Raw genomic sequence first — 72,089 nt, 5'->3', positions numbered from 1 at the left:
TACTATGTCTAGTCAAAGAGGAAGGGGCAGCTTTGGTAGGGGTGGTAAGCAAAGCAGTATTAGTTTGTTTTTACCTGCAGACCCGAGAACAAGAAGCTCTGCTGTTGGTGGTGGGCGTCCATTATTACTGCACCTTGAACAAGAGGTAGTAGAGTACATGACCCAGCCTGGGTCAAGTGATTGTAACCCCTCTTCATCCCAGACACAGGCCTCACAGGTGTCCCAAAGAGTCCATGATAGACCTGTTCCTTCTACTTCTTCATCCTCAGCTGGAAAGTCTCGTGTACAGCAGTATGTAGAGGAGTCCCACCGAGGGGTTGGAGAGGCGGAGCTACAAGCATTCATTGAAGATGCTCAGTTGTTTCAGTCATTTGACGAAGAGAGTCAATTCACAGGCTTTCCCCCCCACTTAGTTTTCACCCCAACACTCTGAGCCAGACGAGCCAATTCAAACTGCCTCCAAAAGGCCGCTGCTTTCTATTGGCACATAGAGGGAAACTGTCTCTTCTGATGATGATGTCCTTGATCCGACATGGGGCGGACAAGGATATCATCATAGGCAGGAAGAGGAGAAGGAGGAAGAAGAGGAGGAAGACGTTGCATAGTACCCTCAAAGGGGGCGAGGGAGGAAGAGGGTAAAAGCTGCCCACACTCTGCAGTCTTCACGTACCAGTGAGGCAAGTCATAGTCGTCCATCGTCAGGAGCTCTCACCACAGCTGTGCCACCACCACGGACCGCCACCATGAGCACCAGCTCCAGAGCACCTTTCGGCCCAATTCGATGTTCGCCCGTGTGGGCATTTTTTAGTGTCCATAGTGATGACAACACTATGGTCATCTGCGTGTCAACTGTGTGCTCAACTCCTGAAATGAGACAAAAACCTAAACAAACTTGGAACAAGTTGCATGAGCACACATTTAAAAAGCCACAACCTTGTAACCTGGTAGGAACACCTGGTCAAAGCACAGAGCTCTGTGCGACCACCTCCACTGCCTTTGCAAGCTCACCTCCGCTGCCTTTGCAAGCTCAAACTGCTTGATCTTCCTCCGCAACCTTTCCTCCTTCTGCCACCAAAGTTACCCGTGCTGCTGCCAGCAATTTGAGTGGGGCATGTAGCTGAGCATTACCGTTTTCAGGATCCACCAGCGGTGAGCAGGAGCTCCAACGCAGATCGTCTGCTGTTTGTCACATTGCTAGCAGTCAAGACCAGGCATTATTGCCATACCCCATTGTCCAATCTTTCTGTGGTTAGTATTAGCAGCATCCAACCTTCCATCTCCCAGATGCTGGAGTGCAAGAGGAAATATGGCCCAAAGGACCCCAAAACAAAGCTAATCAATGCGGCAATTGCACAGCTGATTGCGTTAGAGCTCCTCCCTTACCGGCTGGTGAACTCCAATGCGTTCTGTTACCCATTCCTCGGCGCGAAACCACAGTACGTTATGCATAAGCGGCAGTATTTTGCAGGAAAATGTGTTCCTGCTTTGCAGGAACACGTGCAATACAATGTGTCCGTGGCCCTGCAGCACTCAGTTGGTCGAGCAGGCATGGAGTGGGAAAATATATTTCCTACACAGCTCACTGGGTAACTTTGGTGGCAGCAGGGGAAGATGCAGCTGCAGGAAGGCCTGCATACCTACCTCTGCCCAGAGCACATCGCCATGCAATCTCCTCCTCGACCTCCACTTCCACCTCCTCCTTTGACTTGTGTGCCTCAACCTCCTCCTCCAGGGACACTTTGCTGTGGAGACCCAGCACGCCAGCATCTGTTCACCGCCAGCAACAACCTGCAGTTTGCTATTTCAGTGCACAATTCAGACGTTGCCACGCAGTCCTGAGGTTGCGAAGCCAGGGTTCCCTCGGTCACACGGGCGCAACCATTTTAAGTGCCCTGCGGGAGCAGGAGGACATATGGCTAACTCACAACGGACTCCAGCCAGGCATGGTCGTGTGTCACAACGGGGCTAATCTGCTGGCAGCCTTGCGTTGTGGGAAACTCACACATGTACCTTGCCTGGCTCACGTCATGAACCTGATAGTACAGCGCTTCCTTCGGAATTACCCAGGCCTCCAGCCGCTGCCGGTGCACCGGTTAATTTGTGATGTGGCCACTCGTTGGAATTCCACCTTTTACATGCTGCAGCTGCTGGCTGAACAACAAAAAGCGGTGGTGGATTACGTGGCAGAGTCTGTTCGTTTCAGACGTATACCTACATTACCTTACTTCAGCCCTGCGGAGTGGCTGCAAATTGAGGACTTGTGCACTGTATTGTCACCTTTTGAAGAGGCGACCAGAATGATCAGCAGGAATCAGGCCTGTGTCAGTGACACCATCCCCATCATGCTGGAACAGATGATGGTGGATCTCGGACACGACACAGAGCGGACGCTGCAGCAAGAGATGACGTTTCAAACATCATCTCGGACATGTGTGCCTACTAGGCATAGTGCACCGCAAATCCATGAAGAGGAGGAGGTAGAAGAGGATGAGGAGGACATTACAGGCATGGGAGAAGGGGAGGAAGGGGCAGAGGAGGATATTGAGGGTACATGGCATCCATCCACCCAAACACAAGGCGGCATGTTCTGTCGTCGTTCTGTCGTGCAGCAATTGCCAATGACAGTCAGCAGCGCTGCTCATGGTGCAGGAATACCTGACCTCTACATGGGACATCTGCAACCTACAAAGCCAGGACCCACTGGGCTACTGGGTATCCAAGCTTAAGCAGTGGCCGGAGCTGGCAGAACATGCCATTCAGATCCCTGCCTGCCCAGTCGCAAGTGTGTTATCTGAAAGAGCGTTCAGTGCAGCTGGGGGTGTAGTGAGTTACAAGCGCATTCGCCTCCCTATGTCGACCTAATCACTTTTATTAAACTGAATAAGACTTGGATCGGCAAAGACAGGCCTGGAGCGTAATGACATTAGGAAGGTAGTGGAAGGCCTGCATGACTGAGGGAGACAGGAAGCAGGCAGTGAGAGGGTTAATAGAAAAAGCCCGGGAAGTTAGCAGGAGGGAGGGGGATGTGAAGGTGACGTAGAGGTGGGTGGAGAGTAAGGGGGTAAAAAGGACAGTGATTAGAGAAGGAGGGATCATTTTAGTGAGAAGACAGAGTGAAGGAGAGTTTTGGTAAGTGTGGGAATAGTTTGTTAGAGAGGGAAAAGTTTTAGAAAGCTTTCTTGTACTTACCATTCCTCAAGATGTCAGATGTGGAGGTCCTGCTGGGCCAACTCAGGGCTGCGGCAGAGGAGCCTGGGCTGGCTGCAAGGGCAGGTGGCTGAGGCTCCAAGGGGGGTGGCTTCTGTCCCCAACATCAGGGGACCCCGTGCCCGCCGCAGAATTAGGAGCCTCTCAAGGGACCCTCCGGCGCAGGCAGTGCAGCGTTTGCCAGCTGCCGCTACTGAGGCAGCTGGGAGGAATCCTCAGCCACGGCAGAGCCCTAGGGTGGGAGGGGGTCGGCGATCCCATATGCTGCTCCCCTCTGGTACTGTCACAGGTGGAGATCGGCTGCCTGCTGGGGGGGCAAGCAGCTGCATGGCCGAGGAGGGCAGTAGGGGAGGCTCTAGGTCTGGAGCTGTGACGCTTCCGAGGGAGGAACCAAGAACCTGACGGCGGGTGAGTGAGCTGCGGGGCTCTGGCCAGTTGGTGGAGGGGCTGCGGAGCTCCTCCGGGCAGGCCACGTGTGCACTGGGGTATGCTCCCTGAGTCACAGAGCCGGTGTTCTCCGCCAAGATGGCGGCGGGGACAATTGGCTCCTCCAAGATGGCCGTCACTGTGAGAAGTAGGGTGGAGCCGCGGGCCTGGTGCTCCCCGGGTGCTGAGGCCTGGGTTGAGCAGGGACATGTGCCTGAAGAGGCCCTGTCAGAGGACGAATTGGAGGATGAGGCGGTGGAGCTCGGGGATCAAGGGATGCTGGCGGCCAGAGGGTCTGCAGGCCCCTTGCGGCCGGTCAGTTGGGGGTCAGTTGCTTCAGGAGGAATTCAGGGGGCAGAAAAGGGGGGGGAAGAGACGGCGCGGGGGGCATTGGAGGCCCGAGAGGAGCTGGGGCCTGAGGGGGCCGGGGGTGAAGAGGTGAGTTTGCCGCAAGGTCTGGACGGTAGTAGTGGTGGGCAGGTGCCCGCACAAGGGGGCGTTGGTGACATGGCCAGGGGGAAGGTTTATGTCTGTTTTGAAGGGCCTCTAGGGGCACATCTAAAAATGGAGACACGGGAGCAGATTTGGAAAGGTGAGTACATCGATCTTTTTACTTTGCTGCCGTTGGAGCGTTTTATCTTAATAGGGTGCAAGGTGAGTGGAAGAAAGGGGATGAGGAATCCCGGCGGCATGGGCTGATTCCACGCACATTCGCTACTTGGCTGCAAGCGTTCGTGACTTTTGCCAGCGTCCTGGGAGAGAAGAAACCTGAACATTGTTCAGCATTGTTTTGCTATGAGGACGCTATCGGCGAAGAGCACCGGGTGTATGGGGGCACAGCTTAGCTGAGATATGACGAGCAATGTCAGCAGCACAAGGCGTTTTGGCCGTCCATTCGCTGGGACCACAAGGATATCCGCTTGTGGATGAAGCTGATGACCCCAGCACGGCCAGTTGGGCAGCTCACGGCCAGTTGGGGGGGCGGAGGTTCATTGCCTTTCGGGACCCTGGCCTTCCAGAAGAAGGGTTTGTGTTAGCAATACAACGAAGGGGTCTGCAAATTTGGCAGCTCCTGTTGTTGCAAGCACGAGTGTGGGGTATGTGAGGGATTGTCGCACGGAGCATCTAGGTGTTTTAAGAGTGGCAAAGAAAAAGGGATGGACTACACTGGAAAGAAGGAGGATGCCGGTGATGGTCGAGCCCATGCAGCCGTTCCTAAATAGATATCTCAATAGGACGGCGGCGAGGCTGTTGGAGGACGGCTTCAGAGAGGGATTCCGGATTCCCTGCTCGCTGGCGGAGCCACCGAGCCACCAGTGGCAAGGAATTTGAAATCAGCACGGATGCATCCTGAGGTAGTTTACGAAAAATTGAAGAAGGAAGTGGAGCTGGGGAGAATGGGAGGGCCATTTCAGGCGGCATCGGTGGAAGGGGCTGGTGATTTCACAGCTAGGTGTAGTGCCTAAAAAAGAGCCAAATAAGTTTCGGCTGATACACCATCTGTCATTTCCAGCGGGGGGTTCGGAGAATGATGCTATTGACCCAGAGTGGTGTTCTGTGTCATACACATCATTTAACTGTGCACTGAAATGGTTGATAAAATACAAGTGGGGGCTCTTCTGGCCAAGATATTGAATCTGCCTTTCAGTTGTTGCCGGTTCACCCAGAGAGCCAGAGGTTTTTGGGCTGTATGTGGTAAGGGGTGATCTTTGCGAATCAGTGCCTGCCCATGGGGTGTTAATTGTCCTGTGCGCTCTTTGAGGCCTTTAGCTCTTTTCTGGAATGGGTGGTTCGAGAAGAGTCGATGGTTCAGTCGGTTATCCCCTACCTGGTTGACTTTTTGTTCATTGGCCCGCCGGGAGCGCCTACTTGTAGAGTACTTTTGGCAACATTTCAGTTAATGGTGGAACGTTTTGGGGTCCTGTTGGCGGGGGACAAGAAAGAGGGGCCCTCGACAGAGATGGAGTTCCTAGGTATCACTATTGATATGGAGGCTATGAAGTGCAGGCTGCCGGCTGAAAAGTTGTTAGCCTTGCAGGGGGAGGTCGCCAAAGCACGGGAGCGGAAGAAAATTACAAGAGAGCTGCAGTCCCTTTTGGGTAAGCTTAACTTTGCTTGCCGGATCATTCCGATGGGGCGCGTTTTTGCAAGGAGGTTGGTGGCTGCCACCGCAGGGGTAAGTTGCCCGTCGCATTTTATTAGATTGAGCAAGGAGTTGCGGGATGATTTGCAAGTGTGGGAAAAGTTTTAGTCACAATAAAATGGTAAGTCTGTTTGGATGGAGGGGCCGGTGGAGAATGCAGATTTGGAATTGTTCGGCTGGGTCATCCAGGTATGGTGCGTATTGGCAAGGGACGTGGAGTGCGGAGCCATGGCCAAAGAAGTGGCGGGAAGCCGGATTGTTGACGAACTTGGCGGAGCTGGAACTGTTCCCCATATTGGTTATATTCCCCATTTTGTTATACTTCCTTTGTGGATGTTTTGTGAGAGGGGTGAAATAAGGAAGTAAAGAAATAGGAAATAAGCGGGGCTGGCCTTTTTGATTAAATTATTGGGCATGCGGGATCTCACAAAGGAATTTATGGTGAAACAGGCAGTTAAAAGTTTCCCGAAGGGAAGGAGAGAGGCGGATAAAAGAAGACCGGTTTCACTGAATTTGTTGAGGGCGGTCCTGGGACATTTAGAGGGGATTTGTAGATCCAGGTTTGAGGTGCTTTTGTTTAGGGCGGCCTTTGTGTAGGCATTTTTCGGGGCTTTGCGGATTGGGGAGTTGATGAGTTTGGCTACAAACAGCTTTGGAGGTCTGCAGGTGAGTGATGTGGTATGGTCTGGAAGAGAGGTGAAGCTTAGGATCTCTAGGTCAAAAACTGATCAGCTGGGGAGGGGTTTTGTTGTTACATTGGCTGGTAGTGATGGAGGATTATTGTGTCCTGTGGCAGCAGTGGGGGATTTTTTGCAGGTGTGGCTAGAGGGTGAGGGTCTGTTGTTATTGGATAGGGATGGCACCGCCTTGTGGAGATGTCAGTTTTTGGCTATTTTTAGGAGGTGTCTGGTGGCCGAGGGGTTAAATGCTAGGGAATTTTCTTCCCAATCTTTCAGGATTGGGGCTGCTACTGAGGTGGCACGTTGGGGTCTGGGGGACGACCTGATTAAGAAAATTGGAGTCGCACCGGTTTCGCTTATACATTCAACCTCATCTGTTACTGTAAACGTTTGTTGGGACAGGGTATTGGGCGGGGGGCGGCAGCGGGGGGCCGGTATGGGAAATTGTATTAGGGTACTGATGGTGTTTACATCGGTGTTCGGTTTTTAGGTACTAATCCGTGTCTGGTCTGGATCGTGGGGCACGGCGAGTGGCTTTGCGGCCGGATGGACAGCAGTTGGACATTCCGAGGTCTGAAGGAGTGATCCATTGGATTGGAGTGTCTGGCATGCCTTGGAGCAGGGTACTACCCGAGATACATAGATTTGTGCATTAAGATAGGCAGCCAGGTGTAGTGGTTCTTTACTCAGGGGGTAATGACTTAGCTAAGAGAAAGGTACGGGAATTGCTTCGGGACATAAAGTGGGACTTTCACAGCTTTTCCTCAATTGGTTGTGGTATGGTCTGACGTGGTGGCCAGGGCGCATTGGTGGGGGGCTCGATCCATAGGAAGTTTAAACAAAGCCGAAATTAAGCTTAATATGGATGTGGGGAGATTTGTCCCAAAGAATGGAGGGATTGTGGTCCGGCATAAGGAGTTGGAAAAGGAGAGTGGATTGTATTTGGGGAGGGATGGGGTTCATTTGACAGATGTGAGTATGGATCTCTGGTGTTTGGGGATTCAGGACGGAGTACAGAGAGCTCTGAAGGTGTGGCGGTGCGCACAAGCGTGAGGTGTCTCCCTTGTTGCGCTTTGGCGGTGAGGTCCTCGAAGGATGTTGGTTTGGGTAGTGTTAAATGGGGGTGGGAGATTCTGCCTTTGGTGTGGAATCTCCAAAAAAGGTGTGTTTTAAGGTATGGTATTATGGTAGGACTGCGCTTGGTAGTGATATATATATATATATATATATATATATATATAGTTCCTGAGCTTGGCATGATGCGGCTGGGAGCATTACATATCTTGGTGGCGTAGATCCCAAAAGGATATGTTAGAAAGGGGGAACTTTGAAGACCAGTAACCAGATGTTAATGTGTTGGAAAATTTTAAGGTGTGGGAAAATGTTATTTAAATGTCTAATTTTGGGTAGGTGATTGATTTAATGGTAATTTGATTTGATAATATTGTTTTGTTATTTTTATTTATTTTTGGTATTTAATGTATTTAATTGGTTAAGTTATTAATGTAATAATAGGCCTATGGGCAATTTAAGCAAAATCTGGTGTGGTGTAATTGGTTGGTGGGGATTCTGTTCTGGTCTCTGTTTGTCCTCCAGTCATGACTTCAACACCCGGCAACTGCTGCACGGCCTGCTGACCCCTTGATGGGAAGAGCACTTTCACAGCCTTCTGCATCTCCTTCTACTCCTCCCCCTCGTGGCCCTCTACCTCTACTTTGTCTCTGAGGCCTATAACTTGCAATGTAGCTGTGTAACTGGCTAATTTGTTTACGGAGGACCTCCCCTAGGGCCCTCTGCCTCTATCTACTTGGAGGCCTATATCACTTATATCACAAAGCTGTGATTCATAATTAAATATGTGTATTTTTTTTAGCTAAATACAGAAATTTTTCTGGCTTTTCTGATAGATTGCAAGAGGTATCATAATTAAATATCTGTATTTTTTTTTTCTTTTTAAACTTTTTTTTTATTTGGGTTAATTTATACATACATATAACCAAAAGAAATACAACCAATGGGGGGAATACAATACCAGGGAAAAAAGAAAGGGAACACTCACAATATCATATTTGAAAACAAAAGATTGTGTAGATCAGCCAGAACTTTTGGTTATATACCATGTTGAATATTTAAACCAATTGAGGATCGAACTTCTATCCAAGTCCACAAAGGCATAAGTCAAAAATTTATACCAATCCTGCAACAAATGAGTTATAGAGTCATCTCCTTGCATATGAGCATCCAGCATCTCTCTATGAAACGACCTTCAGGGAAGAGATAACTTGTTCCAAACCAGGTGTTTGGGATTGTATCCAGTTGTGCATAATTACTCGTCTGGCAGCCAAAAGACAAATATTAATCCATGTCCGTATGGAGTGAGGTATATTATCTGTGACTGTTCCATCCTAGGAGCCAAAGTATTTGACACCAAAATGCAGTGATATTTGGACAAAACCATAAAGGATGTACTAGTACAATCGCACTTAGGACATTGTAAATGCCACATTCTAGTTTGTGGGACATTTGTGGAGGGCCGAAATACCTTGTAAGCCCTATGTAATATCATGAATTGGGATTCCCTCCATATCTCATTGATCATACTCTTCCTAACCGTTTGATAACCTTGTATAGCACATTCTACTATATCCTGATTTGGAAAATCTTTTTGCCACAATTTCACATTAGTGACAGATAACGGCCTGGTAAAGACAGGCAACAGATAGGTGTATATGTTGGAGATAATCGGGGGAGATAGTGATAAAAGTTTATTGAAACCACTGGGCTGAAATATTGCTGCATAGTTGATAGTTGCATAGTTGCGTACTAATGACCTGAGGTAAGACATAATCTGGTTGTAATACAGTGGATGAACTGCTCATTGTGGAATATCATATTTAATCCGCATATCCATCAAAGAAAGTTTGGTATAATCCTCCAGATGGAACAGATCACTGCACCTCACTAGTCCATTTTGTTTCCAAACACCAAAAGTTGCATGCTCTTGAGCCTGAGGAAAGATGGGGTTACCACATATGGGCAAATATTGAGATAGACGGACTGGTACTTTGAATCCCTGTCTGATCACCTTCCATGTAACCACTGTATCTCTAATTAAGATATTATGACGCAGAGCAATAGGAACATCTGAAAATTTACAGTGTAATAATGCACATAGATTCAAAGGATGTGCCATTGCACTTTCCAAAAGTACATTGGAGCAACAAGATGTATCTCTAAGCCAGTCAACAACATGTCTGGCTAGACTAGCCAGATTGTAAAGTCAAATATTGGGAAATCCTACACCACCCTCAGACTTGGGCATAAAAAATTCATAAAAGCCTTATTAGGAGCAATGACATCAGTATGGGACAGTAAAAGAGGCAATGTCTGCATGGGGTAAAGCAATCTGTATTTTTTTGAGAGAAATACAGAAATTTTTATGGCTTTTTTGATAGATAGCAAGTGGTATCAGAATGAAATATCTGTATTTTTTAAAGATAACTACAGAATTTTTTCTGGCTTTCCTGATAGATTGCAAGAGGTATCATAATTTAATATCTGTATTTTTTGGTGCAGATAGGAAAAGGCAGTCCCCTTCACAGCAATGTCTCCAATAGCTACAGCTTCTACACTGTACATAAAGGTGATGGCCTCAACCTTTAATGTCGTCCTTGCTCCGTCTCAGGGTCCACCGCCTTTTCCTCATGCTGTTACTGTTGCCACCTGCCCAGTACCCAGCTCTGGATGCCAGTTACCAATGCTGTCCACACTCTGTCTCAGGGCCTACCACCTCCTCCTCATGCTGTTACTGCTGCTGCCTTCCCAGTACCCAGCTGTAGATGCCAGTTACCAATGCTGTCCATGCTCCGTCTCAAGGCCTACCGCTTCCTCCTCCTGCTGCTGCTGTTGCTGCTGCCACCTGTCAGTACTCCATTCTTAAAAATGGTATTACAGACATCTAGGTGGCATTGATGATGCACTACACCCAGCTCTAGATGCCATTTACTAATGTGGTCCCCAATCTGTCTCAGGGCCCACCGCCTCCCCCTCCTGCTGCTGCCGCCTGTCAGTACTTTATTCACAAAAATTGTATTACAGACTTCTAGGTGGCAATGACGATGCACTACACCCAGCATGAGATTCCAGTTAACAGTTAACAATGCGGTCCCCACTCCTCTGAGGCCTATATAACTTGTAACAGAGCTGTGTAACTGGCTAATTTTTTGACTAAAAGACCCCCCTCAGGACCCTCTGCCTCTACTCTGAAGCCTGTGTATGGCTTGTAACGGAGCGGTGAAACCTGGTGGCTAGTTTTTTAGACTGGAGGAACCCCCTCGGGGCCCTCTCTGCCTCTACTCAGAGGCCTGTATAAAATCTGGCATGTTCCCTTAACCGTCCCATAAAATGGCCTTGCCAGCAACATAAAAAAGCCTTCCTTATTTTTTTTTACTTGTACAGTGTTGTGCAGAGCTGGAGGAGTCTTGACATGTCTTTTTAAATTTTTTTTATAGGCTGTAGAAGCTCTACGCAGTCCCGAAAAAAAACACAAATTTTTCCCCTATTTACTTTAATGGAGTTCGAATTCGATGTTCGTTCACCCGAATAATTTTGGTCTATTCGACCGAATAGCTGTCGAATCGAATAGTGAGCTATTCGACCACTACTAGTGTTAATCTAAAAATAGTACAGCTGTTACAAAATAGTAACTTATGTGCAATATTTATGTTGAAAAGATGCTCTTGTGAAACAAAGGGGACTATTTATGTATTAAATGTATCACCAAAAATGCATCCAACTTTTACCCAGGATTTACACATTTTTCACATTGGACTCAATTTGGAAAATTTATTATTTATGAGCAAAAATTGATTCACACATTACCTAACTGCCTTCAGTGTAAAAACTGTGTGAAATTGCAGTAAAAGTTGGCTAAACCTTTGCTGAAAATATTTTTAAATATACCCCTTAGTATTATGCATCTTCATGCTATGTTATTTATCATAGTAATGCACATGCCAGTGAAACATAGGTAAAACAGTAATAAATCAAAAATATAACTTGTAGTTCTGTTAAAGAAGATTTTTGGTTTGTAAATATATTCTGTGATGTTTATGTATGCCATTTACTAATACACTACACCAGTGGTGCCCAACCTTTATTCATCTGGTGGCCGCTGTTGACATTGAGTTAAAAATTGCAGGCCACAATTCAAACAAACTTTAAAGATGTATGTTTAAAACTAGAAAAGTTTTAATTTAAAATTAAATGAAATTGAAATGTTTCTAGTTACTGTAACGTACAAGAATTTCTGCACTCACCATCTGACGCTCATTTTATTAACGTAACATTTTATTAATGATACAAAACTAAAGCTATCATACAGTGCTGGCCGGTCATATATTGCTCACCTATTCACCATTCCTGTACCAAAGAGCAGAAACTACACCACACAATGCATCCTGTCAGTTAGAGGGGGGCACTAACCTTTTTTGTTCCCCAAAATCTCTGCAATTGATACTTCCAAGGAAATGGAATTCATGTGACAGATAGCCAAGGGGTACATGTTCTTACTACTACATCTTCAGGTCCCTATATCTCCCTGAGAAATTAGGCTTCACAGAAGTGGCCAGCTATGTTTGACAGGGTAGCACGGTATGACAGGTTTAGTTTTTCATATAGTTTTTCATGCCGTAGTGATGTAATGTTAGGAGGAGTTAGCCACAAGAGTCCCCCACTTGCAGTTACATTTCTCTTTTCTTACAGAGAAATTGGGGTTCATAGAGAGTAATTGGGGATAGCTATATGTGACATGGCAGCGTGATATGATGGGTATAAAATTTTATTTGGGGATGTGCTGACAAAAGGCATTTCCTACTGGCTCCCACATTTCCAGTTGCCAACATCCCTCTGTTCCAGAGAAATTGAGGGTCACAGAAGGTAGGTGGCCGGCTATGTGTAACAGGCACCCCAGCAGCCGTTCAGTCTGTCACACCACAGCGTCTGCAGATTTGACCCAGGCGGCAGTGAGCGGTACTGGGTAACCGCACCACAACCTCACCGCTAGTCTGAATGCAGTCTTGAAGTTTTTTTTTTTGACAAATATAGCAGCATACGTCACGGATCTGTGCAGGAGCATGCATAGTAGTGAGGAATGGATATAGGAATGATATGTAGAAAGGGATGCAGATGACTGCATAGGCAGGAGGATATATAGTAGTGAGGGATGGATATGGGAGTGATACGTAGAAAAGGATAGAGATGAATAGGCAGGAGGATACATAGTATAAAGGGATGGATATGGGCGTAATATGTAGAAAAAGTGTGGGGATGACAGTCGTGGTCTCAGCAATCAGCAATCGGACACTCCGCGTACCAGGAAGGGGCACACAGCTGGGGGGTGGACCGAATGACTGGAGGGACGGATCACAGTGACATCAGAGGCGGGAAACCAGTGGTCAGGCGCCCATGATGGGCGTGGCAGAGACAGAAGTGGAACGTCTAAAATTTGCAGGAAACTCCAGGACAAGATGGCGAGAATGACTGAGAGATGAATGCACACACAGGTACCCTCTGATACGGTCCCCTCTCACTTCCCTACTCTGTCACACATAGACATGCCCAAAGAGCCGTCACCTGGCCATTCACACTCTGAGGGCTATATGGTGACCCTAAGGGGAACCTGTCATGATCGACACATGACGTTGTCATTGATGAGCTGTCATGCTGATCTGTAGCTTTGATGCTGTTTGTCAGTGTGAGACAAGCATGCTGAGCAGGAGGTTGAGTCTTGATGCATTCTGTGCACCACGCAATCTGCATGTGTCGGAGTCAGGGGATTAACTTGACAGCCATCCAACTAATATTAGCAGAGAGAATGCTGGCAATCTGGATCTGTTCTTTAAATCTTGTTGTAGATTTTTCTCCCTATTCCAATGGGTTAACAGTAAGGCTGCATTCCATGCCTTTACATATGAGGGTTAATTATGTGGCCAGGAGCTTCCTATACCTTGACCAGAAGCTCTGCTTCTGTTAAGGCGATCTCCTATTGATCCCAGATCAGTTGTCCCTCTTTCTGATAGCTTCTGTTCACAGCAGCTCGTAGAGTGTAACACACAACTCAATGTGTTGTTAGATCACTCTCAAAACTTTATTGTTTGCACACAGTTTATACACCAGTTCAAAGGCATGATCACATGACTACAGACAATTAGCAGACATAACAAATGTCCTCGTGGCTCTCTTAAGCTGCGTACACACTTCCAATTTTTGTCGTTGGAAAGGATCTTTCACGATCCTTTCCAACGACAAGGGAGTGCACGATGCATGAACGGTGCTGTACATACAGCACCGTTCATGCTGTATGGAGAGGGGAGGGGGAGAGCGACGGAGCGGCACCCTGCTGCGCGCTCTCCCCTTCCCTTTCATTAGGATCGGCTGTCGTCCATCGTCCGTGGATCCGGCAGGTCGATCGTCCGGACGATGGACGACACCGACTGTACACACGCCAGATTTTCGCCCGATAATTGGCCGATGCCGATTATAGGGCGATAAAAATCTGACGTGTGTACGTAGCTTTAGAATAAGATATTTTTGTCAAGGGAACGGATAAATGGACGAAGGGAGGAAGGGAGGAAAGGGAGAGTTTCAAGGCAAAAAAGGGGGGAGCGGACTTTAGTTTACTGATAAGAAGAGTACAACTAGTTTCAACATAATTTAATCATCTACAAAACATAACAAACGCTTTATATAATATATATTATATAAGCTACTGTACAGTTACATTACATTATAGACTATTTTTTCTTTTTTAGTTTGTTTTTTTTTCTTTTTTTTATAATGTTTTATCATTTTTTTTAAAGTTTATTATTAAATTTTGGACATATTTCGGTGAGTTATGCCTAAGAATTATAGCCTAAAATGTAAAATAAATTTCTATGCAAAAAATGTAACGCTTTTTGCATGGAAATACAGAAAGAATTTGAACACTCGGCGTTCGCGTATGCGTCCCTCGGGGATTCCTGAAGACGTCGGTGCGTGCGCCCGTCGATGGGGGTCGTAGCGGGAAATTCAAATATTTTGTATTGGAATCAATACCAAGTCCTGTATCCAATCCAATCCAAAATATATTTATGTGGTTTGGTCTATAGGTATGTGACGTTGGACTCTGTTTTAAAAATTACCACACTAGGGAGGTGTTTTAGAAAAATACAGTACTATACAGTATACCGAATTATTGCATTTTCAGTATTTTTGATTTATTTATGCATTCTTGTTTAAGCTGATTTTTGTGTTTTATTCAATTTTAAAGTTAAAGTTAATAATTAAAGTTAATTATTTTTTTTTACATGATTGTGTGTTTCAAACTTTATTATTTTCAGGATATCTACTAGACCCTTGTTTGGACATATTTCTGTAAGTTACAGGTCTACAATTTAAAAAAAAAAAATGTCATGATAAACAGTGTACCGCTTTTGGTACAGAAATCCAGACATCAGTGAAACACCCAGGAGGTTAACTTCAAGACTCTCTTACAGCTTCTAAACACTGAAGTGGTTAATGCTGAGGTTGGGCTTTTTCTCTAGTGACCAACTGGTTTTTAAGATTTTGGATGTATTGATTCTGGCTGTGCAGGGGTTAATAGTGAGATTTTGTTTTGTTTTTTTGGGGGGAGGTCAGCCTCTTCTCATTTGTTCAGTGCAGTTGTAGGGGCACATATAGTAGGTTGGGAGTCATTACATGCATCCAGTAATTGGTGGGTGTGATTTTTGGGGTGTGTGGTCACCTGCACATTGCCATGGGGTGTACCCTCAGCTTGATGACTTTTTGCAATAAAAAAATGAGCCATAGTGCATTGTCTCAGCAACATCACCCCAATTTACAAAGTAAAAGGGAGTCACCAATTTCACCTATACATGCCCTAGGATTGGTGGTTGGGTCATTCCAGTTCCACGTATTCTTTACACTGTACAACCTTAAGATTTACCAAACTGATTGTATACACATTGGTTTGTCTAGGCTGGTCCTCTTGCTACAACAGTTGGTAGACATCAATGTTGCACTGATTGGTGATTGTAAAGTGTGTGTTCTACATGAGCTGGTTCTCATTAGTCAATCTCCTGGATGTGCTGGCCATTTAATTCCCTGTGTGTCTACACAGTAACAGATGACTTTACCCCATCAGGTGCCACCTTTGGGGTGTAAAGTTGAGTTTGACCCTTTTGCGTTATTTCCTGGCAAATAAGGCAAAAGGCTTTTTTTTGTCTATTTCGAAATGGCCAATCGCCTTCAAGTCGGCTTGTGTGTATTTTTGGCTGGACTTTTCGTGTAACGGATGAGGAAAGGTGTTGGGCACTCCAGGCAGGAGTGAGGGGTGCAATATCAGCCTGCAGGGCCTGTGATTAGGATGTCAGTGCAGCATAAGGCTGGGTACCTTCTCTGATTGCAGTGTAACAAAAGTAAGGAAAGTTTCCTAACAAACTTTTTTTTTTCTTCTCCACAGATTGCCCATTTTCTCAGTGACCTTTTTCTTGTGCTGCCCTTTCATTAGTGAAATTGTCCTACTGATGGTTGAAAAGTAATAGTGTGATGAGATGCTGTGTACCCCATGCCTTGTTGCTGTCACTAAATCATTGACAGGAGGGAGATTGGCTTTGTGCGGCAGCCTTAGCAGTTAGTGAGTAATTGTGACTCGCCAATATACCTGCAGGGTTTCCCTGTGGGTCGCCTAAGGGGGGCGTTGTGCACCTGCTGTTGTGTGTTGAGTCAGCAGGGTGTCAGATGTGGGGAGGGGGTAGTTCTGAGGGTTTTATTAGAAAATAGGAAAGGCAAAACAAAAATGGCTTCCTACAGTGATTACCCCCTCCATTCCTATCTCTAAGAAGCTGAACTAATATATGAGCAATTGCACCTGCTGCAGGTAGATGGGCACCTAGAGGGGTTATCCGTTCAGGAGAGTGCTGCAATATCCATGAGGGGGAGACACTCAACCAAAGGGACTGGTAGGGGTTCTAGTGTATATTCTATTGATTGAGCTACTTCAGATCACAAAAGTGAATGCACCTTTTGTGCGTTTTTTTTCTACAAAACTGTTCTTTTGCCAGCCTATCAAAGTATTTCAGCCTTTGAGTGGCAAGCTAATTGCTCTGATTTGGAGATTGCATCACCATGTATTTCCCCTGCACCTTTCTGTGAGGTTCCAGTCCCTCATATTCTGCAACGTATGTTAATTTTATGATTGGAGGAGAAGTTTTGCATTTTTTTGGCTTTGTGCATCTCTTCATTACCTAACATGTTTTAGTTTGACACAGGAAGACTTGCTGGCTACTGACTTGTATCCAAAACAGCGGCACTGCAGCCCACATTCAGCAGCCAGCCACCCTATTAACCCTTTAGTATACCTAATATATACAGTAGTTAACACATTGGTGGCTTTTATGCACCACCTACAGTTTTCTTTTGGCCGTTTTTTCACATTTTATTTCATTTGCATTCCGCTGCCTGTTTCAATGTATTAAAACAATTGAAGGTCGTCTATTTCTTTTTATGATGCCCAAGGGGAAAATTTAAATCAAAGGTGCAGTAAGTACATTAATTCTTCGACTCCTCAGTTTTACCTCTAATTGTAACGTCTATTTCTTTTTTAAGAATATTAGGAGATCGATTTTGGGACTTTTTTTTTTATAAAATTCATAAAAACTATTATTCAGGTAAAAGATAATAATGGTAACTACATAAAAAACATACACCACAGAGGTAAGTATCTCCTGCATGGACACCAACTTCGCAGAAACTGTGTCCGCTTCTTCAGGACTGGTAGGGAGATATGTGGTGTTAACACATGGTCATATCTTAAGTATTTACAATTATATCAATTTCGATTATAAAAAACACAATTACAGAATTATATAGCTCACATATTTAGGGGATGCTCATGATGGTCCATACATCTCTTTTTGTTACAGTAAGATCACGGAGATAAGGGCCACTCCAAGAAAATCATTTATATATTCAGGATTGATTTTAATGGGTACAAATGGGGTAAAAAGGAGAGAAGAGGGGAGTGAATCAATTTAATTTCAATTTTCTGATTTTAATTTGATCTAGTAATCAATGAAATTAGTTCAACGTAAATATTGAGTGGTCATGTTGAAAAATTTATTAAATTGAATAAATAATATAATTCACTCAAGGTGTGACTCAAAGTGACTAAAGGTGGATTTTACTTGCTAAAAGCGGAAATCCTGAGTCACACTCGGGGTTGCAAAAAACATAAAAAAACCCCACTAACCTTGTTCCTTTGGCATCCCCCGGCGTCCTGCTTGTCCCTGCAGGTCCTCGGGACACGTCTTCTTCCTCCGATCTTCAGCCGACGACTGCAGAGATGTTCTCCAGGGTTTCCTTGTGTTGTCGGGGCGGGCGGGAGGCGTGGCAGTAAATTTAAATAATTTTGTATTGGATTCAATACAAAATAACTGTATTGAATCCAATACAAATAAATCTTTATATAATATATATAATTATATTGTACATGCCACTGTACAGTTATATTACAGCTTTAAGTATTTTTATGCACCCTTGTTTTAACAGATTTTTTTTTATTTTATTATTTAAAGTTTATTATTACATTTATTAAATATTAGACATATTTTGGTGAGTTATGCCTAAGAATTATAGGCCTACAATGTAAAATAAATTTACTTTGCATGCAAAACTTTTTGCATGAAAATAAGGACAGAATTAGATCGCCAGGGGGTTAATGAAATATAAGTATGAAGTAAATATAAAGTGCATGTCAAAATAAAGTGATTTAAATGCATTGCTATGGTGGTATTCACTGTGATAATTATTATGTGCATAAGATAATCAGAATAAATTTTGAGTGATATTAATTTATTGATTAACTAAGAGTGTGATAGCTATAAATTAAGTAAAAATTAATTTACCACTCATAGAAAGTATTTTTAAAAAGTTAATTTACCAAAGGGTCCAAATATATTACCTTGTCCAATGAAATTCTGTTTATAGTGTGTTTTTTGATAGAATCAATGCAGGTGTTCCTTGAATAAATGCATTGCAAGGAAACCTTGTGCCAAAAATGTATATAAACTCTTTGGTGTTTAAAAAGGGAAGTAAAAAATGGCTTATCTATGTTTCCAAGATAAACATAGCTAATGACCCAGATGAGAGGAAGGATCAAAATGACCTATCATTAAATGGAGTGTATAAGAGAAATTATCAATAATGAGGTTTTAGGAATTTCAACTTATTCAAGTTGAAGCCAAATTCAAATAGAATCCCCTAGTGCGTTACCTGCTGCTGACCGCAAACAAACCTCTCTTACCACAACTACACGTCTTGAAGAGGAAATGCCTGTGCCTCTGTGTCTGTATAAATGTATATATGAGTTACAAATAAAAGGGTATTTACAATTAGATGTATGTAAAAAGAGAAATATTAATTGGTATATGAAATGTAAATATAAATTAGTACATGTAAGTACCATAGCATTTGTATGTATGTATAATACACAGAACATGATGTAATGACATGGATAATTTGTCATTTTAATAAAATAAACGTAACATCCTAATTATACAAAATAGCAAATATTTGAACTACTACATCTAGGGTAAATGATTAGTTTAGTGTCAGATGATTTATATAACTATCAACATGTTTACTGTATGCTAAATAAAGGTACAAAACATAATAAATTGATATGTCACAAAATAATAAATTACTCTACAACAAAATCAATCATCTCCACTAAATGTCAAATAAATCCTCATAATTCCTGCGTAGTGCAGCACAGAGCATAACGAGACCAAAAACAAACCAGAACAAACACAAAAAAAGGGGGGAGGGATAAAAATAATAGGAAAAGGAGAAAGAGTAGCGGCGATGTATGCACTGGGAAAAATCATCAAAAGATTTGAAACTCAGTGTTTCGTTTAAACCTGGGTGTTGTGTGGCACCCAGGGTAAAAATCCACCTGGCTTCCCTTTGCAATAGAGTTTTGTCCCAGTCGCCTCCTCTGGGGTCATGTTTAATTACTGTAAACCTAATTTCGTTGTCATTGAAATTGTGGTGCTTTGCCATGTGGAGATTAAGCGGGGTTAGAATTTTGCCATTAAGGATCTTATAAATGTGTTCGTAAATCCTTTTTCTAAATTCTGCTTAGTCTTACCCACATAGAAGCAACTGCAAGTACAATAGGCTAGATAATTGACTCTTCTGGCTTTGCAGGTAACTTTTTTGTTTGAGTTTGGGGGTAAAGAGGATTGGTAATTTGTCTCTTTTTTCCCCAGAGACCTATCTACATTGATTACATGATCCACAAGGGTAGACTCCCTTATTATCTGCCAAGCTTTTCTGTGTTTTCTGAAAATGACTATGAACCAATTTATCTTTCAGAGATGGTAATTTTTTGAAAGTTAACTGTGGGTAATGGTTTAGATGTGTTTTTTTTTTTTTACGTGAATCCGACATTGGTGTCAGCCAAAATTGGTTGCAGATATTAGTATCTTGTGCTGAGAGGAGTATTTAGTGATAATCCTGACTCCGCTTTCGTTTTTGTCATTGTTTTTTAAAGCGAAAAGAAGTGTTGAACGGTCTGTTTTCTGGACTCTGGCTTTTTTCAAAATAGTTTTGGTGTATCCTCTATCAAGTAATCTTTTTTGTAAATCCTTAGCTGCCTTTTTTAAATCATCATCTTTAGAACTGTTTCTTTTAATTCTGAGATACTGTGAATATGATATACTTTGCTTCAGGAATTCAGGGTGTGCACTGTTGGCTGACAAGATGGTGTTTCCAGCTGTGGGTTTGCGGTATAGATTAGTAGACACTGTTAAGTCAGAGTTAATGCAAATTTCAATGTGAAAAAATGGAGTTATTGATAGACTATATTGCATAGGGAAATTTAAATTATACAAATTTCTTTTGAGTTTCTCAAAGAATTCAAACAGTAAAAGTTCAGGGCCCTGCCAGATTATAAAGACATTGTCGATGTACCTCCACCACAATAGGATCGACATCGACAAGGCCTCATCTGAAAATAGCTCCCTTTCCCAACCACCCAGATACAGGTTGGTATATGTTGGGGCACAGAGGTCCCCATTGCTACTCCCTGTATCTGGAGGTAGGTTTTATCGGAGAAGGTAAAGATATTTCTTGTTAGTATGCACTCTAAGAGTAATGTTACAAATTTGTTCTGTTCTGAAATCGAGAGACTCACTTAAAAAATCATTTTACAATTTGTATTCCTTTCTTGTGAGGTATGCTGGAATATAAAGCCTCAATGTCAATCACAACTAATAGTGAATTGTTTGGTACTGATATTCCTTCTAGTGTCTTTAGGAGATCAGGAGTATCCTTAATGTATGACAGTAACTCATGAACAAAAGGTCTTAAGTAATTGTTCACTAAGTGACTGGCTTCTGAAGAAACGCTACCCATACCAGATACAATAGGACGTCCCGGTGGATCAATTAATCCCTTGTGCACTTTAGGTAGCGAATAAAACGTCGGTAATTTGGGGTTTTGGTTGTTTAAATATTCAAACGTCTTTGTCAATTGTTCCTTCATTGACTGCCTTAGAAACCAATGGGTTTTATTTCAATTTCGGAATTCGTTTGTACATTTCTAATTACCTTTCTTTGACTCGGTGGCAAGTTATCATAACGGTGTACCGTTTCCAAGTCTTTAACTGCTTGGGAAACCTGTTGGACGAATGTAAAAATAACTGGATTTTGTCTCAAATCAGGGAAATTTTTTGACTTGGTTTTAATTTTAAAATTAGGGATTGTAGTGTTAGTATCAATTTCCAGGGTAGGGGGGTTCTCAATATTTAGATTGTCCACATTACCCTCATCCCAAAGTTGCATTAAGTTTTTTAAGGTCCTGAAATCATCAATTTTGAGTCCTTCATAATCATCAGGTGTTAAGCCTTGAATGCAAAAAGATAAATAGCTTTGATAAATTCAAATCGATTAAAGTGTTCAGAAGGACAAAAACTTAAAAGCCCAATTTCAAAACTTCTAACTCATCATTGTTTAACCCCCTTAGCGGTAATCCCAAGTGTGACTTTGCTCCGTCGCTGTCCCCCGGCATCCTGCTGGTTCCCGCAGGTCCTGGGGACACGTCCATTCTCCTCCGATCTCCAGCTGCGAAGATCTACGGGGTTTCCTGGTGACCTAGGTACATGCGTTGGTGCGGGCAGGAGGATCAGTGGGAAATTCAAATAATTTTGTATTGGATTCAATACAAAATAGCTGTATTGAGTCCAATACAAAGAAATATTCATATAATATATATATATTTATATTTTTTTTTTTCCAACTGTCTTTATTAGTTTATAATTTTACAAATACAATCAAACAAACAGCAATAACCAATAGGGGGACAAAAAGGAGAACACAAAGCGGGGGGAAGGGGGGAACACTCATAACATTTTGGTAAACAAAAAAAGGAAAAAAAAACTAGTACAAAATCAGCCATTTAAACTTGTAGCAGAACATGAGGACTGTTGGCCCGACATATTTGTGATATACCACGTAGAGTATTGGAACGGTTGAAGGATCGATGTACTTTCTGAGTTTGTAAAGGCATAGAGCATAAATTGGTACCGTTGTTGCCAAAAACGAGTTATACAGTCATCACCCTGCAGTTGAGCATCCAACATTTCTCTATGAAACAAGACTTTAAGTGAAACGAGGACTTGTTCCGAAGTTGGTGGAAGACGTTGAATCCAGTTGTGCATAATCGCTCGTCTGGCAGCTAAAAGGCAAACATTAGTCCATTTCTGCATAGAACGTGACATATTGGCCCTAATTCATCAATGAAATCCGCGCTCACTGGTCGCGCGTACTTTCACGCTTCCAGCGAGCCGGTTTTCCCGCTGAACAGGGACGGGACAGCAGCTGGGAAGGATACATTTTGATACATTTGGACCATAAGACGCAGGGACTTTTTCCCCCCACTTCTGGGGGAAAAAAAGTGCGTCTTATGGTCCGAAAAATACGGTATTTTCTATATATATATATTTGTGTATATTGCTATATATATATTTATTTTTTTATATCCTACAATAATTATAAATAACTATATATATATATATATTTTGTTTAGTACTCGGGGTGGGATTGTCCGTCGGCGCCTGTTGCGCAGTTCGGAGCTCCTGCTGAGCTGATAAAAAGTGAGATAAAGTCGCCTTTTTCTTTTTAGACATAAAGGAAATAATTTGTCCTCTCAGGTAGGCCTTTCCTGTTTCCCAGAATAGTATCGGGTCATTTCTATGAGCTGCATTGTATTGGACATATTCGAGCCATGCAGATGTCAATACTCCCTGGAATTCAGGGTCCTTAATCAAATAGGAGGGAAAGCGCCAGGGTATATAATCCCCTTTGGGGTATTGATCTCCTAATAAAATAGAGATAGGAGAGTGATCTGAAATCGCTATGGTGTGTATCTCTGGTGATTCAATTCTATTCATTCATTCAACGGCATCTGTGCAAAACAGATCTTGAGGAAAGCGAGCTTGGGCCACATGAGCTTGGGAGACAAACGTATACTGTCTCTCCAAAGGATGATACTGTCGCCAAATATCATTTTGGGACATAGCATGAACAAAATCCGACAGCACCGAGTGAGGGGTGGGCCTAACCTTGCACCCACCTGCACCAGAACTTCTATCTTCAGAATGCACCATAACTGAATTAAAATCGCCCCCTATTATTTTATAAGGGGTGGGGTCTTGAGCTACCCAGTTGGACACTTCCTGAAAAAAGGAAGATGATGGCAAATTTGGGGCATATATATTGTATATGGACAAATCATGGTCAGGAAATTGAAATAGTACTTTCAGAATACGCCCCGCAGAGTCACTTTGCACTTTTTTAACTTTACCCTGGAGAGACCTATGGTTCAGAATCATTGCCCCAGCCTTCCTATCCGCTGAGGGGGTACCATAAACTTCCCCAACCCACAGTTTTTTCATTCTATGAAAATCACTATCGCCCAGATGTGTTTCCTGTAATAAAGCGATATCTGCCTTCAGCCTTTTCAAATGGCGGAGTACAGACATGCGTTTACTAGGGGAACGCAATCCCTTAATATTCCATGAGATTATTCGCATACAATTTGGAGAGAGGGATTATCCACATAAGAAACATACCAGGTATAGTATAGCATCAGCACACTAAACACACATATTATGTAAAATCGCAATGAGAAGTCGTACCCACAGATTAAGATGTACAATAGCTCCATCATCAGACCTAGCCCACAGTAAACTGGTAAGGTATAGTATACACAATATTTGCAATGGCTGCGTGAACAAATAAAATGAGTGTTCCCATAAACAACAACTACAAAACATAGAGGGGTCATCAGAAAAACACATGGGGGAGGACAGACAAAATATAAAGGTGAATTTCCTTTTTTCCTCGCAGAGCAATCACAAACAAACCAAATCAGTGATACTAGTAAAAGCATCACAATATCAATGGAGGTAGGCTCACACCTCGCACAATGGGAATCATAAAGGTGCAGTTTCAAAAGAAACAAAAAAATAAGGCACTTTGAAGTAGAGCAAAGCTCAGTGTAAGTCATCTCGCCTTGGGCAACATCTCGGCATGGTGAGTATCCCGAATCAGTTTGGCGGACGGTGGTCCAGGTTGCGTGGTGGGGAAGCACCTGCATTTTCAGATGGTGTAGAAGGTAGGTCTGATAATAAAGCATGCACCAGATTTTCCGCCTCCTCAGCAGACGTGAGCGAGTACTTTCGCCCCTGATCATCAGAAAAATGGAGGACCGCTGGGTAAGCCAAAGTGAAGCGCATTTTGTGACGGTACAATGTAGAGCAAACTTGCTGAAAACTACGCCTTTTGCGGGATACCTCTGCAGAGTAATCTGCAAATATAAGCAGGGAGGCCCCCTCAAAATGTAGACTGCGTTCATTGCGGAAAGCATGAAGTTTTCTATCAGTGTACGGTTTCTATCAGTGTAGTAGGTGTAGGCCACCAGTACTGGTCTTGGACTAGACCGTTCTTTACGGACCGGACCCAGTCTATGTGCACGCTCTACTCTGCATGATGATTGAAGACCCAATAACTGTGGTAGTACAGTGGAACATAGATCAAGGAGCTGCGGTCAAGGTTTGACACTTTCTGGGAGACCCACAACTCGTAGATTATTGCGTCTTGACCTGTTCTCTAGGTCTTCTATTTTATCTTGTAATGCTTGCGCCTTGGCCTCCAACGTGGAAATAAGAACTCTGGTGGATGTAACATCATCCTCAACCAGCGTGATCCGCTGCTCAGCACTATCTAATCTTTGAGATTGTTCCCTTATGTCCTTCCTTAGGGATTGAATACCCTAATGTACTGCAGCATCAATAGCTTCCTGTAGTGTAGGTTTAAGCAATGCAGCCACTGCATCTGCAATTTGTGTAGGATTAGGAACAGCATGGAAATCATCAGAGTGTACCTGAGAGGGAGCAGCATCGCTGAATGCTCGTGAGGAGGAAGATGCGGCGGCCATCTTGGAAGGCGTGGCCTTGATTTTGTCTTTTTTTCCCATGTATTCCTGGCTAACTGGGAGGGAGAGGAGCGCTCTAAGAACCGGTCCATCCAGGCGCCGGAGAGCCGAGTGAGAGCCGCAGGCGGGTGAGTGTTTAATATGCCGGCTTTGTATCGCGGGATCCCGGAGGTGAGCAGGAGCCGAGTCTACATGCTGCCGGCTCGCGAGGCGCCGGAACCGGAAGTCCCTATATATAATTATATTATATATGCTATTATACAGTTACATTACATGTTTAAATATTCTTTATTTGTTTTTTTTTAAAGATTTATGTGTTTTGTTATTTAAAGTTTATTAAATATCAGTGAGTTATGCCTACAAGAATTACAGCCTACAATGAAAAATAAATTTCCATGCAAAAAAATTGTACCGCCTTTTGCATGGAAACTTGGATGGAATTAGACCTCTAGGGAGGTTAAGGTATATTTAGATAGATTGATTACATTTTAATGATTCGTGTTCGGAATTTTGTAAACATAATTTTTTATTGACCCTGGATAAACAGGGCCCTGAATAGGTGGAGTGTTGTAAAAAAAAGGGTAAAGATGGTAGTCAAACCTGTGGAGTAGTGGCATCTTGGCCAGAAAAGCTAGGTATTGAATGTTCATTCCCACTCGTAGTTTTAGAAAGGGATGTCCTCCAATCATTGAAGTGTATGTGAGCATCATCTGAGTAACATGTTGTGTATTTTGTGAGACTGGTGTGAGGATATCTGACATATTAGGAAATCTGAAAGATTGAACATGGTGAGTTGTTAGGCTGCAGAATATGACAAGCAGACTTTACACACACACACACACACACACACACACACACACACACTGCGGGTGGATAAATTTCACAGGCAGTTTTTCTTTGCCCATAGAATACGGGCAGTGATGGGGGGCAGGACACTGACTGTACTGCCCCTCCTATCTGCTATCACATGCACGATGCTCTTAAAGCATCACCACACTTTAACGTTATTATAAGGGGTGTCAGTCCCCTTTTTTTAACATTAATAAAAAAAACACAAAAAACCCTCCCCTTCTGTCTTTACTGCCATGGTGGTAAAGATTGAAGGGTAAATCTGCAGCCTCCTGGGGTATTTGTCACATGCTCCTGGTGTACATACCCAACATTGGGAATGTATCATCAGGGGCTTTTCTATGATGTAAAAAAACTGCTCAATCTCGCCATGCCCAATGAAATCAGAACTTGACCGGTGAGCATCAAAAATAAGAGGGAAGCTGAGCAAGCATGGACTCGCTGGGCTCAGTTTGTGGACAGATCAAGTTAATTTTTTTTTCACAAAAGGTTTATGTTATCCAGATATAGCACTAGGAGGTGACATCTGAAGTTAGGCTGAATTCACATTGGCATTAAGGATGCTTTATGCTGCGTTTACCCCTCACTCTCCTCTCTCCATGAACCACTGCTGCTTGGAAAACTGCTAGGCCTGAAAAAGCCCAGCACTTGCTGCTTGTTACCAATCCCAGGTGCCTAGCAGTTGCCAAGTAGTCACTCAGGAGGGGTAAATAACCCATTTTTTTTACTGCTAATGTGAACTAAGCCTAACTAAGTGATTACACTAATAAAACATAGAACACTAGGCAGTTGGATTAAAATACACAGCACTGGACTGTTGGGGCATAATAAAAAACAGAAAAAATGTACATTCTAACAAGCCAGGCATTAGAAAGTTAGGACAAAGTATGGGGGCTAGGTAGAGCACTGACACAATAATAGGGGTTACTGGATACCTATGGCATAAATAAATTGGAGCTCTAAATTTGCTGTCTTGCCCTGCCCACTTTTTTACCACTTGGCTCCTAATATCTATAATATACAAATAAACAAAAAGATGTTTTTGTTTTTTTTGGCAGAATCATATTCAACAGTAGTAAATCAATTTGGCATAAATGTGAAATGTACATGTGGTAATATACAGTTATAGAATTGTTGCTAAAAACCCCCTTTGCAGCATGGGTATGCAAAATTGTTATGGGGGTTTTTGTAGTATCATACTAGACAAATACTTCTAGAATGACAAGTATAAGAGGCATGGCTTTTTGTTTATGCCAGACCTCTTGGTTTTAGATTCTATGAAGAATCCTTTTGTCTTCTAATTCTGATGTGTTTTACCATAAGGCTTCCTCAGGGGAGCTTGAGACACATATACTAACAAGTCAAATCATGTATAGATAACAACATCGGTCAGTATATGCAACAAAAGGAAAAAAAAGGTTTTTGATGCTTGTTAGAGATTTTCAATGTCATGTCCATCTATATATTCCAATTATACTATCATTCACAGCTTGTATTAAACTGTATATGATACATCTAGATGGAGGGTCCTAATTTACTTGTGCTAAACAACATATATGTAATGGTATATAGTTATTGGGTATCCTAATCATCAAAACATATAATTTTTTATACACTTAAGTGTTGTGTTGTGGAGTTAAAGCGAGTTAGTCTAAAAAGATATATAATGGTAATCCTGAAAAATTATTGACAAAATGTCTGTGGTATATTCAGGATAAGAAAACCTACCTTGCTAGTAATTGGGGGTGGATGAGAAAATCATACTGGAGATTCTGACCACAGTCAGCATGTGAAGGGTGCATGCGCAGGGAGATCATTCTCTGTCTTTTATGCTGATTGAGTGTGCGGATGAAAACAGTCCAGTATTATGTTATACAGACATTCCCCCTGGTGTTCACGCGGCTCACTCCGTCTGCATTAGATGCGGAGCGGTGTCCTCCCAGTCCATGCAGGGGAGGTGATAGCAAACAAATGTCTACGATCATATGAGGGGCGGGACATTTGAAAGCTGCAGATCGATAACCGGGGACCGATCCCATCTGCCAGATCCACAGGTGATATTTGCATCGGTGTCTCCCGCCCCTCATAAGTCACAATTCCACAGCGGGAGGGTAGCGTGTAGAAAAAGGGTTAGGTATATGGAAGGACAGTACTATGTTAAACTCAACGTTTTGTTTGGGACACATAGTGTATCCCTTTTTTACTTTGTGTTGTAGAATGGGTAACAATGTTTTTTCTATTGAAGATACAATTTTTGAAAGAAACCAAAGGGATACTTAATACATTTTTGCTGCAAGAAGACATAATTGTTCAAAATTACTGTTAGTAACATCTGAAAACTGAAATATAAATCTTAAGGCAATGTATTCATACATTAGAGATATCAGAGTTCACAGAACATTTATGATATACGAGGGGGTGCTGAGAAGTTCCTGGCTTTGCCCAGAAAGAAGAGCCACAGTTATGAAATAACACATTTATTCAACATATTCCCCCCTGAGACTGATGCACTTGGTACAGCGTAGTTGCAGCTTTTCTAGACCGTTCAAAAAAGTCCTTTGGTTGGGCCACAAACCAGCTCTCAGCAGCATCACTGACGTCAGAAATGTCCTCCAAAACCTTGCCCTTTCAGGTGTTTCTTCAATTTCGGGAACAGATAATAGTCCGAAGGGGCCAGGTCAGGTGAGTTAGGGAGGATGGTGGACCAATTGGAAACCCAGGGTGTACAATTTGCCAGCCCCAAGGTGGACGTGTGCGCAGGTGCATTGTCCTGCAAAAAAAGGATCCCTTTGGTCAACTTTCCACAACGTTTCATCTTAATTGCCTCCTTCAGCTGGTCCAGGAGGTTAGCATAATACTGTCCGGTGATACTAGAGCCCTGAGGTAGGTAGTCCACAAACAGAATGCCGTCTTTGTCCCAGAAAACAGACGCCATGACTTTTTTGGACGATTTCTGGGTTTGAAACTTCTTCGGTCGCAGGGACCCGCTGTGGCGCCATTCCTTTGACTGTTCCTTGGTTTCAGGATCATAGATGTGGGGCCAGGTTTTATCCTCAGTCACTAACCTAGCCAAAAAGTCCTGTGCAGCTTCAAAATGGGCCAAAACGGATTTGGATGCTTCAATTCATTCCTTCTTCTGATCACTGTTCAAACATTTTGGCACCCAAACAGATAGTGGTGATAACATCCCAACACGCTCCCGTGAGATGTCAAGTATCTAGGCTATCTTTTTTGCGGATATTTGCCAGTCCTCAATAATCAGCTCATGGACAGCATCGCAGGTTGCCAGGTCAGTTGAGGTTGGAGGGCACCCACTGCAGGGCTCATCTTCAATGGTGAAATGCCCAGTCTTGAAACAAAATATCCAGGTTTTGACAGTGCTGTAGGAAGGATATTTCTCCCCCAGTGTTTGTGACATCTCAGTGTGAATGTCCTTTGCTGACTTTCCCTGGGGAAACAAAAACTTTACAACGTGAAACTTGCTTGTGCCTCTGCCATCACAGCTTCCATATAAAAGAAAAAAACGTTTTAAGAATCGTAAAGACCTGATATTTTGCAGTTACATACTAAGATATTAGGCTGTCATATGCCCTCACACTCATTTTTCTATTTCATCTGGAAGGGGGCAAAGCCAGGAACTTCTCAGCACTCCTTCGTACATAGATTAAATTATTAAATATCCAAGGCACATAATACCCGAACCCAATAGTGAAACATTTTGACCATATTTAACCTTATACTAATCTCCTACTTGATATATACTTGTCCCTGGTCTGGGATCTGGTGCTAAAGTGTCGTGACAGCCACGCAAATAGCATTTTTAAAGGGGTAGGTCAGCAATGCAGGCTTTTGTTAATCCAGCTGCCTCTGCTCCACCATCCTCTGCTCACCCACTTGAGCTGATTTATCAAGCGAATGCGTATAAGCTCGCCACATATACGCTCCACTGACCACGGCCTATTACTGTGAGCGGGGGCCGAGTACTAGGGCACTCGCCTGCCGGCTTACAGCATTGATAAATGAGCAGTGGGGTTGAGAATTCACCATTTAGGGCGACCAATTTGCAGCTGCAGGATTCAGCAGGATCTGTTAAGCTCTGTCAATGGTGATGTCATAGCAATCAATTAGGGCTAACCTGGTCCCTGTTCTGTGCACATCTACAGTCCATTACAGGTCAAATTGAATCTTCAGTGCTTGATCTTTTTTATTTGCTACATTGCTTAAGTGCTACATTTTTACATTATACAAATTCATTTATAGTTAGATTGGCTGCAATTGTTTTAACCCCCTAACCGCTAACCCCGTAATTTTTCGTCTTAAAAAAAAATGCTATTTGGGATAAGCCCGTATTTTTTCGACTTACCTTTAAATCCCACTTACCTGTGCTCATCCAGCGTCGGGTCCGTATTCCAGCGTCGGGTCCGTGTTCCACCGGCCAGCATCCCGCGTTCCGCCGGCCAAGGTCCCGCTTGAAAAAAAAAGCCGACCGGCTTCTTGTGCGTGCGTGATGACGTCGGCGCGTGTGCGGGAAATTCAAATTCAAACTCATTCATTCATTTTGTATTGGATTGAATACAAACTCCTGTATCCAATCCAATACAAAATACATATTTCTGTAAGTTACAGGTCTACAATTTAAAAAACAATTCATAAAAACCTGTGACACTTTTGGTACAGAAATCTAGACATCAGTGTAACGCTCAGGTGGTTAATACATTTTTTTTGATTGGTTGCAACACTGCAAACTAATACAGATCAAGCTGTATATATACTAATTAGCACTTTCATACTATTGTGAGATGACATATTATAATGTAAAAAAAATGTTCAAAAGCATTTTGGATCCGAAATTCAATTTCAATATAGTCTGGCTTTACAGAAATCAAATATTTGAAAAAAAGATTGTTGCCAAAGATGTTATAATACATGTATCAAGGAACATTTAGTGATTTCACTTGTGCATGTGTGTATGTCAAAAGAGATTGAAATGTATATAAATACATATGTTTTTTCATTATTACTATTTTAACTAGACTGGTTTGTGGCAGGGGCAGAGAATTAATCAAGTAAGTTTGCTTGTATGGTATGCATTGATGTGACTTTTTGTAATCTTCATTCTTGTTAGCTGCAATATCTTTGTGCCTGGTTTCTAATTAAGGTTTCTGTTTAGCAATTCTTCAGCAATGTTTTGTCATTTTATCCACAAATAAATAGGACAAATGTATGCATGGTTTCCACTCCAAACTGGTACTTGACCCCCCTTGTTGCCTTTGTCCTATTCCCAGTCATATTGTTATTTGAAAATAATATGTACATATTCCTTTTATGAATAAATGTCATGGTTTTTATTTTATTTGTTTTAATAATACTTCACTCATGTTGATTTGCTGCCTTTGTTCTACACAACTCCTCTGTTCATTTCTAGTAGTGTTAAAGGTTTGTTGTCATTGTGCTGTGCTGCCTGATCTTAGCCCTATTGTATACAAACACACTTCCACTTGCTGTCCAAACTGGTTGTCAATTAGTTGTCTAGCTCAGTTGCATACTCATTCTAACACACCTGATGGTAATGGAAGGAAGTCCAGGTTGCCAAGCACAACATCAAAGCACATTTTTTGATAAGCTCACAAGCAGGGTCAAGCACGCTTAAAAATAAACAGATGTTCTGTTGTTGCTCAACCTAATTTTTCTAGTTAAATACTGTATTGTATGCGTTATGTAGGTGTTTACACAATTCAAATAGTACTAGTAGATAAAACTTCCAGGGACAATTACATGTTGTGCCAAACATATTTTCTTGCATTTGCAGCCTTTCAGGGTGTTAATGCAGGTTTGAATGCCATTTTAGACCTTGGCCCACTATATATTTACTTACTTACCTCAGCTTGGTAGTGGAAGTAAAGGTGGATTCATCCTTTAACCAGAAGCAATATCATGAATGTTGCTTTGAGCCAACCCATGAACTCAGAAATCATAGGATGAAATAGGAAATCTTTTCAATTTGATGCATGTTAAGCAATATGCCCCCCCAAAAACCCTCTTTGCCTGTTTTTTACTATAATTTCTCTTTTTATATGTGTATGTACACACATAAATGCATACATACATATATGCATGTATGTACATACATGAGTGCACATGAAGCAAAACCAACAATATACACTTAAAAAGAAAAACTTACCAGAATGAGAATCCTTCTCTGCAAAAGTGGCCGGCACGTTTTTCAACTGATAGAACACAGTTCATGCGCACATAGCCAGTCCGCATTGGCGCACAACAATGCGCATCACACCACCTAAGTTTTTGACAATTGTGCTGTTTTTAGCCTTTCAACAATTCATAAAAAGAATCTGCTTAAAAACAATCACAATTTACCTGTTAAATTGTAGGTCTGTTGATCACCCAAGGGTAAAAGATCCTGTGAGATTGTAAAGGAGATTACATGAAAACAAACCAAAAAAAAACTACAAACGTTTTAAAACCACTTTATTCAAAATAAACACATTTTCTAAAAGGTCACAATAAAATCTAGAGACCACACAGACACTGAAGGGTTAACTATGACTTATAGTATTTACTAGTTGTATTTCTATTTGTGTCTACTTTGTAACCAGATGAAGAAAGCTTTTTGAAGTACAATGTAAGCCTTGCAATGTATCAAGTGACACTATATATGGTTAAAATGTAAATAGCTGTACATAAATAACAAAACTCAATGTGTATAAAAAGACCACCGTGACAAGTAAAGATCAGAGACTATTCTGTGACCATACTGTGTGCGTGTGTGTTATTGGGATATCTCTCCAGACGTCTGTCTCTCTGGTGCAGGAGAAGTCAGGGTGCATTCGAGGAACTAGAAGTAGAAGCAGATCCTTTCAGACACCACTAAATTTATATGACAAAATAAAAAAAATACACAAACACACTTTCATATAAAGCCAAAATAGTTCAAAATGGCCCCAGAAATATTGCATTCCAAAAATACCAAACCAATATGCAATTTGGACCTATCAAGGGTGGAAAACTGGATTGAAAAATATTTATGCAGAACAAACATATAAAGGCGGTAATGAAGACACAGACACACTATTGCAATGAAACAATATGGCTACAAACACAATAACATAGCATTAACATTGACTTCCTAATTGCAAAATGGACATTGAAACAATCAAAGTTTAACCCCCCTAGCGTTCTAATTTTGTCTGTATTTTCACGCAAACCGCGTTATGTTTTTTTTTTTGCATGTAAATTTATTTTACATTTTAGGCATAACTCACTGAAATATGTCCAATATTTAATAAACTTTTAATCTGTTATTTAAAAGATCTGTTAAGAAAAAAATTTAAAAATAATGAAACGAAATATAACTGTATAGTAGCATGTATAATATATAATTATATATATATTATATAAAGATTTCTTTTACCGCTGGGGGGGGTTAACAAAACAAAAGCAGCTATTGTGCTAAATGGTAAGCAAAGTATGAAATGTAGCAACATAAATTAGGATAACACACCAAACAAAGAGTCTCCTTCCTCCTCCAAGAAAAATAAAAATAGACAAAGGAAAAAGCAAGGTAGACAACACCCTTATATATGCACGTCTTATATCTGCACGTGCGCAGTCTGTGAAATTTGTCTGTTTTTTTTTTTTTACAGGTTATCCAACGACAGCTGTGGGACTACTGACAGTGTGGGATCCCCAAGCAATAGGGGTTAAATGAGGACAAGGCTTCCCATTCACCTCTAGTGCTCCGTGAATGGCTGAGCAAAGGGGATCCCTGATGATGCTTGAGCCGTCATCATGGTTTCCCCTGTTCATCCATTCAGCACTGGAGCTTGTCCTCATTTAACTCCTAGTGCCTGCAGCTGTGGGAATCATCCTTTCATTGTGGGATAACCTGTACAAAAATAAAAATAAAAGTTTTAAAGTTACACTAAACACACACATTTATTAAATGACTTTAACATTAAAGTCTCCTCTTATTTTTTACACACTTTTTTTCCAGGTATTGACTAAGGGGTTTTATGTACCCCTGTACTCCTTCCCCAGGGTGGGGTGGCAGAGATCTGGGAGACTCCTTATTAAAGGGGGCTTCCAGATTCCAAAGTCCTGATAGACGGACGCACTGTCCAGACAGGACAGACATAGATGATATAGTCCGCTGACAAAAGCGAGGTCTCGCCTGCCAGAGTTCTCAGGGATTTATCACCAGGTGGATCCTCGGGTCAGGCATAGTAAGTGTTTAGGTATGTGCCTATGTAAACAGCTGAAATCGGAACTCTTTCTGAACCTGAAAAAATTAGGTCATTTAAATATGCTTATTTCTAAGCTATTAAATGTGTTTGAAACCTTTGGACCCATCCTACATTTTTATTTAGGGCTAACTGGAAGATGTGTGCCATTTGAAAAAATTTTTTTAGGGAAAGATTGACTATTAATGCAAGCTGACTAGTGTCAAGCTGCAGGAGATGCGTGCCTCGGAGCGCCCATCATTTCAGTTGATAAGTGTCAGGAGAATACGCCAGCGTATTCTTGACGGCTGAAAATCCGTTGATAAATAGGTTTGAGGGGTCCGATGCCGCATCATGAATATGTGCAAGCGAACTTCCGATTTTGCCTGACGAATCTGGCCCACTGTGGGAGATTTGCAGGAAATTGAGACTTTTGACTGCACTGCAGCTGCCATTGTAGCAGCTTTTTCTTGCAAATTGCACTTTTTTTGACAGATATGTAATAGGTTTGCAGAAATGTTCTTGGAACATGCAAGTTTTACATTCTACCACTTCCTGCTCTGGTTCTCTTTCCGTAACTCTACACATGGATCATGCATCAAGAGGAGGAGGTAAAATTACCCCCCTGGTAGTATTCCTGTGTGGCTTGGGGTTAATTTTAAGTACCAAAAGTGGTAACCCCAAGCCACACTCGGAGTGGCATTGTAAAGATCCTACCTGCTCCCCATGATCCAGCGGTGTCCTCCAGCGATGCCCAGCTGGCTTCTGTGTCCCCTGGCCTTGCATTCCCGGCGTGATCGATGGGATGCGTGAAGCATCTGGTACACTGGGGAGCGCAAAAGCTGTTTTCGAACAGCTTGAAAACAGCGATAGTGATTTAGAATCACTTTTGGAATCGAGCAATAGTGATTCACCAGGAAACTTGTCATCAGACAGTGAAAGTGAACACAGCGACGATTCTGAGCTCGAGGTAAGGCTCAGGCAGTACCCCAAGATTCCCATTTGTCACACTTACCTCGTCTCCACTAAAGTGCAGACGCCTCTCTCCTGCGCATGCGGGCAGTTCTGACGCTGGGCGAGCCTCTTTTTCCAAGCTTTATTATTTCCCCCCAATCTGCTGGCCAATCAGAAAATAGTGTGCTGTTCCAGTATTCCTGTCTGTCTGGATATACCTGAGTCACCTGTGCCTCCTGTTGCTTCCAGTGTTTCCTGTGTCATTAGTGTCTGTCTCCTGGATCCCAGGCAATTGACCCCTGGTGTGTGACCTGACCTCTCTTGCATGCTGCCTGCCTCGACCCCGGCTTTTCTCGACAATACTTCTGCTTTGTGATTTGGTACCGTGATTTGCCCACCTTGGTGTGCCCAAGCACCACAACCTGGTAGTAACCAGCAGCGCAACATCCTCACCAGAGGCTCTGGAGAAAACCTGGTTACTGCTTAGACCCTGCGCCTTGGCCCTTCTCAGGGCTCACACCACCCCAGTGCAAGCTGTAGCGCCCCCTAGTGGTCCTGTTTTTCCATGCGTGACACCATTTACTGGAGCACCTGGTATGAAAATAGATGCTGAACGCGACGACCCATTGGCATACCTACAATTGTTTTTGACCGATGAGGTTATTAAAAGATGACATTTAGCTATTTCTTGGCTTAGTGATACAAGGGAGTGATGGGGAAACCCGTGCAGAAGTGGTATTGGGGTCTACCAATAAATTACTTGCCACTCCATTCTTTGGCACAGTCATGTCAGAGTACAGATTTTCCCTAATCATGAAATATTTACACTTCGCACGAACAAAGAATTTGATGAAACTACCCGTCCTGCACCAAAACTCAAGTAAATTTGGAAAGTATCTCAAATGATGTGCCAGAAAGCGACATCAGCATAGATGAAACTCTATTGGCCTACAAGGTTCAGCTGGGTGCAATACATTGCATCAACAAGAGCATGATCTGGCGTAAAATCCTACGATCTGTGCGAATTGTCAACTGGCTACATTTGAAATTCAGTCCTATACACAGGAAAATGAACAAAATTTAATTCAAAATACAGCAACTATAGAATGGCAACATCTTCTGTTCTCTTACTCATTGAGCCATTGCTAAATCAGGGCTATTGTGTCACAACCGACAACTTTTTTACTTCTCCTGAACTTTTAGTTTTTTCTGCAACACAAAATGAATGCCTATGCAACTGTTAGGGCTAACCGGCGCAACATGCCATCAATGTTTGGAAACAAGAAGCTGAAGACTGGAGAAATGGTTGCCTGCCAGAAAGGCAAAATGATGGTCCTGCAATGGCGTGACGAGAAAGATGTGTGCCAAATGAGTAGTTCATAATGCCTCCACTGTTATGGTACGAGCAAAAGGTGGGAAAGAAAACATGAAGCCACAAGTAGTGATAGACTACAATAACACCATGGCAGGTGTCGGCAGAGCTGACCAAACAATGACATTCTACCCAGCAATGAGGAAACAGCAAAAGAAATATTACAAGAAGATCTTAGGCATTTTCTTGAGCAATGCTTGTGGAATGCCTACATTCTCTTCAAAACAAAGAGTGACAAGTCTGTGAGTCATTCTGGCGTCATTGGAAGGTTTTTGAATGTATTTTCGTGAACCACCAAACACAATCAATGACTGTGAATAGACCTGGACGTTGTGCTGTTGCAGTTGTCAACCCGGAACGCCTGACTGGTCGTCACTTCATGGACTACATCCCACCAACCAAGAAAAAGCCACCACCTACAAGGATGTGCGTTGTTTGTTGCTCGAAGAGAGATGACAGTGGAACGAAGATCAGAAAGGAAACCTGATTTTACTGTCCTGATTGTGACGTCAGACTTTGTGCAGTCTCATGTTTTAAAATTTATCATACCTGGGATGTCTACTAGACCAATATGCAGTGTCTACTAATTTAACAATAATATTGCACCCTTGTTTGGACAGATTTTAGGGTTTTTGATTTGATTAAAATATTAAATTTATTATTATATTTTAAATAAAATTTATTTGTTCTATTTTATTTTTTTTATAATTATTTATCATTATTATATTAAAATTTCATACAATCATACCCGGGAGTTATTCCTAAGAATTACAGGCTACAATATTAAACAACAAATTTCAACGCAAAACAATGTACTGCTTTTGACTTCAAAAATACTGACATAATCAGACCGCCAGGGAGGTTAAAGAGAAACTTCAAGTACTACTTTAGCTTTGATGCAAGGGACATGCCCACATATATCTGTTTAATTCTTGTGTGTGACAATATATCGTTTTGTGGTACCTTGGCTTCTAGCAGGGAGGGCATAGATTGATATTGTCCCCTAATATTCAACCTGTTCTTTATCTAAAGATCATACTAAAAAGTAGGGCTAAAGTTAAAGCGTACCTATACTCACAAAATCAACTTTGGCTTATGGATAACATAAGCCAAAGTTATAATTATTTGAATTGTTTTTTTTAATTTTTTATGTTTTTCAGCTCGCTTTTACCTTTAAACATGAAAAACGAGTTCTGGCCACACCCTCAGGTCTCTCTACCTGCCTAGGCGGTGAGGTGCATTCTGGGAAATGCCATCCTTGGTGGAAGTGTTTCTAATCCACACCCACTGCTCCAAATTATGGAAATTATTTTTGTCACTGTGTGACTGCTCCATCTGCACCTGCTGAGCTTGTGAGCTCTGTGTAGTGAAGGCGGGAGGGGTACGAACAGTGAATAGTGTGTACGAACGATCGGGTCAAACGAACGATATTCACCACACTTTGTTCCTTTGTCCCTCCGTATGCCCTTCAAAGTGTTCTCAAGGAAGAAGAAAGCAGCTCTTGCTTTGATGTGTCTGGTTAGTGCTGAAAAGGAGGACGTTGGGAAGAAGCGGTGAATGTGGTGTAAGGATTGGTTGTTGGACCGAGACAACATTTCACATGAGAATCTGCTACGGGAACTGCGCCACTCATTCCCAGATGACTACAAGAATTATTTTCGTATGTCGGATGTGTGTTTCCAGCAATTACTTTCTGCAGTTAGACCTTTTCTGCATAAACAAGATACCTTCATGAGGAAGTCCATTACACCTGAGCAGAGGTTGATCGCCATGCTGAGATACCTTGCCACTGGAAGATCTCTGCAGGACATAAAGTTCTCCACTGGGATCTCACCGCAATCATTAAAACAAAATGACACATTTGCTTTATAACCAAAAGATACATTTTATTTAACAAAGTGCATGTAACAAAGTGCCAATTGAGTTTGGGGGCCTCTATATTGGGAGTACCTGGACTGGCTATATATAATACTCGTACTATATATTCTATTGCATGTGACCTGGCTAAATCTCTGAATCATACTTCTATGGCCTTATCAAACATGCTTTTAGATCTACAAGGAGTAAGAGGAGCAGTGTTAGAAACTAGATTTGCTGTAAATTATTTGTTACTTAAACATAACGTAGGGTGTCAGGATTTTAAAGGAATGTGTTGTTTTAATTTATCTGACCACTCCCAATCAATCCAGTCTCATATTCAAGTGTTACATGAAATTGCTAATAATATCAAGGAGGATGTTGGTTCATCCTCCTGGCAGGACTGGTTATTGAGCTGGCTGCCGGACCTGAGTTGGTAAGAACATTATTTATCAGTATTGTAATTATAATTGCTTCCTTGATTATTTTATGTTGTTGTATCCAATGTATCCCTTCCCTTATACAAACATTTCGCGCTATGTGTCCAAAGCCCACAGATCCCGGACAAAAATATGCTATTTACCTCTCTATGTTAGAAAGAAAATAAGTCATTACAGCGCTGCGTAATATGTTGGCGCTATATAAACCCTGTTTAATAATAATAATAATAATAATATTATGTTCATGACTTAAGAGGGGATTGAAGGGTTAAATGAGAACTGTATAGCTAAGAGTTAATTTGAGCCATGGCTTTAGTTGTATTTCTTCTTCTATCTACTCAGTTTAACCAGATGGCGAAAATTGTAAATTCTTTGAAATACAATGTATGCCTTGTATGCCTTACAATGTATCAAGTAACACTATATATGGCTAAAACTTAAACAGCTGTATGTAAATAAAGACCACCCCTTGTATTATGTGTATAAAAAGACCGCCTTGTCAAATAAAGATTAGAGTATATTCCTAAAACCATACTGTGTGCATGTGTGTTATTGGGATATCTCTCCAGACGTCTGTCTCTGTGGATGAAGGGGAAGTCAGAGTGCATTTGAGGAACTAGAAGTAGAAGCAGATCCTTTCACCAATAAAAAAGTATAAATAACAATAAATAACCACAAAAAACAAAACATAACTATTTTAACAGTATTAACAACAACAAAAAAACAATTAACATTTGTGACACACTCCCACTATAAATCAGTGAAATGGAGGCTTTCATTGCCAAAACTGTACTGATTTGGTGTACTGGAGGAAGGGTAGTGATGATGCTGATATTGGTGGTGTAGAGTTTGTACAGGTGAAGGGTAAGGCTGCGGGTATGGATAGGGGTAGGAATAGGTAGGGTATTGTGGGTTTAGTTGGTTCATCTTCCCTTTGTTCACTAAATCTGTCATGATAATCTCCACAGCACCTGCTTGTTCTGGGCTCATCTGCCGCAGTTTTGACACAATATAGAAGCCAAAGTCATCCAAGTGATCCTCTTTTTCGTTTAGTATGGACATGGCTTTCTTGAAAGCTTCCTTCTTTTCCAGCTCCTGATGTTTTTTTTTCTGACCCCTTTTTTGGTTGGAACTCATTGGAGTGGATGTTGTGGCAGCAGGTGAGCTCTCTGCAGGTTCACTACAGGAGGAAGTCTGCAAGAAAAATAAATGGAACATATAAACAGAACATATTATTATGCATTTAAACTCTTCCTATGCTCTCCTTTCAGTTTCCTAATACACCAGAGGAATGGCTGGCCATCGCTTCAGAATTTCAAGATTTATGGAACTTCCCAAATTGTGGAGGAGCAATTGATGGGAAGCATGTAAGAATTACCCCACCGGCAGACAGTGGATCGTATTATTATAACTATAAGGGGTTTTTCAGCATCATACTCATGGCAATAGTTAATGCCCGTTATGAATTTATTTTAGTGAAAGAAACGGGTGCATGTCTGATGGAGGGGTTCTGGATAGTACGCCATTTCACAGGAAGCTGATGAACAAGCAACTGCACTTTCCTAGAAACAGCCAAACTGTAGAGGGAATAAACTTTGTGTTTGTTGCAGATGAAGCATTTGCATTGCATGAAAACCCGTTAAAACCCTATCCTCAAAAAAACTTGGACAAACAGAAAAAAAATTTTAATTAACGGTTATCTTGTGCTAGGAGGGTGGTTGAGAATGCGTTCGGTATTCTAGCAAATCGCTTCCGAATATTCCATACTGCTACCAATCTCCGCATGGACAAAATTGACAAGTTAGTCTATGCTTGCTACATATTTTTCTACGCCGCAATAATTGCAGTGCATCATTTGGTCCTCTAATGGAGCAAGATTCTACTACAGCAGCACCGGGTGAAAGCAGTAACCAGTTCACTGGTCTAGTGGATCTACAGGTTGCAGTACCTCAGAATGCTTTAGTGATGCCTAAAGAAAACCGAAGCAAGTACTTGGAGTACTTCAACACTACTGGAGCAGTAGAATGGCAGGATCGCATGACATAGTCTGTATACCACAATGTTTGTAGGACTGCAATAAAAATCTGTACTAAATGTTTTATACTCTACTATATGTAGCTGTACCTGTGTTTTTATAAATTGTATAATAAAAATATTTTTCAATAACTTACCTGGTCTGGTGTCTTGAATATCTCAGGAGTCTCATCAAGGCTTTCCCCAGCATCCCTGTGTGTACCTTCCCCAGCATCCTTGTCCGTTTCTTCCAGGCTGCACATCGATGGCCGACCTACATCCTGATCTGCGGTGAATGCCAACAGATTAAAGTACCATAATTTAGGTACGTATATATCATCCGCTGCAGCACCTAAACGCTGTGAAGTCTTTATTTTGTTCATTTCCTTTTTGAAAATGGTTCGCAGGTTTTGTATCTTCTGCTTCACATATTTTATGTCGGCCGCAGGATTCACGGTCTTGCAGAGCTCCACCATAGCGGTATACGCCTTCAGTTTCATGTAACAATTGGAATAATCCGCAGACTTTACCTTCCACAGACAGGGATGGGACCTGTATGCCTCAATATACTTGCGCATGAAGTCAGGATTAATAAATGCATCATAGGCCGTGATCTGTGAAAAACATTAAAATATAAAATATAACACATAAAACTATAAACATATAACATATAAAAACATATAAAAATATGAAGCATCACCTACCTCAATAATGTTGGTCGGGCGAATTATCGGACGAATATTGGTAGGAACGAACGCACGTTCCGGACTTTGCACCTTGCACTGCTGATTTCCCACAACACTTTGCAAATCCAGCCACGTCCTGTTATTGTTTCCTGTCACGTGAGAGAGATGTCACAGCGAAGAGCCAGCCCAGCCACCCGTGCCACACCAATGACAAGAGAGGAGATGGAGGTTTTAGTATAAATCCTGGAGAGGTGGGATTATGATTGAAGGAGGGCTCATTACAAATCCCAGAATGCTAGAAAAAAAATCAGATTTTAGAGAAGGTGCAGCAGAGAACACAAAGAAAGTTTGGTGTCGAGCGATCCAAGAACCAGTTGCGGAAAAGGTGGTCTGATTTAAAAAACCGTGAGAGGGACGTACTGGATGCGTTAAGGCGTCGTATCGCCAAAAAACGTAAGTATAAATTTTTTTAGTTTGTAAATTTTAGTTTTGGAAAATTATTCTTTTCAGGTAATGTAATATTTTGGGAAACTATTTTTAATTTATTTGTATTTTTTTATATATTTTTTTAATTATTAGTAATTTTGTTAATATTGTATGTTGTTTTTCATTTTTTTTATGTAAATTTTTTGTTCTGTATTTGTTTTTATGCATTAGGAGCTGCAGGCACGTCCAGAGGAGCAGGTTGAGGTGGAAGGTAGGATATTGTTATATATTTAATTTAAAAAAATGTAATATTTTAAATATAATAAAAATATATTATTTTTAAATATATTTCAAATACTTTTTCATTTTATTTTTATACAGAGTTGATTCTGGGTTCCCCTGAAGAGGCTGGGCGTCCGGAGGAGCAGGTAGAGGTGGAAGGTAGGATATTGTTATGTATTTAATTAAAAAAATGTATTATTTTAAAAATATTAAAATATAATATTTTTAAATATATTTCAAATATTTTTTCATTTTATTTTTATGCAGAGTTGATTCTGGGTTCCCCTGAAGAGTCTGGGCGTCCGGAGGAGCAGGTAGAGGTGGAAGGTAGGATATTGTTATATATTTAATTAAAAAAAATGTGTTATTTTAAATATATTAAAAATATAATATTTTTAAATATATTTCAAATATTTTTTTGATTTTATTTTTATGCAGAGTTGATTCTGGTTTCCCCTGCAGAGAGGTAGGTTGCATATAATTGTGTGTAATTTAACTTTTTATTTTTGTTTGCTCTTAAAGTTCCAGAGGGAGAACGAGGAAGTCCTGAGCCAGGCACGTCAGGACAGATGGCAAGAAGTGTTGGTAAGCATTCATATTTTGTTCATGCAAAAATGTCTCATATCCATGTGTCGGCTTCACAATATATGTGTACTTAATATTCTTCTTTTTATTTCTACACAGATGTTGTTTCCCAAAAAAAAGAGTGGATGGTCAAACTCGAGGCCATGGACCACAAATGGAAGGCCGTGGCCAAGATAGTGTGTCATGCACGAAGGGACCTGCGTGCCCTTAAACAAGAGATAATGAAAGAAAATTAGGAACTTTCATATTAATATTTATTTTTTTAATATAGTTTTTATATTTTTTTGGTAAAAATATTTTTATAAAAAAAATTTGTGTGTGTGTCATTTATTTATACTTGACTGCCAGGTAAGTTTTAAATTTGAGCTACGCTGGGACAGGATGGAGAACAGTGCTGGAACAAACAGGATGAAGTACTGCGCTGGAACAGGATGTAGAATATATATATATAGAGAGAGAGATATATATATATATATTTATATATTATATATATATATATATATATATATATATATACACACACACAGATTAACACAATACAGTGAAGCACCTGTACAGAACGTTTGTTCATCGCGCATGCTCAGGACATGCACGATTACTGAACGACCGTACACGCGATAGATGGTGAACGATCGTCGTCCAATCAGATCCGCCCTGCCGGTCGTTCATTTCCAAAGACTATCCTCGTTCATCTGCGTCGTTGGTCACTTTTTCTTAGAACGATTTTTGGACAATCAGTCGTCCGTCGGTCGTTTGTTTCCAACGATAATTATTGGACATGTGTACGCAGCTTTACTGTTACTGTGGAGGGCCTGGAGAGTAAGACAAATATTTTTGCTTTATACCTGCATCATGATGCAGCTTCAACTGTTGTCTTGCATTTACCAGGTAGGAAAATGTAACAAATAACTATGTTTCTGAATAGTTTGTAAATATCTCCTGTTCAGAAAAATAATTTTTTGACATTTTTGGCACTTTTCTGTGCACCATAAATGAGTCAATGCCATTTTCTGTAATAGTCCGCGATTTTCCTAATGTAAACATAATAACAACCCTACATTTTGGGCAAAATATATAGTGGCTGTCACACTAGATGTCATGAGATGGACTCCTTGGTGTCCTTATGAGTGATTTATTAGACAAGAAGAAGAAGTCTATCAACCTCTTAATGAGCAGAAACAGGAGAAGAGAGGGAGAGTGACCCTACCTATGCTTGTATAAGTAAAAGGTCTGCCAACCCCATAATAATTCAAAATATCAAAATAAGTGGAGACAGGGTTTTTTTTTGGCAAAGTGATGCTTATGTATATATTTTTCAAATAACTGCCAAGTGTACAGTGATAACAATACGTCATTGTAATCACAAATGTGAATATACACGGATAAAATACAATTTTAAAGAAGGGAACCCTAGATGTTATCTAGATAGGTTTATGCCTTACTTTCTAGACTATCCGTTGTCTGACTAAATCTGTTGCAACGGATGGAAGTGCTCAAAGGTCTCTAACCCGATGCGTTTCACCAGAAGGCTTCATCAGGGGATATATATAGAGAGTCAGAGCTGTGAATAGTTGTTGAGAGTGCAAACAAACGTGATCTACTATCAGTGGAGGAATTGCAGTATTTCTGAGGGGACCGTATGCAGAAGACATCAGCCCATCCTTGGAGGAGGATATGCAAACAAAAAGGCTCCAGGATGTTTCTTACTAAAGCTGGCTTCCCTTAGAAGTTGAAATAATCATCTTCCAATAGAGCAGTTGTAAATTGCGTGGTCCTACTAGCGGTTTTACACGGGGACCGTGCAATATACAACTACTCTATTCTCTCTCTCTCTCTTTGAAGCCTTCTGGTGAAACGCGTCGGTTTAGAGACCTTTGAGCACTTACATTCGTTGCAACTTTTAGTTAGACACCTGATTGTCTAGAAAGTAAAGCATATACCTACCTAGATAACATCTAGAGTTGCCTTCCTTAAAATTGTATTTTATCGGTGTATATTCACTTTTGTGATTATAATGACTTGTTATCACTGTACACTTGGAGTTATTTGAAAAATTTATACATAAGCATTACTTTGCCAAAAAAAAACCCTGTCTCCTCTTTTTTCTTTTGATATCAATCTCCTAATGCACATAATCTTATTAATTCTTGCCAACCCTACATATACTTATTGAATGCAAAAATAAAGAAAAGGAAAGCTGGGTTTTTTAGGCAAATTCGCAATGTATTAGGTGAATTATATTAATCGTCATATAAAACACGTTAGAAATAGGTAGTGTGTGAAGTAAATCCCGTTGCTAGGTCCATCCCCAATAAGTAACCATGGGATATTGGACCTACATGCTAGACGTAGGTATCCCTGACTAAATCAAAAATGTATGTTTATATAACGGTAACGTCTTGTAGCCCAACACGTCTTGCCTGTCTGCTTCCCCAGGGGATCTGCGAGCCGTGTAAACTGACTGTACATAGAAGTGACATACAATATTAAAAGTTGTTACAGATTTTATTTTAATTTATCTTATTAATACATATAATGTCAAACAGGACAAAATAAAATAAGCTCTTACCATATAGATAGATATATCTCATATGAATATTTTTGAAACAAAATAGAGATGGTAATATATATGATTATTATTACAGTACACAGAGTTGTTTTTGACTATAAGTTATCAGGTTACCTAATTAATATTTGTTTGTTTTTTTGAGGTTCAAATGGTATGGACGGATTTAAGTATGTCCAGCTGTATCTTGTATCCATAAGTACCCATATATTCTTTACACTATTACTTATTTTCTGTTGTAATGCTAATTGTTGGGTTATTTTGTTGATGCTGTAACATTTTATCATTTAGGTAGGCATAATAATGAGTAAATATCAAATGCCACTTGAATTATTATATTCTTATGTCTTATGTAGTGGTTGGTTCATGAAAGTATGATCAAGAATACATGTATATATTAAAGTACTAGTTAAATAACAGATGGATAGTTGTACTTACTTTTAGATGGTTGATAAAATGTTCTTACAGGGATTATGTCAATAAGTAGGAATAAAAAACGTATTTCTTAGGCTCTTGCTAAAAAAATTAAACCGAGTAATTGGTTATCTAGGGTGATCTAATATGCAGCAAATAAAGAGAAGTATAGGAATAACAAGTACTCCTAATTATTCTTCCAAAATCAATGGGGTGATTATAATGGTAATTAAAACTATATTGAACGTGAAATGCCTTAAATCATACATATGGAGAATTTAATTATCGTGGTTGGAAAGCATTATTCCCTGTTTATAGGAAGAGCTTTCACATTGATACTTAAGTAACAATAGTATCACTAGTAAGTTGTTATCTGATATTGGTTGTCATATATATATAAAAATTATCTGCTACTGTAGGAAAAAGCATATTAAGGGTTACACAATACCCTAGATGCCAGTTAACCTCCTAGCGGTTAAGCCCGACCTTCGTACGGGCAAAAAAAAATGGCTAGGATGGTTAACCCCGAGTTTTTTCCCATCCTTACTTACTTGGTCCCGCTGTGCTCATCCAGCATCGTGTTCGCGTTCCAGCGTCGTCCTCCGTCGATCGTCGTCCGTCGATCTCCCTTTCCAGTGTCGGGTGCCTTCGTTGGGTGCCAGCGGGACCGGTAAGAAGCCGGCCGGCATCTTACCTGGTCCCGCTGATCGTCCACGTCTTTCTTCTTCCAGCGCCGGATGATCTCTGAAACGAGAAGCCGTCCGGCGGAGAAAAAAAAAAACGGACGGCTTCTCCCTGCGTGCGTGATGACGTTGGCGCGTGTGCGGGAAATTCAAATTGAAACTCATTCAAACATTTTGTATTGGATTCAATACAAACTCCTGTATCCAATCCAATACAAAATAATTCAAATAATTACAAAGTATATTTCTGGTAAATTCAAACTGTCATTTTGTATTGGATTCAATACAAACTCCTGTATCCAATCCAATACAAAATAATTCCAAAATTAAAATAAAAGTAAATACATTTTTTATATTCATATTATCTACTAGAACCCCTGTTCGGACATATTTCTGTAAGTTACAGGTCTACAATTTTAAAAAAAAAATTTCATGAAAAACAGTGGATCACTTTTGGTACAGAAATCTAGACCTCAGTGTAACGCTCAGGTGGTTAAATATATTGATTTGGAATAAACATTCCTTGGTAAGTGGCAAGAGCATGCAGACACTGATTTCCCTGTTAAGGGAGACAATAGGAAGATTAGAGGGATCAATTTAAATTATTGTTCTATCGATGGTGTGAATGATTCAGTACTAATGAATTGATGAAAGATCGAACTGTGTGAAGTATGTGTTTGTGTGTTGAAAGGAGCTAATATGAGTTTGATAGTGAACCGCTGATTATTGATATGCATGTATATCAGATGTGAGTGTGACAAATTGTGTCGGTATTGAAATAGGTCAAAATTATGTCCGAATAGTAGTGGAGCATTAGACTTTGATAGTAGTGGTATATGGTACAATATCAATAATACATATTAGATACAAAGGATACATAATAATAGACATATAAATAAGAGTTGTAAGCTGTATAATGTTTCGCAGCGGTCAATACATTTCATGTGTGAAATAAAGAGTACAGCATACATGACCAGTGATTTGTCAGGTAACGTCCCAAATATGACTTATACACTTAAGTCATCAATTTTACAACATTCACACCTTATGGCTTAATATCAAATGATAACACATCACAAAAAGTAAAAAACATAAATCTTATGTGATCCAGTAAGTCATAACTGTGACATGATCCTCTGAAGGCACATATCATCAATAGGTGGGGGGGATCAATAGGTAGGGAGGATAAGGGGGTATGGATTAGTTACAGTCTTCGTCGTTGTGTTCTAGGTTGTAGATGGGAACGGTTTACACCTTATATCGTTAAGACCTGGCTGTTTTGTTGCTTGAAGGTTAGTAATCCATTTTCATTCCACCTGAAGTAGTTTGATATGCAGGTTGCCCCCTCGTGGATTACTAGCGATATGTTTGAGACCAAAGAAGATGATCATAGCTGGATCAAATATATGCTGAGTGCCCAGGTGGTAGCGGATGGGTCTACCAATTCTCCCTGATGTTGGAGAAGGTAAAACCCCTAATTAATAGATAATACAATGGAACCTCGGTATATGTTCGCTTTGGTTTAAGTCCAACTTGGTATATGTCCTGTCTGGATGCGAAAAATTTTGTTTGGTATACGACCTTTGTTTGGAATACGACTCGCGACTTCTCTCAAGACTAGCTGCGACTGCGCACGAGCGCAAGTACGTCAGATGCTATAGTTCAGTGAAGAACTCTTGGCTCTCTCTGTGACTCTGTGAATCAGGTGAATTTGTGTTTTGTGCTCACCAAAAGTCTTGTGCTTTTTAGAGAATTCATTAACCATGTGTTCAAAGTAAGTTAAGGAGAAGAGTTAAGGAGGGAATCATAATCTGTTTGTTGAATGTTATATGGTGCACTTACATTTCACTCATTCTGGATTCGCACGAGCGTCAGTACGTCAGATGCTATCATTCAGTGAAGAACCCGCTCTCTGTGACTCTGTGAATCATGTGATTTTGTGTTTTGTTTTTGTGCTTTTTAAAGAATTCATTGACCTCGAGTTCTAAGAAAGTTAAGGAGAAGAGCCAAGCAATGAAGAAAAGGTTAGGATTACCATGGAGGTGAAAAAAGAGATTGTTGAAAAGTATGAAGGTGGCATGCATATCCGGGACTTGGCTGCTGAATAAAGTATGGCGAGAACGACGGTATCTACAATTGTGAAAAACAAAGACGTTATTAAATCAGCTAACGTTGCGAAGGAGGTGAAATCTATTACAAAGAAAGATCAGAGACATTAGAGCATGTTGAAAAATTGGTTTTGATATGGATAACAGAAAAACAGTGTGCTGGCGATAGCATATCGGAGGCAATAATTTGCGAAAAGGCAAAACTGATGCATGCTGATCTTTTGAAAAACAAGGTAGGAACGAGCCAAGAAAGTGAAGTGTTTAAAGCCAGTCATGGTTGGTTTGATAATTTTAAGAAGAGGACTGACATTCACAGTGTTGTGAGGCATGGAGAGGCAGCCAGTGCTAAAAAAGATGCTGACAATAATTTTGTTACAGAGTTTGGGGAATTTGTGGAGGCTGGGGGTTTTGTTCCCCAACATGTTTTTAATTGTGATGAAACCGGCCTGTTTTGGAAGAAAATGCAAAACAGAACCTATATTGCACAAGAGGAGAAGGCATTGCCAGGGCACAAGCTAATGAAGGACAGGCTAACTCTCTTGTTCTGTGGCAATACAAGTGGGGATTGCAAACTGAAGCCTTCACTGATCTACCACTCTGAAAACCCGAGGGCCTTTAAGAAACATAAAGTGCAGAAATCTCAGTTACCTGTGATGTGGAAGTCAAAAAGCAAGGCTTGGGTAACCAGAGAATATTTCAGCGAGCTGTTTAATGTTGTTTTTGGGCCAAGTATAAAAAGTTATTTAGAGGAGAAAAAACATGTCTGTGAAGGCCCTCCAAGCTTGCAGGACTATGTGCTGCCAGAGTTAAGACTTCATCACTGTAAAGTTCCTCCCCCTTTTAAGACTCCTCTCATTCAGCCCATGGACCAGCAGGTCATTAGTAATTTCAAGAAACTCTACACTAAAGCACTATTCCAGAGGTGCTTTGAAGTGACCTCTGACACAGACTTAACCCTGGGAGAGTATTGGAGATAGAGGAAGCCCCTACTTAATTAATCAAGGAAATCTTTGCCAAATGGATGGATGTCAAAAACTTTGCAGAAGTACCACCCCAACAAAGCCCAAACAAGCCGTAATAGCATTGTCTGGAATGACCAGACAATGTCACATTTCCGAAATATCCTGAGGAGAAGGCAGAAGCAAAGTTCTTTGGACAGATTTTTAATAAAAGTGAAACCTGGAGATCCTTAACCAGGTCCAAGTAGGGAAAAGATACAGAGACGAGAAAGAGAAAAAACACCAGAATTTCGGATTACTGAAGTTTTAGTGGAAGCAGACTCTTCTTCCAAACAATCCCATCTCCTCCTCCTCTCTTCTCCGCACTATCCTAGTAGGCACTCAACTCTTCTCAGCAAGGTAAGGGTAAATTTTCATTTATTTTATCTAGTTGCTTTTGTATTTATGTATTTTAGTATTAAGCAGTGTTTAAATTATTTTATACAACCCCATCAATGTATAATATGCCAGTAACAATAGGATTTTTTTCATGAGAACGGATGAATCATTTTTATTTTATTTCTTATGCAAAAAATTTGTTTGGTATAAGTCCTGTTTGGGATAAGTTTAATGATCTGGAACGGAATAAGGACTTATACCAAGGTACCACTGTATCAGGGTTTGGCGGAAATCCTGTCACAAGGTCGTGGAAATGCAAATATGCGTTCCAGGCAAACGTAGAGGCCAACTCCGTGACCCAGAGTGAGCAGAACCTGGAAGTGACGTCACGTCGTGCTGAACGGTGGCGGAAACCGACTGACCTGTCCCCCCAGTATCTTGGTACATGCTGAGGCACACATAAGGCAGTTAAGTCTCCTCTTTAATGCAGTTTGCTATTATCCTAAAGAAGCTTGATATTATTTTCCCTTTGAAGAGATGTAATAGATGCGAGTTTTGGCGTGTGCGCCTTGTGCATGTCTGGGATTGAGTTTTTTCATATTGAATGCAGGTCAGTTTTCTTATTAATTTTAAATACTAAGCAGTTTTTCAGCAATGGAAGCTTTTTTTCTAACTGAATAATTTTTTGAAACCCTGTTTAGCATTACTATCAACTCTTTCTTCAAACGCATCCTTATGTGCTTTATTACATCAGGTATATACCTAACCACTACATCCCTGTAAGTTCTATTTTATTTTATATAGAAATAATCATATGGATTTATTCAGTGATTTTCGTATACCTTGCCTAGATTTGTTACCCTATCAGTCCAGGGTGTTTTGAGCTACCATTTACAGTTAGGTCCATAAATATTTGGACAGAGACAACTTTTTTTTCTAATTTTGGTTCTGTACATTACCACAATTTTAAATGAAACAACTCAGATGCAGTTGAACTGCAGATTTTCAGCTTTTATTCAGTGGGTTGAACAAAAAGATTGTAAAAATGTGAGGAACTAAAGTCTTTTTTTAACACATTCACTTCATTTTAGGGGCTCAGTTGGACAAATTAAAAAGCTGAAAATAAAATGTTCATTTTTAATACTTGGTTGAAAACCCTTTGCTGGCAATGGCAGCCTTTTGTCTTGAACTCATGGACATAACCAGATGCTGGGTTTCCTCCTTTTTAATGCTCTGCCAGGCCTTATGCACCTACTGCAGTGGCTTTCCGTTGCTGTTTGTTTGTGGGCCTTTCTGTCCGAAGTTTAGTCTTCAACAAGTAAAATGCATGCTCAATTGGGTTCAGATAAGGTGACTGACTTGGCCATTCAAGAATATTCCACTTCTTTGCTTTATTAAACTTCTGAGTTGCTTTGGCTGTATGTTTTGGGTCATAGTCCATCTGTATTATGAAACTCCTCCATATCAATTTGACTGCATTTAGCTGGATTTGAGCAGACAGTATGTCTCTGAACACCTCAGAATTCATTCGCCTGCTTCTCTCCTGTGTCACATCATGGATAAACACTAGTGTCACTGGCAGCCATGCACTCCCCAAGGCATCACACTGCCTCCGCCATGTTTTACAGATGATGTGGTATGCTTTGGATCATGAGCTGTTCCACGCCTTCTCCATACTTTTTTCTTGCCATCATTCTGGTAAAGGTTGATCTTGGTTTCATCGACCAATGCTTTGTACAGGGGCAGGATTATGTCTCCATCTCTGCAGTCTATTCCTCTTTTAATACAAGAAAGTACCTTGCTAGCTTTAGATATTGCAGCTTGGCATTGCATGCTGTTATTAAGTCTATGATCTACCAGAACCCCTAGATCCTTTTCCACTTTTCCATTTCTGACTCCCCCAAATGTATTCCCCCTAGACAGTATGAAGCATGCATGTTGTTAGCTCCCAAGTTCATAATTTTACATTCATCTATATTAAATGTCATTTGGCACTTGGCTGCCCAATCAAACAGTACATCCAGGTCTGCTTGTAGATTACAGACATCCTGTATGGACTTAATTCCATTACATAGTTTGGTGTCATCAAACACTTTGTGAATCAAAAAATCACAGTATGGGACTTTATAGGTCAACCAATAAAAATTTCCTAGTTTTGTTAGTAAAGTATAACATTTTTATTAAACAGATATAAAAATTATATCTAACATATAAAACTTAGATTAAAAAGGTGCAAACACATTGATATTCCTGTTGGGGTCACCCCTAGTTAGGGTTCTCCCTCTTGATATCTACGCGTTTCACGGATAAGTTCGGCTTACTCAGGACCAAAACAGGAATATCTAAAATTAGAACAGTACATATTTTTCATATTTGATTCATAATTTGCCAATATTATTAATAATAATTATTCAATATATTCTTTACATATTGGATCAATTTGGATGTAAATGTACCTGATGTTTGACGCACATAAGGTCTCACCTATGATAGGTGGTAACGGACAGAAGCAGCAATGTATGATGTCTTTCCAACTATTTATTCAATTATTTGCAGAGTTCTAAAAATAAATTATCAATTATCAATTGTTATCTCTATTGTATTCACTATTTTTTTTAAAAAGTGCTCAGCGTATGCGAGTCCTGTGATCAAGGTGCTGTGAATAAGAGCCTTTATAAAAAGGCAAAAGCATATCAATAGTGATTTCATATCCAAGTCAAAGTTAAAACCATGTGGAAAAAAAAATGTATTTAATAAATGAATACAATGAATAGTGCAATCATACAAAAGTTATATAAAAAGTTATTTCTAACTTTATATAGCTTTTGTATGATTGCACTTTTAAATAGTACGTGCATTGATTTTTATTGATTTAGGATATATACACAGCACCATTGCACTTTATGTCCCGATATACGATTTATTTCAAGCACCTTCACTGATGTATTTTACCTATTCATTGTATTTATTTATTAATTAAAAATTTTTTTTCACATGGTTTTAATGACGTGGATATGAAATCACTATTGATATGCTTTTGCCTTTTTATAAAGGCTCTTTATAATGCCAGTTTGTAATGGCAGTTTCTGTTGTTTAGCAATTCTTCAGCAATGTTTTGTCATTTTTTCCACAAGTATTGAGTACAAATGTCTGTATGGTTTCCACTCTAAAGTGCTACTTGACCCCTCTCGTTGCTATTGTCCCCTCTTTGTCCCATATTGGTATTTGAATGTATTATGTACATAGTCCTTTTCTGAATAAATTGTCATGGTTTTTATTTCTTTTTTTTTTTTTAATAGTCTGACATTTTCACTCATGCTGATTTGCTCCCATACAACTCCTCTGTTCATTAGTGGTAGTGTTATAGGTTTGTTGTCATTGTGCTGTGCTGCCTGATCTTAGCACTATTGTTTACAAACACACTTTTACAAACACACGCTGCCCAAACTGGTTGTGAATTAGTTGTCCAGCTGAGTTGCATACTCATTCTAACACACCTGATGGTGATGGAAGGAGGTCCAGGTTGCTAAGCACAACATCAAACCACATTAATTGCCAAGCTCACAAGCAGGCACTCTTAGAAATGAACAGATGTTGTGTTGTTGCTTAACTTAATGCTCATAAATACTGGAGTGTATGCATTATTTAGGTGTTTACACAAAACAAATAGTACTAGTATTTATTATTATAATACCTATAGTAATTACAATTATATATATATAGACACACATATACACACATATCTATAGAAGCAAACAAGAACGTGTGTGTGCTTGTGACTTTTGTGGGAAAATCTAGTTCGATGGCAAAGCCTAGGTTTAGCCTGCGGAAAGTCGCAATATTTACCACCAGGCGGCTCCTCCTGTTGCTCCACTTGTGCATACATACTGTAGACTGCACTGAACAAAACCTTCCACCTTTCTACCACTCATTTTCCCAGTTACAATGTTTGTTTTCAAGGAGTTATAAAAGTTTACTTATGGTTCGTAGTTATTATAAGGATTCAAATCCTTTTGTTTTCAAAACTCCTGTGTTTTCTAACTCTACTTGATTCCAAGCTTCTTGTTTTACCAGCCAAGAGTGAGCAAGCTCAAGGTGTCTGCCCAGAACCTAAATCACCTGTGACCATTCCTTGACCATTCCCTCTTAAAAGGTCAGCAAGAAACAGGAAAAAAAAGCTATTTAAAACAAAAACGGACAGTCAAACAAACACAACCATCAAACAGACAAAACAGATAATCTTTGGTCTTTTTATCGATCAATTACGATTTATATATATATCCATGCCAGATTAAGGGGAATTTTGCACGGGCCATATTTATAATATTGACCCGACCAAAATCTCCCTGTAAAAATGGAGCATATTGTAGTACACGGTGGAACGGGGGGGCGGTGTTTCTGCATCGATCGGGGTGATTGGGTACCTGGTCGATGGGGAGATACTTGTTGTCTACAAATCGCAATATGTGTTATGTTATGGTTTGTTGAGTTATGATTATTTTTTTTGTTATTGCGTTTTTGAAGACTTCTTCTTTTGGTGTACATGGGTATCAGACTTGCACTCTTGGCTTGCATCTAAAACATGACCCTGATCAATCCTAAGCAAAATTTCACTGTACAATGCTTTCCCATAATGTGCAGGGGGGCTTAATTCCCCGATCAAAGGGTCAAAAGCTTTTCAATACTATAATGCCTTAAAAGTGGACATATTGGCACTACAGGAAACACATTTTTTAAAAGTGCCCCTCGGTATTTGCATAAGAACTACCCTATATTTTTTAAAGCAAACTACAAGAGAAAGAAGAATGGGGTTTTAGTAGCATTTAGGAAAAGTGCAAATTTTGTCAAGCAAGAAGTAGTTAAAGACCCAGGGGGAGGTATCTTTTAGTAACTGGTTACTATGGCACACATTTGATCCCAATGGTATCATAATATGCTCCGAATGAGGGTCAAACCGATTTTTTTCGGAAATGTTGGGGAAGATATGGCCCAAGGTCAAAGGCATGGTTATTCTTTTAGGAGATTCTAATTTGGACATATGGAATAAAACTAGTTTAACTAGATAGAAACCGTCCAAAAAAAAGCTATAGACTATGTACTACAATATGCTCCATTTTTACAGGGAGATTTTGGTCGGGTCAATATTATAAATATGGCCCGTGCAAAATTCCCCAAAGGTAGAGGGCATGTGGAACCCCTCCGGAACCTACAGCTCCCAGCTTCTTCCTACATTTAACCCATATAAACCCTAGAGGAAAAAAAAAAAAAAGAAACCCCATTATATCCGCTTCCCAATGCTACTAAACTAACCTACAGGGGTTATTCTCAACATAGGGACTCGGCTATCCAATTACTTCCTAGTAAGATCTAACTAAATCCCAACACCTGAGGTGTCTGTGGAAGGCATGGTAACTGTGTTCAATTTTCTTTCTGTTGAAATTTTACCTTCCCTTTATGTCAAATTGATGTAGGAGGTTATCATCTTGAGTTAGGATTGAACCCCATTGAAATGGCTGGGGGGAACCTCATGTGGCTGCTTAGATTGAGGGCTAATAGGGGACCCAGATGGAGAGGCCTCATCTCTGCCTTTGAAATCAGGGCTTTTGTCTCGTACCTTGCAGGGAAGTTCTCTTCTCCTGGGCTGCAGAGTGTGCAGCAGCATCTTAGGGACGAGTCTCGGGGATTGAGAGCGTGGAGCCTAATCTTTGGCTTTGTTCCTCCTAGCCTGTGTTGTTGCTTGCTACTGCTCGCTCGGGTTATGTTTTCGCGTGGCAACCGGGTCTCACAAGTGCTGGAACCACTGTATGATCTGGAGGGAGGGGGCCGTCTAGCAGTAAACCTTCATGGACGCCCGCTCATGCCCCTTCCTAGCCATTTTTTTAACCTTATATAAAAGAGTGACTTTCCCTTTTATATAATGTTTTTTTTTTTTTTTGTTTTTTTTTGGGAGGACCTCTCTCCCCTTCCGTCTTACCTGCAATGGTAGAGGGGAAAATCCGCAGCCTCCTGGGATTTTTGTGTCACACATACCAAGAGGCTGTGGGCTGCTTCTTCTGCGCATGCATCTTCAAAAGGCTTTCCCAAAATGTAAAAAAAGAAAAAAAAAGTGCTCAATCTCATGCATGGGCAGTGCAAGGCGACGCTGGTTGTTACTGTTGGCATCAGAAAAAAGAGAGAAGCTGAGCCAGCATGGGACACATCTGAAGTTAGGGGGAATTCACACTGGTAGTAAGGTTGCATTTGCTGCATTTCTCCTTCTTCATGCCAGGAACCACTGCTGCTTAAAATACTGCTAGCTCTGAAAAAGCCCACCACTTACCGCCTGTTACCAATCCCAGGTGCCTAGCAGTTACCAGTAGTCACTCGGGAACAGTAAATGGCCCAATTTTTGGCTGCTAATGTGAACGAAGCCTCACTTGTTACACCACATTAATCACACTATTACACTACTTCAAGGCATTACACTCCTAAAACCTAGAACACTAGGCAGTTGGATGAAAATACACAGCACTGGACAGTCGGGGCATAATACATAGAATGGACAAATTATAGGGGGTAGGTAGAACACTGCTGGCACTAATAGGGGTTACTGAATACCTGTGGCATAAACTACTGGGAACACTAAATTTGCGGTGTCTTGCCCCGCCCCATTTTTGACAACCCGGCTAAAAAAAAATTCTGGGAGAACATTGAATGGAATTTATGTTTGAACTTTGTGGCCATGTCTTAATGTATAGGTTGATACCATCCAATGTTTTTGTGTTCAATAATTTTTATTGATTTTTAAAAATGTTATTTATAAAATAAAAACAACAAATAAACATTTGCATATATCCACAGGATAAAGTAAAAGGACAGGAAAACAGTACATGTGATTGTAATAAATTCCATACAATATTGATGACTGTAAACATCTACAGATAATTGCAACAATAACCATTCAGTGTAGCATATTTCCTTTCACTAAACAGATACCATTTCCTATCTTTTAAGTGCATAAAACAAATAAACTACCTGTAAAAATACAGTTAAAATAAAGGGGGATAAACAACCCAAATGGGAGAGTAAAAATCCTACATAGTTCTCCCAAGAGGGTTTTAGCCGGTTGCTCCGCCCGGCTGCTGTGCCCACCTCTCCTTGGCAGCTCTTCTCCTCTGCACGGATCTAAGTGAGGCTGCTCTGTGCTCAGCTGTCATCCGTTCAGAGGATTGCTGCTGCGATGAGAGGTGAGCACAAAGTTCAATCTTCATGTGAATGAGACACCCCCATCTGATAGCACGAGCTGGGATTTCTATTTAAAAAAAAATGAAAATATAGGTGCAATCTTATTACTACAACATCATTAGAACATAAAACACTCTGCCCATCTGTAAGAAAAATTCCCGTTTCCCCTATCCCTTTTCTTGAAAGACAGTGACCCTGATTTATCAGTGAAATGCGCGTACGCTCCAAAATACAAGGCGCTTTTCCGCGGGCCAGAACCGAGTGCTAGTACATGCACCTTCATTTTCCAGCCGGATTCCTGCCTTGATAAAAGCTGCGTGATTAAGGAGAATCTGTTAAGCTGGCAATGGTGGGGTCATAGCAATTATTTAGCGCACACCTGCTCTCTGTTCTGTGCGCATCTACAGTCCAATACAGGTAAGTTTGAATCTTTAATGCTTCATCTTCTTTTGAGTAAGTGCTGCCTGATCTTAGCACTATCGTATACAAACACACTTCCACTTGCTGTCCAAACAGGTTGTCAGTTAGTTGTCTAGCTGAGTTACATACTCATTCTAACACACCTGATGGTGATGGAAGGAGTTCCAGGTTGCCAAGCACAACATCAAACCACAATGATTGCCAAGCTCACAAGCAGGGTCAAGCACTCTTACATACCAGATAGTATGCTTTATTTACGTGTTTACACGATTCTAATTGTATTACTCATTTTGTATAGAAAAATGCCAGGGACAATTTAACTTAGTGCCAAACATATTATATTGCTTTGTGCCAACAAACTCATTTTTTTTTGCTCCTCAAACCAATGACCAGAATGTCAAAAGGCGTTTATGCCTGTCCCGCCAGGTCATCCATGACCTGTACATCTTTCTGGAAGGTAAAATTGCAGCAAAAACCAAGAAAAGCTAGGCTGTGCCAAGAATGATGAGGCTCCTGGACACTCTATATATTTTAGGAAGGGAGTCCTTTCAAACCACGTCGCCCTTAATTTGTGCACTGAGCCAGTCTACAGTTTCCTGGGTGTTTATGAAGGCCCTGTAAAGAAATAGATTACATTATTAGGATGTGTAAAGCAGCATGGTTAATCATGCTTTAGTGGTAACTACATGCTGCTGGATTGTATTTTTCATGCTTTTCTGGCTGCTTAAGCAATGCTTGCCCAAATCTAAACTAAATTGCACTCTGCCCTAGTTTGGCAATGTGTTTTTGTAAAGTGTCCCATAAAGGTCCAGCTCTTACACAAATATGTCTGCTATTTCATTTCCCAAACGATTAAAGTGTGCTTGGTATGACTTCAACTCCTAGGTTGGTTTGTAACCCAAACATGATGTGCTGAAATGCATGCATTGTAAACATATGTAAATACTCACGTGCAAAGACATTAGCAATAAGTTCATCCCTGACTCTGCTGTGCTTTGGGAGCTGGAGGCAGGATGTTGATGTACCTCTGGCTCGAGTTCCTCTGCAATGTCCTAGGTATCACCATGATACAGGGACAGGTTATGTAGGATGCAGCATGCCATGATGACTCGGGCAGCTTTCCATGGTGCGTACAGGAGCTCACCAGCAGGCCACGCCAAGCACAGAAAACGTGCTTTTAGCAGCCCGATGGTTTGCTCCACAACCCCCCGGCCTTTCTGCAGAGCCTTGCTGTAATTATGCTCTGCTTCAGACCAGGGGTGACACACAGCTGTCATAAGCCATGGAAGCTGCCCGTATCCTTTGTCAGCTGTAAAAAGACAAACATAATACATGTTAGTTCTTGGTATAGTAAGTGTTCTGTGAATGCAGTGTAGTTTTTTTTTTTTTTACAAAGGTTGTTAAGGCTTGTACTCTTCGGTCACTTTATTGCTTTTTGGTTGTTAGGAGACATTGTTACTACTGACTACCACACTGAAGTACTGCGAGCTGTGAAAATAGTAATTATACTAGGGCTTCTGGGAATATCTGAAAGTTAGTTCTTCCCCCATGCTCCCAATATTGTACAATATTTATCAACTATTTGCTAAATTAGATGTTAGCACAAAATATGACATATTTACAATACAGGTCATAGCCTGGCATAGCCTGGCCTAACCTGTGGCTTAGTCCACAAATTAAGGCCGAGGAGGTTTGAAAGGAACCCCTTCCTAAAATATACAGAGTGGCCAAGAGCCTGGTCATGGCACTGCCTGGCTTTTCTTGTTTTTTTGCAGCAATTTTATCTTCCAGCAAGCTGTACAGGTTATGGATGACCTGGCGAGACAGGCGGAAACGCCTTTTGACATCCTGGTCACGTAAATTCTCAAGGTGGCTACGCTCCAAGAAAATGTGTGGCTCCCGTACCCGTTGCGAAGTTGAAGCTTGCTCCTGTGGTTGTTGTTTTTGCTGCTCCTCTTCTGCAGTAACAAGCAGCGTTGCGTTTGATGCCACAACAGCAGTGGTGAACAGCACTTCTACTTCCAAATCCTGCTCCATGACAACAACAAGCAAAATTCTTGCACGTTTAAGTGCGCATAAACGGTGCATAAACTTGAGCACGTACTGTATCCCTATAAATTTGCACAGAGGTCCATAGCCATTCTGCATGCAAACCAAAACTTTACAAAGACAAAAAAGAACACCCAAACCAGAAGGCTGCTACAAGAAAAACGTAAAGTAAGAATACACCATTTACTTTATTCCTCCAAAAAGTGTTTTTGGTGTGTTGTCCCATAACTCTTTTTTTCCTTCTAGTAACATGGAACCACCACTGTCGCTGCTGCCAGCCCCGCCACCACCCCAGGGTATTCAGTCTATAGACCAACAGGCAGCTCCCTCAGGCCAACTAGGTTGCTCTGTGAAGCAGGCCAAGTAACATCTAGGCCCCTGGCCCCTCAGCCAGTTTGAGCCCGACCAGGGATTCTGCTTCCAAGGCAACCAGCTTTACTCCTGAGCAAAATGCAGCCCTCATGGAGTCCTACGTACAACATTTTCCACGACTCCATGGGGGCTTGCACTCCCAGACCTCCCATGCTGTAAGGCAGGGTCTCTGGGAGGAAATTGCCAGGAGTGTAAATGCAGTGGGCAGTACACAGCGGACCTCAAAAACGTGTGAATGACATCTTCAGACACATCAAAAGGCTCCTGGGCACAGAGGCCGGAAGGAGTGGGACCTATCATGAACATCTTGTGCAGCGTCTCAGGGAGTACGAAAGATTGGAGTTGCCATTCATTGGGCCAGAAACGGTGGTAGGGGTGGACTACCGGGATGACTCCGATGCTTGGCAACCATGTTAGTTCAATTCTTTTACTATACATAATTACCAATGTGAATTGATTTTTGCATTTTTGTGGGATTGCAACAGTTTAGTAATTAGCATTGAGAACAAAATAGGATTTTTTTTCTTATTTATGTTTGGCATACGTCGAGGAGGGGCCATTCTGAACCGGTGCTCCATGGCAGACATACTCTGGTGCAGCCAGGCTATCCCATCTACTTCCTGGCAGGTGAGGAAAAAACAAATAATATATTAACCGGAAGAGGTCCAAACATTTTTTAAAAGTACTGTCCTTGTAAAAACGAAACAAATGAAAATATAAACTACTGGTAGGACCAGTAGTCCGCGAAGTGGGGGACCGCATTCTGTCTGGTAAGTTTCGCATTTTGTCTTCTCCTCTTGTTAAGGAGTGGTGTTTTAGAATGTTTGTTGTTTGTGTAAAGTCTTATTGTTTAGCCTAGAACTTTTTTTTTTTTTCTTAATTCCTATATTTTACTATCCTTAATAATTTTGAATATTTGTTTTTGGTATTACAGCCAACTCTCCATCATGCCGGCAGCTGCAAATAATCCAGCGGCCACACAGGCAAAGGGCCGTCCCCCAGGATGTGGAGGAGGAGACATCCCCGGGGGAGGAGGAGGCAGTCATGGAGGAGCAGGTGCCATCCCCAGGGGAAGGAGCCATCCCTGGGGGAGGAGGAGGCATCATCGGAGGAGGCAGTCATGGAGGAGGAGGTGCCATCTCTGGAGGAGGAGCCCGCTGCCCAACATATTCAGCCAGAGTCCTCCGATACAGGGGAGGAGGCGGCCGAGGCGGAGGAGATTGCCTGTAAGCTAAACTTAGAATCAACTTTTGTAACATTTCAACATGCAATTCAACACATTCTCGCACTACTTTCACCATTTTTGGTTACAAATACAAAGAAAGATCTAGCAGGATTTCATGTAGCTTCCAGTCATTAGGCATGCATCAAATGAAGGTTCTTTCGAGGTTGTTGGCTAGCATTAACAAAAAAAAAGCCATGAGTTTTTTAGTTGTCCATAGTTGTACAGACAAATGTTTGCTCAGAATTTTTGGACGTAGGCAAAAAGTATCATTTAGAAGTTCAGCATTCATCTATTCACCTTAACTAACCTTACGAATCTACTTTAGTCCTGCTCACCCACTTATGGTGTTAATTTTTTATCTACAGCTTACTGGAGCGCCCTTGCCAGCACCTCCTCCACAGGACACAAGTTCTTCATCTGAATGTAAGTATTTCTCCATTTTAGATATTGTGAACATTCCTTAAAAACATGAAAATAAAGTAGGAGATATTTTGTTAGGCCTAGCTCCATCAAGTATCATTAGGAGTGTATGACTAGCTTCATGTCTAGGCAGATTTTAACAGAAGACAAAGGTTAAATGTCACTTAGCCACGTTTGTTCCTGTGAAAACCCACAACCTTCATTGCCAACAAACCACATCACTTTAGTTCCATAGCCCTAATTAGCTTGGCCCCAGGAATAACCTCTCTTTCTTGTTTGGCACGTTATAAAAAGCAAAACAGTCAGATGAGATTACATAACCTGAATTCTTTAGCACTGTGCAATTTAAGCACTAGCTGTATAATATGCTGTTACATTTGGTCAGTACTTACCTCTCCTATTTTTTTGGTCTCCTACTACAAACACAGCCAGTTCCACATCGAGGGAGGCAGTCAGCCCTCTTGAGGAACTCCTGAGACCACCGCCACCCCAACCCCGGCGCCATGGCAACTACTGCTGGTCATACCGGTGTAGAATCATTGTCTAAAGAAAAAGACAAACAAAATGGGAGTTATTTTGACAACAGCCAAACACCTCTTAAAAACAAAAAAAGATCACTGATTAACTGATTGATTAATTTTCTGTTGCAAATTGACATAGTTTGGTTGCAACTGTAAACGGTTTGTTTGTTAATATTGTGTGTAGATAAATATATGGGTATACTATTACTAAGAAGCGTCCGGTTGCCACCCCACTAAACTTAATCCTAGTTAAACCATTGTAAAAACAATAATTGTGCTCCTAGATGTAAACTCTGTTTATCCGGTTTTAGTGAAGCATTAGTAAGTGCCAGACATACATACATACATACAATCTAGAGGCAAAATGTAAGCACCGCTGCATTAGATCAGATAATGCAGCACACGTGGATTTATTTTGTTGACATGTGAAAAAAAAAATTAAATAAAAAAAAGTGGATAAATACCTACAGTGTGGAATATCTATGCGACACAGTAGAATGATGTGCCTTCACCAAAATCAGCTATCCAGAGGACATTCTACCAGAAGGCTTCCACTGTCCTCCAGACAAAGAAACATAATTTCCAGCCTTGACTGATAGCGAGAAGGCATGTACATAGTTGTCAACAGCCAACTTTAGGTGTGTGGACCTCTCTACCCAGCTCTCATCTGCAGCTCTAATCCATTGAAAGAACAATAGAGAACGCTCCATTCTCAGCGGTCATCCGTGCAGAGGATTCCAGCTGCCGATAAGAGCAGGCCAGTGAGAACAGTGCAGCTAGAATGAGATGGGGGACACAGGCTGTCCCTCCCCCATTCTATAGCTGTGGCTTCTATATAAAAAATACTTGGGAAAATATATCCACTCTGTGGGCATGTGTAATGACATCATGGGCACAGTGTGATATCTGTGTGTGGGAATTCTGCATGTCATATCTTGCAGCCTTACAACTGTGTCCTCTGTGTACAAGCACAGAGGACACTCATAGATAATAGTCCCAAAATATCTCCAAAATCTCAGCCCAACAGATTTCAAGCATTTAAAGATATGGGCCCCAATTGCAAACACTATAGAAAATCCTACATTGGGAATGCTTTTTCCAAAGCAAGTGCACATAGTCCCTAATTGAAAAAGTCTCCCCTCACTTGAACCTACATTTTCTGGTTTATGCACCTCACCATTCCCAATAAATTGGGGTTCCTTGAAATGTAGGTATAAATTTCGGGGTAACACCCCAATTCTCCTTGCTACGTAAGTGGCCCGGGGGGGGGCATGAATGGGCCCTTTTCCCCTTTTGCCTCCTGGATGGACTTGCTTTTTAAACAGCAACAACCTCCAAGAAATGTGGTTGAGTAGTAGCTAGTAGGATCCTCAAAATTTCAAGCAGTTACAAACAAGGGTTTAGGACATGTGAAGGATTAAAGACGGTGAGTTCTTAGGCTGAGGAATATGAGAAGCAGCCTTAAAACACATTTAAATGTGCAAACATGCATGATGCATAAAAACACATTTAAATGTGCAAGATGCATGATGCATAAAAACACATTACAATGTGCAAACATGGACAAACATGTATGCTTATTCTACTAAAAAGAATCCCCCCCCCCCCCCCCCCCACCCTAAAAAAAAAAAAAAAAAAAAAAAATCACTTACCTGAATGATGAAGCGCAGGTCCCACTCTGCAAACAACGGGCGCGGCATGATGATAACGCAGATATGAAGCTTCCGAGTTTACTCCCGCCTACTGAAAAATGTGCCCACGCCACGCATTTGCACATACGCCTGCTGTATGCGCATTAATACCCGCATGTAACCATTGTTATATGTTGCGCATAGGTACGAGCATATTAATATACTTTTTGTATTTATTTTTTGTTATGTTTCTTTTTGGAATTATGGACTAACATGCTGGTTTGTATACTTTGAGCCAAACATAAGTTCTTGCTTTTCAAGCCTTTTAGGGTGTTTATTTAGTTTGAATTGCATGTTAGACCTTGCCCAACTATATATTGACACCTCAGCTTGGTAGTGGAAGCACATAAAGGTGGTTTCCTCCTTTAACCAGAAGCAATATCATCCATGAATGTTGCTTGGAGCCAAGCCCATGACATCAGAAATCATAGGAAGAAATAGGCAATCTTTTCAATTTGAATCATGTTAAGCAATATGGCCTAAAAATTCCTCATTGCCCATTTCTTCCTATAATTTTGCCTTTCTATGTATATGTACACACATAAATGCATACATACAGATATAGATGCATGTATGTGAATACATGAGTGCACATGAAAAATATACACCTAAAAATAAATTTTTTCTACTAATAGAACAGTTCACACGCACACAGTGGTTAGTGGTTACATCACACTGAGTTTTAATAAGCCAATTGTGCTGTTTTTAGCCAGTCAAACTAATCATAGAAGGGAGCTGCTTAAAAACAAGCATAATAGAATTTTTGCACTGAAGGTCCTGGGACATAGTAAAGGAGACCACAAAAACAAAAACCCCACAAAAAAAAAATATACAAAATTTGGACAAAAACTTTATTCAAAATAAACCTATTTACTAAAAGGTCACATTAAAATATAGGGAAAGCACACAAAACACTAAATTTACATGACAAAATCAACCAAAAAATACACATGTAAACCCACACCACACCTAATTATTTCCAAAGTGGCCCCAAAACTATTGCATTCCAAAAATATTTACCAAACCAATATGCTATTTTGACCTATCAAGGGTCGAAAACTGGATCAGAAAATATTTATGCAGGACAAACATTTAAAGGTGGTAATATAGACATATTATTCAAATGAAACAGTATGGCCAAAAACACAAAAGCATTAACATTGACTTCTTAATAGCAAAATGGACATTAAAACATTCAAAAGTACAAAAAAACTAAAGCATCACACATATATACACACATACACACACATGTATATATACATATATATCTACAGGAGCAAGCAAGAACTTGCGTGCGTGGTTTGGACATAGGTGGAAAAAATCTAATGCACTGGCAAAAGCGAGGTTTTGCCCGCCAGAATTTATTTCCAGGCGATTCACCCGGTCTGGCATCGGATGCGTTTAGGTAGGCGCCTGTGTAAAGAGCTGAAATCAGTTAACTCTTTCTAAACCTGAAAAAATATTAGGTCATGTAAAAATATGCTTATTTCTCAGTGAATATAAAAGTTTAAAACATTTGAACAGGCCAAACATTTTTATTTAGGTCTAAGTGAAAGATGTGTGCCATTAGAAAAATTTATTTTTAGGGGAACAGTGACTTCTAATGCAAGCGCACCAGTGTCAAACTGCCGGGGATGCGCGGCTTCAGCAGCGAGATCATTTCGGTTGATAACTATCTCGCGAATATGCTTGCTCCTGAAATTTAGTTAATAAATTGATCGAAGGCTTCCGATTTTGGATCGGCAATACCAATGCGAGAGCGAGCTTCCGATTTTGCTTGATGAATCAGCCTTAGTATTTTCACTAAGTCTCTATTAGCTTAATAATCACATATATCTTAAATAACAAGTTATTTATTAAGAAAGAACAGAATTAACAAGTAATCAACAATTATTCCAATTAAGCTAAATAATAATCACATAGACAAAGTAAAATGATATGTTACGCAAAGAGTCCGTCCTCTGTACCCTGCACCTTTGAGAGAGAATGAGAGTAAGTAAGAGAAAGATAGGTCTAAGAGTCATAGGATGTATAAAGGCATATAGGAGGCTAAGAGCGATTTGTGGCTGTTGTCCCTTCTTATACATCTTCAGGAGCCCTGGCCACATCAAGCCACACCCATGCATCCACCCCTTACTTGGGTGTCTTCCCACTTCCAAAAATACACTGCTCCCAGGTGTCCGCTGATATTCTCCAGTAGGTGGTGCTGTTGTATTGAGGGCAAGTCCTTTGACTCCGCTGACCAGTTGGTCCTGACTTCTTTGATGTCATCTGACAAATTTACACACCTGGCAGGATATTCCTGCTCGCAGAGATGTTACCTCTTTTAGGATTGCTTGGTATCAACCTCCCACTGCAATCATTCTGTTAGTTTCATTCCCAGAGGCTTTTTAGGAGACAACCCCCATCAAGTCCCACAAACAGCCAGTTTGAATATGAGTGCTAATTTCATGCCACCCTCTTAATTCTAGAGAAATTGGGGTTTGAGCTAGAGATGCAGACAGATATGTGTAACAGAGCAGGCAGCACATTTTGCTAGGTAGAGATTTATGTTCTCATAATGCCCTAGTAATTACATTTTAGAAAGGTTTAGCCACAAGTGTACCCCACTTGCACATACAGTTTCAGTTTCCTATGCCTCCACGTGTACCTTAAAAATTTCAAGTTAGGGAGACTGCGCATGCGCCGGAACTGGTAAGCCGTGTCTTGGAGAGCTCCCACAGCACCAAGCTGCTGACACCCGCACACAGCCTTACCAGAGTGTCTCCCCGCTGATCTTGGGCCACACAGAATAAAATTGATTGTCGCGAATGCCGGGCACTGGAGAGTTTTTTTTGCCAAATCAGATCTGGCAGCTCCCTCCCCCCTGACTTCCAAGATGGCGCCAGCTGGTGATACAAGGCACAAAAACAACGGGATTGAAAGTACTGTCTTCGCTAACCCCCACCCCCCACATGCTGCACAGACAGGACACTGAAAGAAGTTCACAGCTGTCCTCCAGCCCCCCCTCCTTTCCTACACACTCTATTGATATGACAGGAGAAGTTAACCCTGTCACTTCAGGCCTCACTAGAGCTGATCTTTGATTTATGCAATAATCACATAGAGAGCACTGTAAACAAGGAGTTAGCTGATCTCAGGAGGGATTTGGGGACTAGAGTATTGGAGGTTGAGGAGATTACTGAAACCCTGGCCAAATCCACTGACCAACAGCAGGAAGTACTAAATGAGCACACCATGCTTTTACAGTGCCTTATAGTATTGCAGGACGATTTGGAAAACAGAAATAGCCGTAACAACATCCGCATACATGGACTTCCTGAATCGGCTGATTCTCAACATTTAATGGGGGCAGTCACATCCCTGTTTAACAGTGTCTTGGGAGTAGCTAAGGATTCCCCGATTGCGGTGGAGAGAGTTCACCGGGTCCCTGGATACAAGCCCCAGGACTCAGATAGGATTAGAGATGTGGTTTGCAAATTGGCTTCTTATCCAACCAAGGAGGAAATCTTGCAAGCGGACCGCACACTGGAGAACATCACTTTTAATGGCTCCCGCATCATGTTGCTTCAAGATCTGTCTCGCCATACCTTGGCGCTGCGCAGAGCCCTGCGCCCCCTTTTGGATGCCCTGCGTGCACACGGGATTCGCTACCGCTGGGGATTTCTTTTTCACTTACTGGCACACAAAGAAGGAGCATCTGCAGCTTTCAGATCTATTACTGATCTTCCATAATTTTTGGCCACTTTTGCCCTGCCTCCTGTACACCTGCCGGACTGGCCGAAAAGTCCCTGTATTCTCGATGCGCCAATCAGAGAAGGATGGTCGGTTCAACGCAAACACCAGAAGAAAGCGAAACTGGGAGCCGATACGCTCTCTACATGAGTATATCTACTGCCCTTTGTTTCCTCTACAGTATGTTTTTTATTTGCTGCAAAACTTGGTGACCACGGCTGTGGTGCCATTTACTCTGGTTTACTTTGGTTCTGTGTGGTCATGTGCACACCGTTTTATTTGCCTACGGCTGTTCTATAAATGTTACAGTTTAATTACATGTTATTTATTGTTTTGCATTACTTGCACTTTGGCTCGGGAGCGGGAGCTCACCCAGTTAGTTCTAAGCCTTCAAAGTCTCTGCCTTAGGGTCCTCGCTGATATAGTGAGGAGGTTTTTGAGGACTTTAGAATACCTCCCTAACCGATCCTACCTGTGGTTTGTTAATGGAGCTCATTGCACTTTGTTGGGTACTTCCTGGTATCTGACTTCTTTAGGTAGGATATTCCTTATACCCCCCCTTGATCTTCCCTTGTAACTCCCATCCCCCCCCCCTTTTATTTACCATCTGTGTCTCATTGACCTATTACCCCACCTAGAACTCAATATTTTTTCGCCCTCCATGGTCCAGTCCTGGAATGGCGACACTTAAAATCACCTCGCTTAATGTGAAAGGTTTGAACACCCCAGAAAAACGCTCATCCCTGTTCTCTGAACTCCACCCGTTCAAAACGCGTGTGGTCTTCAATCAGGAAACCCATTTTAAGAGTGAAACTACCGCAACTTTGGCACCGCTGCTCCACTCTCACTCCAAAGGTGTATGCATTTTACTGTCTGATGGGTATTCTTGGTCTTTCAGAGATATGTATAGTGATGCTGATGGACAGTTGTTAAAGGACTGCTTAACCACCAGATGGTCACTCTGGCCACGGTGTATGCCCCCAACACAGCCCAGTCATCCTTTCTCTCTACAGCTCTGGTGAGGCTAGATGAATTCCGTGAGGGCCTCGTTATACTGGGTGGGGACTTTAATTTTGTCCCAGACCCTGCTGGGGATATATCCTGCAATTCTGACAGGGGGATACCAGGACAAGGCCGCATTAAACGGGCACTGCTCAGTAATGAAATGATTGACGTCTGGAGAATTTTACATCCATCAGATTGAGACTTCACCTTTTTCTCTAGACCTCACCAGAGCTATTCACGCATTGACCATTTTTGGATACGTCACTCTGATCTGATACAAGTCCATGACTGCTCCATAGGGACCGCAACTTTTTCAGACCATGCAGCGATATTCCTCCATGTTTCACTTCCACACCTTACCCCTAGGGTGTGGAACTGGAAGCTGAACGAGTCCCTCCTGAAGGACAAGGAAGTCTCCACAGATGTTTCTAAGGAGCTTTCTTCTTACTTTTTAACCAACGAGACACCAGGCATGAGCCCCATGTTGATCTGGGAAGCTCATAAGGTGGTGATTCGTGGCATCTTCATAAAACATGGCGTCAGAATTAAAAAGGCAGCTAGACATGAGATGTCGGACATGCTCTCCAAAATTGCGACCTTGGAGAAAACTCACAAACGTACATTGGACGCGGGCATAGGTCAGGAATTGATTATCCTCCACCAGAAACTGGCATCCCTCTGCCTCGGCAAGGCCAAGGCGATGCTCGCAAAATGTAGAACAACGTTTTAGGAGTTTGGAAATAAGAGCAGTAGAATCCTGGCCAACTCCCTGAAGGCCCAGAGAGTTTGTTCCTTTATTCCCTATATACTTAATAAACAAGGGGAGAAGACCCACCTGGTCAAAGATATAGCGTGTTTAGAGTGTTTTCGGGCATATTATGAGTCTCTATAAACCCTCCACCCCCATGAGCAAAAGCCAGGTGCAGCCCTAGATAGACTATGTAAGATAAAGGACTATATATCCAACTCCGATATGCCACAACTATCCCAGTCTGAGATTGAGACCCTGGAAACCCCCATCACGGAAACTGAACTCCAAAGAGGGATAAATTCCACTGCCTCGGGGAAGTCACTAGGACCTGACGGCTTTATTTTAAAATACTACAAGGCCTTTCAGGAAATTCTCTCACCCCGTTTTCTAGCTGCATTTAACTCACTTTTGTCAGGGGGAACGCTATCAAGGGACTCACTTAGTGCCCACATCTCGGTGATCCCCAAGGATGGGAGAGATCCCTCGGTTTGCACGAGTTATAGGCCAATATCCCTACTGAATCAAGACTTGAAATTATTCACAAAAATTTTGGCTAACAGATTGCAACCTCTATTGAGTAAATTGATAAACTTTGACCAGGTTGGGTTTGTCCCCGCTAGAGAGACAACACCATCCAAGTAGTAAACTGGATCTTAGCTTCCTAACGTACCCGTCTCCCAGCCTTCCTCCTGTCAACTGACGCAGGGAAAGCGTTTGACAGAGTGGACAGGTAATTTGTGATGCAAACCCTGCAGCATTAGGGGAACATATGCGATCTTGGATTGTTTCCTTGTACACCCAGCCGATTGCCTCTGTCCGAGTTAATGGATTTTTATCTTAACCCGTACCAATTTCTAATGGCACGAGGCAGGGATGTCCCCTGTCCCCGTTGCTCTTCATACTGACCCTTGAACCATTCCTCTGCCGTATCTGTGCCTCCACGGATGTAGCAGTACTGCAGACTACCACATTAGAGCATAAGGTTGTGGCCTTTGCTGATGATCTCCTTTTTATCTGTCTAGGCCTGTGGTGTCTCTACCTAACCTTATGCAGGAGCTTAAAACCTATGGTCACCTGTCTAATTTAAAAGTAAACATCTCCAAATGCACAGCCCTCAATCTCACCTTACAGGAGTGACACCGGGCACAAATAGCCGCCTCCTTTCCTTTTAAATGGGCCAATGGTTCAATCCGTTACCTGGGGGTCCAACTAACTGCTGACAAACTTTTTCCACTGAATTTTACACCTATGTTACAAACACTATCTAAGGACCTTAACCAGTGGATCTCCCATACCTTTTCTTGGTTTGGGCGTATCCAGATCATTAAAATGAACATTTCTCCCAAAGTTCTTTTACCTCTTCCAGGCACTCCCTATCAATGTTCCTAGCTCCTTTTTCAAACAACTGCACACCAAATTGTTAAAATTTATTTGGGGCAACAGGAATCCAAGACTGAATAGGAGGTTTTTCTGGCATAAACGTGTTGGAGGCTTGAGTTTCCCCTAACTTTTCTTTATATCATGCGGCCTCCCATCTAGTGCGCATTGTGGACTGGTGCACACACGCGGAGAGTAAACAGTGGGTCTCTATGGAACAGAGCTTCTGCACCACCGAATTGAGATCTCCCATGGGTACAACCCTCTCTGAGACAGACGGTGGGAAACAATCCCTTGATAAAGGCAACATGTAATATTGGTAACAAATATTTCCCAAACGCAGATATTTCCCCTCAACCCAGCCCTCTAACACCACACACACTATTCCAGGAGCGGAAGATAAGGGATTTCTCGGGCTACAGGAAGCCGGCTTAGACAGGGCAGTAAGCTTTATGGGTAAGGACTGCACTGCTCCTTCTGTGCATGCATCTTCAGAGGCTTTCTTATAAAAAAAAAAATGTTCAATCTCATGCATGGGCAGTGCAAGGCAGCACTGGACGTACAAGTGAGCATCAGAGAAGGTGGAAGCTGAGCCAGCATGGGCCTACTGGGCTAATTCTGTAAAAGGATCAAGTGGAAAAAAAATGTTTTCACAAAAGTTCACTTTAAGTAAATATAGCCTCAGGAGCACATCTGAAGTTAGGCTGAATTCATACAGGCAGTAAGGTTACATTTGTCCATTCCTCATACCAGGAACCAAAGCTTCTTAAAAAAACTGCTAGCTCTGAAAAAGCCCAGCACTTACCACCTGTTACCAGTCCTAGGTGCCTAGCAGTTGCCAGAAATCACTCAGAAGGGGTAAATGTTTTTTGCTGCTAATATGAACTAAGCCTAACTTGTTGCACCACATTTATTATACCATTACACTACTACAAAGGATTACATTCCTAAAACTTAGAACACTAGGAGGTTGGGTCACAATACACGGCATAGGACAGTTGTGGCAAAATACATAGAATGGAAAAATTGGATATACTAACAGGGCAGGCATTACAAAGTTGAACAAATTATAGGGAGTAGTTAGAACACTGAAATAATAGGAGGTTACTGGATACCCATGGCATTAACAACTGGGAGCACTAAATTTGCCATGTCTTGCCACACCCCCTTTTTGACCACCCGGCTACAGCTTCCCACCACACAGGTGAAAAAAATTTCTGGGGAGAACACGGTCTTTCATTAACCATAAACGACTGCAGAGCGAAACCTTACTAACCAGATAACGTTGCTAGGGGTATAGACGGATTTGCGTATTGTAGCCATGGTTCTCATACTGACAAACATGTCATGAGTATCAAACAAAATGCTCTAGTTTTTTTGTTTACTAATATATTGTTCATACAGGGTTTAACCTCATGAAAAGGTAAAGACTGCTGTTTCCAATGGTGTGCTATTGCTTGTTTTGCAGCAAACAAAATGTGGGTAACCAACTGGAACTTT

General features: G+C 41.3%; 1 long non-coding RNA gene across 1 annotated transcript; it reads left to right on the top strand.

The window, feature by feature from the left end:
- The first annotated feature begins 41,747 nt into the window (after window positions 1–41,747).
- LOC140342863 (uncharacterized) lies at window positions 41,748–43,060 on the top strand. The gene is made up of 4 exons (XR_011923184.1): window positions 41,748–42,095; window positions 42,206–42,265; window positions 42,374–42,691; window positions 42,791–43,060. It is a non-coding gene; the product is annotated as an uncharacterized lncRNA (long non-coding RNA).
- Window positions 43,061–72,089: the final 29,029 nt, after the last annotated feature.

This window comes from Pyxicephalus adspersus, chromosome W (assembly GCF_032062135.1).
Source record: "Pyxicephalus adspersus chromosome W, UCB_Pads_2.0, whole genome shotgun sequence".
NCBI classification, from domain to species: Eukaryota; Metazoa; Chordata; class Amphibia; order Anura; family Pyxicephalidae; genus Pyxicephalus; species Pyxicephalus adspersus.
The sequence above is the reverse complement of the archived record's forward strand: the minus strand, read 5'-3'. Positions and strand labels throughout refer to the sequence as shown.